At 43.5% G+C, this 72,089-nt stretch overlaps 2 protein-coding genes and 1 long non-coding RNA gene across 3 annotated transcripts; 2 read left to right on the top strand and 1 right to left on the bottom strand.

The window, feature by feature from the left end:
• Positions 1-34,056: 34,056 nt before the first annotated feature.
• Positions 34,057-39,348, bottom strand: LOC122020741 (protein NRT1/ PTR FAMILY 6.3-like). Its single transcript, XM_042578761.1, has 4 exons — positions 39,221-39,348; positions 38,889-39,106; positions 38,226-38,797; positions 34,057-35,097 (listed from the first exon to the last, which is right to left on the bottom strand). Exons 1-4 carry the CDS (start codon positions 39,339-39,341, stop codon positions 34,212-34,214), a joined length of 1,797 nt encoding a protein of 598 aa, XP_042434695.1. The 5' UTR covers positions 39,342-39,348; the 3' UTR covers positions 34,057-34,211.
• LOC122020742 lies at positions 38,641-39,427 on the top strand. Its single transcript, XR_006122311.1, has 2 exons — positions 38,641-38,780; positions 38,863-39,427. It is a non-coding gene; the product is annotated as an uncharacterized LOC122020742 (long non-coding RNA).
• A 3,773-nt stretch (positions 39,428-43,200) lies between these two features.
• Positions 43,201-50,691, top strand: LOC122019575 (paramyosin-like). The gene is made up of 4 exons (XM_042577032.1): positions 43,201-43,303; positions 43,363-43,517; positions 44,303-44,845; positions 50,251-50,691. The coding sequence occupies exons 1-4, from the start codon at positions 43,201-43,203 to the stop codon at positions 50,689-50,691; spliced, it is 1,242 nt and encodes a 413-aa protein (XP_042432966.1).
• Positions 50,692-72,089: the final 21,398 nt, after the last annotated feature.

Genomic DNA, 72,089 nt, shown 5'->3' with positions numbered 1-72,089 from the left:
TTTCATTGTGCATGGTTTCTCATTGAAACAGTGCTAATCGATTAGAAATATTCTAATCCCTTAGAAACAATTTTAATAGATTATTTAAGGCTTTTAATCAATTGGAAATGTTTTGTCATAAGTTTAAGGTTATTAATTGATTGAAAAAAATTCACAATCAATCAGGATAACTTTAATTAATTGATCAATTGACTCCTTTCTGTCGTTATTTCAACCTATTAATCGATTCGAAAAAATCCTTAATCGATTGATAGCAAGATTTTATTGTGACTTAAGGCTTTTAATCGATTGAAAAAAAAAAATTGTTGATCGATTGGTAGCCTGAATCGATTAATCTGATTGATAAAAAATCGTTCCTTTATTTGATCGTGTCGTGCTAATCGATCGGTGAAATTCACCAATCGATTGGTGTCAACTGAATCGATTGAATCAATAGATTCCCATTAATTTTGTTCACCATATTAGATTTGGTAATTGATTGGCTGACAAAGCCAATCGATCGAGTCATTGTGATTTGACCTAAAAATTAGGTTAAATGTGACGATTCTTTCTTCATTTTTCGTGTTCTACACAGAAGCACGAAAAATTTGGAAAACACGTCTATCATATGTTTTTCTTATATGATTTTTTATGATAAAAAAAATTACATTATACTAGGAAAACTTGATGTCATATACAAACAACAAATTGACAAAAAAACTTAAACTGTATTGCCATGAAATTGTAGAAGTAGAGCCTTGACTCTAATACCACATGTTACTTATTATAAAACATAAGCCGCATAAATTTTAAAATACGAAGAACTCACATATAGGAAATACAAGAATAAGAAAATCTAATTTAATCAATTAAACATAATATAAGAAATCAATATATAAACATAAAGACAAGGAACCTAATTAAAGAGTTATTATCTTTGTCTTAACGACATCGTCAGCTTTGATTAACAACGAAAAAAAAGGAAGATCTTTCAAAGAGCTTAGGAGGTGACGACCCCAAAAATCTTCTTGTCAATGGGAAACAAGAAACAGTGTCAAGATTACCCTAAACCCTTAAGGACCTCACCTTTATATAGGAATCAAATGTGTTATCAGCTCATAGATAATAACGAATTGGATTAAAGAGTTTCACACATTAAACCTGTATTCAATAATCCAAAACCAATAAACATAAATTATCATTTTAAAGGGTTCGGATTATATTCATATATTCAACTTACATATAAATCCATCTAATAGAGATAATAAAATCCAACAATATATATTTACCCCTTTTCATAAATAAATAAAAAAAAAGCACACAAGCAAACCCCAAATCAACATCAATATGAAAATAAACATAAAAAATCTAATCAGCATCTCTAAAGCAAGCAAACTGTCGTCCTCTCGAAGCATATCAAGCACACAAGCAAATATATACCAAATTAAATCAACGTCAACATATCAAACTCCAAAATCCATTTCAATAGTAGAGCGAAAAGGAAAAGGAAAGGAGATGAGTAAATGGCTAGAAGAATATATAACATTATCACCCACATCGACATCAGAAAAAAAAAGGTAAATCCCTTTAATACATGGAAATAAGTAGCGTACGTACCAATTTTCAAGTAGGAGCTAGGAGAACCATATTCCAGTTGTCGAAAATCTTCATAAAAGATCTTAGCAACCGGATCAAGATCGTGATCACTAGCTAGACATCAATTAAAAAATCACACTGCCATTACAAATCGGTGAAATTCTCGAAATCCAGAAATAATCAAACACAAATCGAGCATATTAGTCCTACGGCAAAAATGGATCAGATCGGAAAAAGCTCGAGGACAATCAAGACTGAAAACTCAAATGCTGATACTTAGCGGAGAAGATGTGATGTAGGACCGGCTGGGCAGTTCTCCAAAGGATATTTATGTATTTTCATAATAATATGATAATGACCATTTTGGATCTAGGACTTCTTGACTTGGTTCTTGGACTATATCAAAAAGATCTAATACCAATAGAGATATTTTACATTTTTTTAAAATCGATTTTAATTGATTTGTGGGACTCTACCCAAATTCAACACCATCTCTATCCAAAAGATTCAATATGAGACTTTGATTGAATCTCAACATTATCTTACTCTGACCCAAATCAATTTTACTTTATTTTTTTAGGAGTTTTGAACTTGATTTTAGATCCTTAGTTTAGATTTTTTTAAGCCTATTGTTAGATATTTTGATCGCTTGATTTAATTGCGATTTTGAGAGTTTTGAAATTCGATTTCAACTTGTATTGGTTGATTTGTGGGCTATCTCGAGTGAGAATTTTACTCATTTGATTAAGTTTAATTTTTAATTCATATATCACATTAATATGATTTATTGGTTAGTTTATTGTGGTAGGTTTTAAAATGGTAAGATAAAATTTGATACCGTTAGGATTATAACAAATATTTAGTTGTGATTATTTGAGTTATAAAAATATTGGGTGATGCCAAATTCAGATTTTCAATCTAAAAATTTATTATTCTGAATTTTAGAAAAGTAATCTATTAGTTGTGATATTTAAAATTTATAATTATATGAGTTACTTATCTATTAAAGCTAATATATTTATTATTTGACCGGTTGATCTTATTTTAACTTTTCATATTTCTACCGCAACAACAGTGGATGAAACTTATTAAAAAAAAATAACATAATAAAATAGAAGAAGAATTTCTAATAAATCCTATGATGATATATATTGAACATATAATAATTAATTAGTTTGATTCAATTATTTATTTTTTTATGATTTTATTTATATTTTTAAATTAATTAATTTATTATATTAATTATAGTCGACGATTAACTCTAATTAGTTTGCCATGCCGACACGTCTCCTTTTATAACAAGCTTTAAGAATGCTTTAGGAGATGAAATGGCGAGAAAGCAACGGTGATGGCTCAAAGTTTGGTAAAATCAACGGAGATGAGATGGCTCAAAGTTTGGTGTTTGAGCTTTCGAAGCTACTTCCTCGTCGAGGAGAAAATTCACAAAGTTCGCGGGCCAAAGTCGCCACGTCACGTGAGAAAAGTTCCGGGTGAGAGAAGTGGGGTAAAGTAACAGCCTACCGTTACAAAGGCAACAAGCATCTTCAAGAATTATTGACTAAATACTATCGAAACTTTAATTTAAATTAAATCATCTGTATTTATCGTTAGGGTTCATATTAGGAAGGTGGTTAATATAATAAATCTATATTTAATTAAAATTAAGTTATTTTCAGAAGTAGTATATACGTTAAATGTATGATATTTTTGACATAATAATTAGAAATTGATTTTCAAAAATTGACAATCTAAGATTTAAAATATAACAGATCTATATTTTAATTTAAATTGAGTTTCATGAGATGACATAAATATTAGTTTAATACTATATTTTTAATCAGCATAATTGTTCAGAATAAAATTTAAATATTTTATTATATTTTGATTTGGAAAAAAAGTCAAGATTTCAAGGATCAGAATAAAATTTCCTTTTTAATTAAATTAGTTTTATGATATACAAAAATTGGAAAGGACGCCCTTTATTTTCTGAATCAGAAAAGATGATGATGCTTCATTTTAATTTTTTATTAATAGGACGTTTTTCCTTGCTGTATAATTATTCAATTATTATTATCTTTTTAAATATTTTTTCCCTAAATCATAAACTAAATATGCATTATAATAATTATAAAATCATAGTATATACTGTATAACAATTATAATTTTATAATTACTACAATTAAATTGTCATGTAATTATAATCCTTATACTTTCATAACTATTTATAATGTAATATTAAATTCTAAAATTTAAAATATCATAATTTTTTATTAAATTAAAATAATAAATTAAATTGAAAATGCTTAAAAAGTTATAATTAATTATGAGTGAAACGCATAACAACATTTAAATTCTTTTGGAGGCTCTGATTTTATTTTTTTTTATTATAATAATTATGGTTTGGTAGCGGTTATATAGTAATATAAATTGATCTTGTCCAAAATCTGAGTCGGATAAAACTCAGATGAAGTGTCGTGGACGTTGACGAGGAGGAGACTGATGCTGCGGTCATACGGGCTTCAGCGAACGGACCCCCACGTGTCCCTCAAGAACTGTTGAGCCTGAGCCAGCGGTACTAGAACTCTGCGCACACTCTGACAATCACCCGGGGCGTTAGAGGTCGAGAATCAGAGAAAAAGTCCCCGGAACAGACCCACCGACGCTCAAGTCAGTTACCTTTTCCCCAGATGAACAGTGTACGAAGAAGACAAGTAAAAGGCAAGTGTGCGAATGAGTGTACCTGCGCAAGGGAGTGGACTCCCCCTTTTATATGACAGTGCGTACCTTCTGGAGACTGACCCTTGTCAGAGGGCGTCGGATGTCAGGACTTGTCGAGTGACGGAGGCACGTGGCCTTCTCCTATAGAATGGAAGAAGGTTCTACTTGCAGATGACCCCAACCGCTGGAATATTGCCTGACATGCAGCAGATATTCTCTGATAGGTGGTTACGATTCCCTGACCTGTTATCGCATAGTGCCTACTATCCTGCCCGGGTGTGATCGAGGCAGCCCGGATCGGTTCGCTAAGTGATGATGAACAGACTGGAGGGATGGAGGGGTGCGATCGGAGTCCCTCTCTTCTGTCTTCTATGATTCAGACCCGACCGAGAATGACAAGTCTGTTTACGCAGGCTAGCTTGAGAAAACCCGACCGGTAAAGCCAGGTCAGGCTTCACCCTGATAACGCGTCCTGCCGCAGACCTGGTTTCCTGACCGGTAGACCCTGCCCTAGCTTTATACGCCGGATGGTCCTGGGTGGTCCCACTCCGTATATTGACTGTCACATCTCCTTGACTTCTGACTGCCACATCCCCTTGACTTCTGATTGTCACCTCCCTTTGACTTCTGACTGTCACATTCCTTTCACTCCTGACTTCCCGACCCTACCATTATGTACCGTATCACAAGCCTCCCCTCCAAGTCTAGTCAAAGAAGGCTCAGGTCTGACTGACTAGACTCATACTCTGGTTTCACTTAGCCTTGTCATTATGACTTTAACTACTACTCCTTTTCCCTAGGTCTTTGGCAATTTACCACATTCTCAAATGCTACGTCCTTTCCTAAATGTCTGTGCCACTGTGTCAGTTCCCAGATCTTTGGATAAGTAACTTGTTCTTGAATGCGACACGGTTCCTCATATGCTGTTGTATGCTTCGAGGCCGACTCTTCACATCTTTCCCTTTAAAAAGGGCTAACTCCTCTTATGCCCTTATGTTTTTCTTGCTAACTTCTGCATACCATGGAATCCATCGTGGAGCCTGATGAGGTGTCACCTTTGCGCCAACAGCTTACTCATCTGAGGCTTGGTCGTGAGAGCATGCTCACTTATAACTCGCACTGGGGTGAGAGTCTGGAGTCCCAACCGAGAGATCGTTGGTCGTGAGTGTTGGAATATATACTAAAAGCCTAGCTTTTGTATAAACATTTATTTAGAAATAAAGAATCACAATGGTCAAATACCTACACTTATATGCTAAGTATAGTTGTTCAATTAATTTATATTGTAGATCACATGGTGTGTGGTGTCACACACAGAAGATCATGTTATCAGTTCTTTATAAATTATAAACAGTTGCTCACGACTAAGATGGAAAGGAACAAACCATTGGAATAGTCGTAGTGTAAATAGATATTAGTTTATCTTGACTAATAAATTATACTAGTACACTCTAAGTGTATTGAGTAGGATCATTTAAGGTAAGTTCTTTTTATACTAACTTAATAAAAGAACAAGACCTTAGTTATTATGCAAGTGTGTGCTCTTAATCCTAATATAATAACAAGCACATATATTTAGTATTTATTTCTTTGACTTATCAAAGGGTGAGATTTAGCGCGATAAATCAATAGGTCCGATAAGTTGGGAAATGATATTACTTATAGTGTGTGTTGTTGATTATAGAAGGAAACTGCGTCTTTACAATCTAGGTTGATAATATCCCCAAGAGGAGCTCATAAGGATTGTCATATTAAACCTTGCAGGTGGACTTAGTCCGACATGACAATAAGGTTGAGTGATACTACTCTTGGACTAAGACATTAATTAAAATGAGTTGTCAGTAACTCAATTAATTAGTGGACATCCGACATCTTAAACACAGGGAGACTAACACACAAGGAGCCCAAAATGTAATTTGAGATTGGTGCGGTAGTTCAATAATAATTCTTTAGTGGTATGAATTGTTATTAATGAAATTAAGTTGGGTGTTCGGGGCGAACACGGGAAGCTTAATTTCATCGGGAGACCAAAATCAATTCCTCATCTCGGTCCCTATCGTAGCCTCTTGTATATAGAGAATTATACCCACTTTCTTACCCACTCTTTGGTGGTCGGCCAAGCTAGGGCCGGACAAGACCCAAAGATTGAGCCAAGGTTGGGGTCAGCCAATGCTTGGAGCCCAAGCATGGTGTGGTCGACCCTAAGTAAATTAAAAGGATTTTTATTTTTAAAATTTTCTTATTCGGGTTCCATGGTTTTAAAAGAGAGTTTAAAATTTAAATATTTCCTTTTACTGCTTTCTACAAAAGATTAAGAAAAGATTTAATATCTTTCCTTATTTGTAGATTGAAAGGTAGATTTTAATTTTGATAAAACTTTCCTTTTTAGTAACCATGTTCATGATTTAAAAAGAGAGTTTTAAAATTAAATATTTCCTTTTATAAGTTTCTACAAAAGATTTGAAATCTTTCCTTATTTGTAGATTTAAAGGACGATTTTAATTTTAGAGAAAACTTTCCTTTTTTAAAACCATCCACATGTTTAAAAGAAAGATTTTAATTTATAAAATTTCCTTTTATAACCAACCATGAAGGGAAAAATTATTAGAGAAATTTTAATTTTAAAATTTCCGGAAACAAATAAGGAAGTTTTAATTTTGTATTTAAAACTTGCCTAATTTGGAGCTCTTTATGTGGCCGACCATGATATTTAAGAAAATAAAATTGATTTTAATCAATTAAATTTTCCTTTTCATGGTAAAGATAATAAGGAAGGTTTTATTTAATTTTTCCATATTTTCCAAGACCAAGGATTATAAAAGAGGGTGTAGGGGTGCCTTCATAGCTAATAACTCTATTCTATTTTCCTCTCTCTCTTCCTTGGTGGTGGTCGACCCTTGCTTATTGCTCTTCTCCTTTTCTCTTCCTCCTTTGTGGTCGGCGGCATCAACACAAGAGGAGTCCTTGGTGGCCGGCTCTAGCTAGAAGAAGAAAGAGAGAAAGGAGGCTTTGTTTCTAGCATCCCATGGAGCTTGGTGGTGGTGGCCGAACCTCACATCTCTTGGAGTTTTTGGTGGTGGCCGAAACTAGCTTGGTGAAGAAGGAGCTTGATGGTTCTCGTCCAAGTAGATTGTTGCCCACACAACGTCCGAGATTAGAAGAGAAATACGGTAGAAGATCAATAGGTTATTTGCTTACAAAGAAAGGTATAACTAGTAATTATTTTCCGCATCATACTAGTTTTTCTTTGTATGAATTCCAAACACAAAAGGCATATGATTCTAAATTTTTGAATTTGTGATTCAAGTTTGTATTTTTTTTTTTGGGTTTTCGAATTTATGATTCGATTGTTCTTTTTGGTTAAACCTAGAGTTATATAAGGAAATTAAATATTAAATTTCTTTAAAAGGCTTTGTCTAGGAAGTGGTGGTTGCTCCCATATCCAAGAAGGTCTAGTGTCTCGCCATATTTAACCTGGAAGCCAATTTTAGAAACTAATATTTAATTGAATTTATAACATAGGTGGATTTGGATCAATAATGTTAAGCATCGTTTGCGATCCAAATCTAAACCATTAAGAAAAGATAAGTTAAATTTGAAATCAATAATGTTAAGTTCTGTTTGCGATTCCTAATTTAATTTCTAAAGAACACAATAGGTTGTTTAGAAAATTAGAAGACCCGACAGAAAACGGACCCCCACGTGGCCCTCAAGGAAAGTATAACACAATAGTTCAAACGGACCCCCACGTGGCCCTCAAGGATTGCTGAGCCTGAGCTGGTCGTACTAGAACTCTGCGCACACTCAAACAAGCACCAGGGCGTTAGAGGCCGAGAACCAGGGAAAAAACCCCCGGAGCAGGCCCTCCAACGCTCAAGTCAGATACTTTTTCCCCAAATGAACAGTGCACGAAGAAGAAAAGTAGAAGACAAGTGTGCGAGTGAGCGTACCTACGCAAGGGAGAGGACACCCCTTTTTATATGACAGTGCATACCTTCTGGAGACTGACCTCTATCAGAGGGTGTAAGGTGTCAGGACTTGTCGAGTGGTGGGGGACACGCGGCTTTCTCCTATAAACTGGAGGAAGGTTCTACTTGCAGATGACCCCAACCGCTAGAATATTCCCTTATATGCAGTAGATATTCTCTCACAGGTGGTTACGATTCCTTGACCTGTTGTCGCGTAGCGCCTACTATCTTGCCCGGGTGTGATTGTTGGTTGCTACTCGGAAAGCCTAGAGGTTCCACTGTACAAAAATTTTGTACAAAGGTCTGAACCTTTTCCTAGCTACCATGTGTTCTTTTAAATTAAATTTTGGATCGCTTGCGGAACTTAACACGTTTGATCCAAAACCTAATCTATTTGTTCTTTTAGGTTTTGACTTGGATCTCCTGCGGAACTTAACACGTTCGACCCAAATCACCTTAAGTTATTAATTCCATTAAATATTAATTTCCATAATTGGTTCCCAGTACTGACGTGGCGAGGCACATGGCCTTCTTGGATATGGGAGCAACCACCACCGACTAGACAAAACCTTTTATAGAAATCTAATATTTAATTTCCTAAAATAACTTTAGGTTAACCGAAAAGAACAAACAAATCACAAGGATAAATAAAACAAAAAAATACAACTTCGAAAAACATATTCGAAATACTAGAACGTAAGCCTCTTGTATTTGGTATTATTTTCAAAAATCACTAGTATGATGCGGAAAGTAAAATTACTAGTTATACCTTTTAGAAAAACCTCTTGATCTTCTATCGTATTCCTCTTTTAACCTCGGACATTGTGTGGGCAACGATCTTCCGAGATGAGAAACCACCAATGAACCTTCTTCTCCTCCTAGCTAGGTTCGGCCAACACAAAGAAAGCTTCACCAAGGATGAAAGAAAAACACCAACCAAGCTCCAAGGGATGCAAGTTTTCTCTCCTTCTTCTTCTTCTTCTCCAAGTAGTATCCGGCCACCACAAAAGCTCCAAAGGAAGAGAGAGAGGTTCGGCCACCACAAAGAGGAAGAGGAAAAGAGAGGATGGCCGGCCACACCAAGGAATAAGAGAGGGAGAGAAATAATAGAAGTTGTACCTCATGAAGGCACCCCTACCCCTTCTTTTATATTCCTTGGCTTTGTCAAATAAGGAAATTTATTTATAATAAAATTTCCTTAACTTTATTTGACAATAATTAATTAAGAAAATATAAATAAAATTTCCTAATTAATTAAATTGTGGCCGGCCACCTCATGGAGAACAAATAAGCCAATTAAAACTTCCTTATTTGTCTTTGGAAATTTTAAAAAATAAAATTTCCCTTTAAAATCCCTTCATGGTTGATAAAAAGAAATTTCTATAATTTTAATTTTCAATCATGTGAATAATTTTTAAAGAGAAAAAATAAAATATCTTTCCAATCTACAAATAAGGAAAGAGATCTAATCTCTTTCTTTAATCTTTTGTAGATCCTTTTAAGAGAGATATTTTAATTTTAATTCTCTTTAATAAATTATATCTTCCACATAATAAAAATTAAAATTAAAAATCCTTTTTAATTTAATTATGGCCGGCCCTCTCTAGCTTGGGTTCAAGCTAGGGCCGGCCACCCTAAACCATGCTTAGGCCGGCCCTAGCTTGATTCCAAGCTCGCTTGGCCGGCCCCCTTTAGGTGGGTATAGAAGGTGAGTATAGGTGGGTATAGGACTCTATAAATATGAGGCTACGATAGGGACCGAGAGGAGAAATTGGTTTTGGTCTCCCGATAAAATTAAGCATCCCGTGTTCACCCCGAACACACAACTTAATTTTATCAATAATAATTCATTCCACTAGAGAACTATTATCGAACTACCGCACCAATCTCAAATTACATTTTTGGGCTCCTTCTTATTATGAGTGTGTTAGTCTCCCTGCGTTTAAGATATCGAATGTCCACTAATTAAGTGAGTTACTGACAACTCATTTAATTAATATCTTAGTCCAAGAGTAGTACCACTCAACCTTATCGTCATGTCGGACTAAGTCCACCTGCAGGGTTTAACATGACAATCCTTATGAGCTCCTCTTGGGGACATTATCAACTTAGTATCTCTAGGACACAGTTTCCTTCTATAATCAACAACACACACTATAAGTGATATCATTTCCCAACTTATCGGGTTTATTGATTCATCGAACTAAATCTCACCCATTGATAAATTAAAGAAATAAATATCAAATATATGTGCTTGTTATTATATTAGGATTAAGAGCACACACTTCCATAATAACCGAGGTATTTGTTCCTTTATAAAGTCAGTATAAAAGAAACAACCTCAAATGGTTCTACTCAATACACTCTAAGTGTACTAGTGTAATTATATAGTCAAGATAAACTAATTTCTAATTACACTACGATCTTCCAATGGTTTGTTCCTTTCCATTTTGGTCGTGAGCTACTGTTTATAATTTATAAGGTACTGATAACATCATCTTCTATATGTGACACCACATACTATGTTATCTACAATATAAATTAATTGAACAACTACAAACAAATGTAGATAAATTGACTAAATGTGATTCTTTATTTAACATAAATGTTTACAAAAGCTTAGGCTTTCAGTATACACTCCAACAATCGAGGCAGCCCGGGTCGGTCCGCTAAGTGCTGATGAACATATTGGAGGGATGGAGAGACACGATCGGAGTCCCTCTCTTCCGGCTTTTATGATTCAGACCCGACCGAAAACGACAAGTTTGTTTACGCTAGCTAGCTGGAGAAAACCTGACCGGTAAAGTCAGGTCGGGCTTCGCCCTGATCACGCGTTCTGCCGCAGACTTGGTTTCCTGATCGGTAGAACCCGCCCTGGCTTTATACGTCGGATAACTCCGGGTAGTCCCACTCCGTATATTGACTGTCACATCCCCTTACTTCTGACTGTCACGTCTTCTTGACTTCTAACTGTCGCATCCCCTTAACTTCTGACTGTCATATTTTCTTAATTTTTAATTTTCGGATCTTATCATTATGTACCGTATCAAAAATAATATTGAAGCATAGGTATATTATTTTACAAGTAGCGAGTTGTTGTTTTTTTTTTTTTAAAGAAAAATTAGAATGAAGTAATCTTTTCGACAATTTGGTGGGGAAAAAGACGTTCTGTTTTACTTTGCCCGTTTATGATTATATACCGATCACATAACGACAATTTACCAAAAGGCGTACTACGGTTAATGTATTTACTAAAAAGCGCATCACGGTTTTGTATTTACCAAAAGGCGGAGTTTACCAAAATCAATTCCCAGATTACCCCTCTGGCTAACCTGGCAACCGCCTTTTTCAAACACATTTTTCCAAGCATCCAAGCCGAAATTAGAATAGAAAAATAATTTGTGGTTCGGATGCACGTCTTCTCACCGTCTCTCTCCCTCCATCCCTCTGTGTGGTGTTATAAACTTGAAAGAAAAAAGAAATATGAATCGCTTGCCATTACTACTCGTGGTGGTTGGCGGGATTGCAATACGCCAGTTAGGTTTATGGCATAATTGCGTAAGAGTTGCTAGAGGAGACCAAGGACAAATTAAGTTAAGAAGGTCAGCCGAGAAGGACAAACTTCTTGCAAGAAGGAAATTAGTAGAAGCACACATTTAAAGATTTAGACATGTATGTATGGATTTTTTTACTGTAAAATAGGGTAGTGAAGGTAAATAAAAAGTACACTATTTGTGTGTGAAGGGTGGCATCAAAAAGTGGTTTTATGGTTAATTTTGGTTGTGTGGGGAATAATATTCAATAACACCTGAATTATGATGTAATAGAAGACTTAATCGATTTAATTCATGTTAGTTTTTGACGTTGATAGTTAAGTTTGGCTAAAAATTATTTATTTATGATTTAGGGTTTAGTCAGTGGTGGTCCTAGTTTACAAGAAGTATCTGCTTCAAAAGGGGCCTGATATCTATGATATCAGGCCCAACGTGGGCCTGATATATATGATATCAGGCCCACCTTGGGCCTGATATCGATAATGCGTTATGTGGTTAAAACTTTGCTTTTACATCAGACCCTTCCTAGTTTGAGCAAAATTACAATTTAACTACAGAAAAAGATTATGTAGTTGCAAATTTACTAAAATAGTTTGTAATTTATTTATCAGGGATGATCATATAACTGACGAAATTCTATCTGAGATATGGAATACTCTTGATGCAACTTCTAGCATTGGACATGCAGATAATGTAGGAGAAGTATCCAGAACAAATATTCCATCATCTTCACAGTATAGTTGTGTGCATAACACAAATAGAAATACAAGCAGTAATTTCACATTTGATCTAAATGAAGAAGCTAGTATTCAAGAAGATGAGGTTCTGAACCCGTGTGCAACACTTGTTGATTACTATGAGCCTAGTTGGAGTGATGAGGAAGCGTATTATAACCGAAATGGAGAGGAAATGCAATGCAATATGAACAATATGAAATATCTCAAGAGTAGTATAGTGACTTAGAGGAGGAGTTCCCAATAGCTGATGATCCATATATTCTAAATTCTCGATTGCTCCAAAGGCCAATTGAAGAGGCAACAGATCAGCATGAATTTTTTGTAGGACAGATATTTCAGTGTCGACAAGAGTTCAAGAATCAACTTGTGAAGCATGTCATGGTTAAACATATGAGATATAACCCAGTTGACACTCGGAAAAATAAAGTAAAAGATGTCTGCTTCAATCAACCGTGTAAGTGGACAGTAGTTGCCAAGGGGGATGTCGAGTTCATTGTTACGAAATATATAAAGGAACACCAATGTGGCACCATTAGGGAAAGTGTTGATCATCAAGCATGCTCTTCATCCTTTGTAGCTTCTTTTGTTGAAGAGCAATTTCTTGCTAATGAACAATACAAGCCAAGTATGATTATAGCAGATATAAAAGTCAGGTTCGGAGTGACCATATCCTACAGAAAAGCTTACATAGCTCGAGAGAAAGCGATGAAGAAAGTTGTTGGAGATTATGATCAAGCATATAGAGATCTTCCACTATATCTGCGTGAGTTAAGAGTCAGGGATCCTGAAACCTATGTTGCACTACACAGGAATGGGGATAATTAGTTCCAACGATGTTTTTGGGGTTTTGGAGCTTGTAGGAGAGTATTCAGGTCTTATCTGCGTAAATTAATTGGAATTGATGTCACACACCTAAGAGGCAAATATCCGGGTGTGTTGTTGATGGCTACATCAATAGATGCTAATGACAATGTCCTCCCAGTAGCCTTTGGAATCGCTGAAGTTGAATGTGGGTCTGCATGGGAGTGGTTTCTGAATCATACGAAGAGATTCTTTAATGTTGATCCAGAGTCAATGAGTATAGTATCAGATAGACATCGTGGCATTATAGCAGCAGTTAGGAAAGTCTACCCTACTACCCATCATGCTTTTTGTTGCCACCACATGTCTTGCAATATGGTAACAGATACTGGCAGTAGGTCAGGTTTAGGGTTGTTTTGGGCAGCTGCTCGAGCAAACACAACACTACAATATGATCTCATAATGCAGTCCATGCTTGAAAAACATCCAGATGCTCATAAGTGGCTTCAGAACATTGACCTTAAAAGATGGGCTAATGCACACTTTAGTGGGAGAAGGTACACAATGCTAACCACCAATTGTGTAGAGAGTTTAAATGCTTTGTTCAAGGAGACGCGTGAACTTCCGATAAACAGGTTAATTGATAGAATAAGAGCGTAATCGTTATTACGGGAACTAAGAGTTGTTTTTCTGGGTGTGGTTATATAGTACCTAGGTTCGCAATGGCAACAAAAGAAGTCTCGACAAGTGTGTGTGCTGATCGACCAAATTATCAAAGTTATGTCAACAGAGGAAGAACTAAAAGAATGAACTGGAAAAGTACCATTTGCCACTTCAGAAAGTTTATCTCTTCTGTTAACCCGACTGCAGAACAAGAACAGATGATTCGAGGCACACCTTTTTCGTGGATCCTCGACCTCCCTGATAGTTCTTTTGTAAGAGCTCAGGTACAAAATATGTTTGATAACTGGGATCATGAGGAAAAAAACTTTATCTTCCATGGGAAGAAGCTCAATTTTACAAAGGTAGATGTGGGACTGATTCTTGGCCTACCCGACAATGGTGATATTGTTCGTCTCGATTTAAATGAGGCTTCAAGCGCTCTGTACATGGAGTTTTTCCGAGAATCGGATTGTTCTGCCAGACATTTAGAGAAACTGATTAGGAAGTCTAGATCAAATGAGAAGTTGTACTATCAGCTTTTTATCCTGTATTTTTTTACAACTGTTCTGTTTTGTGGGAGTAGCAATGTTCTCAGAATACCTGTGCTCTCCCTAATTGACTGTGTAGATGATTTTGACAACTTAGCTAGGTTTAACTGGTGCAATGCAGTATACAGTTTCATAGCTCAACAATTAGACTCCATTGGATTGGAGCTTACATTAAGACCAAAACCACAGGTTACTGATGCAATGCCCAAGGCCCCCTTGCTAAAGGGATTTCCAAATATTTTAGCTGTAAGTCCGATTACATATATAGCAAGATATGTGTAAAGATTATGAATTATTTTTATAATCATATTGTAGGTATGGGTGTGTGAGCACATCAGCATTATTGATCCAGACCATCCAGAAAAATTGCCAAGAATACTACGATAGAGGTGGCCTAACTATCATGTTGACACAGTAAAAAAAATGATAGACCGTGTAACTGCAGATAAAATTTTAGTAGATTTAATTCCGACAGAATCAGAGTTGAATTTACTACCAAACCGGCCTCAGCCATCTGAGTATCTTGAGTTGGTTGGCCAAAGATCTTTACATCAAGCCGAAGAAGGTCAACTGCAGTGTGACGATACCGTAGATTGTATTTTGTGCAAGGAAAAGGATAACAAAATTGAGAGTTTAAAGCAAGAATTACATAAAGCTTCTCAAAGTTTGGAGGAAGCTAATAAAAACCTGGCAACGGTGATAGAAGAAAAGGATAGTCTAGTAGCAGCAAAGGATATTGTGATTGCTGATATGGAAGCTATGCTTAAAGAAAAGGATCAACAAATAAGTGAACTACGTAAAGAACGGGATACGAGTGGCAACAAGGCTGACACTATAAATTCTGACGTGAATAACAGAATTTTAACTGTAAAAGACAAAATCATAGCCGATGTCGAAAATAAGATTAAAGAGCTCCAACAAGTCATACAAAGCATATCAGGGGAGCCAAAAGCATCAGAAGGCATAGACCCAGCATCAGAAGGCATAGACCCTAATCTCCCTATAATTCCAACTAATTTCCGGGTAGGCCCCAAAAGAAAGAGAACCCAGAGAAGTATGATATCCCAATGCACCAAAAAAAAAGGCAAACAGCTTGTTCTTACTGTCGAACCAGATGCTCCTGCACCATCAAAGACAGAAAATACAAGTTCATCACAGATAGAAACACAATGTCATGAAATTAACAAGGTCAAAACCAAAATATTGAAGGTACGGTCGAGAGTAGGTAAGTTGTTATTTTATAATCCTTAATGACATAGTATTATTTTAATTATCGCAGCAAGCGAAAATATTTTTTAAAAAGAGCAAAGATGATGTGATAGCCGATGCATTGTTGAAGCTCAGTCAGTTAAGGTAACGTAGTTGCCAACCTAAATACTTAACCCACGTGTCAACAAAGGATTATTATTGGAGTTTAATGAAATTTTTTTTATTTTTAATTTATTAAATACCATTGACTGTATCCTTGTGTGTAGGGTGACGCTGCAACCAATATGGGCAAATGATAATTTCTCTTTAGATATACAATCTTTTATGACAATATTTGATTGGACACAATATACCAATGGGGATTGCATAAATGTTTATTGAAATATTCTTGCTAATGAAGCCAAACACTCTAACTCACCATACCACCCATCCATATTTTGTGGGGTTGGATTCCCAGTATGTCCCTTATCTCATTGTAAATTGTTTACAATATATATTGGATGCAGTCACCATAATAGCTGTATTATTTGCATAGGACTTGTTCGGAATGATGCACGTGAATGCATTGAAATAAACTGCAAAAACTGATGACGACAAGGACATTAGATATATTTTTTGTCCTCTACATAACCAAGATGATCATTGGCATCTAATGGTCATGGATCTAGAGGAACGTCAAATAATTCATTATAACTCTCTTGGCACCATAGAAAATTACACTTCTATTTTTAATCAAACTGTAAGTAACAAATTTCTTATTTCCAATAATCATTGTTTATGTATTAATTACTATGGTTTGATATTTGTAGGTGTTGTTTTTTAAGGAGCTAAACTGGTCATACTATCACAGATGGCATAAAGGTTTAGCACCATTCTCCGGGAGAGAGTATAAAACAATGCAAGTTATTGGCCCCACACAAAGCAAATCGTAAGTATTAGTGTATGTTCCATAATAATTCTATTTGGCTTTTTATGATGGATTGTGCTTTTGTTTTGTAGGTTGGATTGTGCTTTTTTTATAATGCGCTATGCAGAGAGTTTGATGTTCCGGAGATCTACAGACTTTGTACAAGCTGATATGAGAGCTTATAGATTTAGACTTTTACACAAAATCATGTCTGACAAAAACTTTAAACTATAGAAATAGTGAACAATTGTAATATTGTATTCTAGTAATGATTTACTGTTTGTGTAACTTAAATTTATGGTGAATAAAATTATTGTAAATTAAATTTATGGTTAATAAATACCTTCTTTAAATCCCTTTTCTAAAAAGGTATTGCTCCGTGGTAGTTGGCACGGAACAGTGCACCGATTTTCTTTTCCACCCTATGGGAAGTGAATTTAAAAAATGATCTTATTTTATTTTTTTATTTTTTCATAAGGAACATGGTAGCACATTTGGAGTTTATAGAAAGGGAGAGATAGTAATTATTTGCCACCAGATTCTGAGACCTTGCAACTCCAGAATACCACTAGAGCTGAAATTGGTCCAATCCGATGTGTCTAGGTCCATCAGTGGGTTTTGACCAAAACCCACTGATGGCCCTCCCCTACTTGGATTTACATGAAATCAAGTCCCCGGTGAAGGTCTTGGTGGGGAGATGGTATATATGGTGTAAAACATAATTTATACACCATGGATTAGGAAGTATGGCTCCGTGCCAGTTGGCACGGAACAGTGCCAAGGCCACTTTGGGCCTGATATCCACTCATATCAGACCCACGTTGGGCCTGATATCCAAGCATATCAGGCCCAACGGAGCCTAATTGTATTTTAAATTTTTCCCAGCACCTATAGATATTTAAATAATTATTTGCCACCAGATTCTGAGTCCTTGCAACTCCAGAATACCACTAGAGCTGAAATGGGTCCAATCCGATATGTTTAGGTCCATCAGTGGGTTTTGACCAAAACCCACCAATGGCCCTCCCCTACTTGGATTTACATGAAATCAAGTCCCCTGTGAAGGTCTTGGTGGGGAGATGGTATTTATGGTGTCAAACATAATTTATACACCATGGATTAGGAAGTATGGCTCTGTGCCAGTTGCCATTTATTTTTTCATAAGGAGCATGGTAGCACATTTTGAGTTTATAGAAAAGGGGAGATAGTATAAATTTATAAGAAAGGATACCATACCAAGGCCACTTTGGGCCTGATATGGTCTCATATCAGGCCCACGTTGGGCCTGATATCCTAGCATATCAGGCCCAACGGAGCCTGATTGTATTTTAAATTTTTCCCAGCACCTATAGATATTTAAATAATTATTTGCCACCAGATTCTGAGTCCTTGCAACTCCAGAATACCACTAGAGCTGAAATGGGTCCAATCCGATGTGTCTAGATCCATCAGTGGGTTTTGACCAAAACCCACTGATGGCCCTCCCCTACTTGGATTTATATGAAATCAAGTTCCCAGTGAAGGTCTTGGTGGGGAGATGGTATATATGGTGTAAAACATAATTTATACACCATGGATTAGGAAGTATGGCTCCGTGCCAGTTGGCATGGAACAGTGCCAAGGCCACTTTGGGCCTGATATGCTTGGATATCAGGCTCACGTTGGGCCTGATATCCACTCATATCAGGCCCACGTTGGGCCTGATATCCAAGCATATCAGGCCCAACGGAGCCTGATTGTATTTTAAATTTTTCCCAGCACCTATATATATTTAAATAATTATTTGCCACCGGATTCTGAGTCCTTGCAACTCCAGAATACCACTAGAGCTGAAATGGGTCCAATCCGATGTGTCTAGGTCCATCAGTGGGTTTTGACCAAAACCCACTTATGGCCCTCCCCTACTTGGATTTACATGAAATCAAGTCCCTTGTGAAAGTCTTGGTGGGGAGATGGTATTTATGGTGTCAAACATAATTTATACACCATGGATTAGGAAGTATGGCTCCGTGCCAGTTGGCACGGAACAGTGCACAACTTTTCTTTTCTACCCTATGGAAGGTGACTATTAAAATTGATGTTATTTTATTATTTTAATCAGGACCCTGTAAGAATGCTTGGAGTTTATATTAGGGGGAGATAGAATAATGTTTTATTAAATAATATTCATATCAGGCCCACGTTGGGCCTGATATCCACTCATATCAGGCCCATGTTGGGCCTGATATCCAAGCATATTAGGCCCAACGGAGGCTGATTGTATTTTAAATTTTTCCCAGCACCTATAAATATTTAAATAATTATTTGCCACCAGATTCTGAGTCCTTGCAACTCCATAAAACCACTAGAACTGAAATGGGTCCAATCAGAGGTGTCTAGGTCCATCAGTGGGTTTTGACCAAAACCCACTGATGGCCCTCCACTACTTGGATTTACATGAAATCAAGTCCCCTGTGAAGGTCTTGGTGGGGAGATGGTATTTATGGTGTCAAACATAATTTATACACCATGGATTAGGAAGTATGGCTCCGTGCCAGTTGCCATTTATTTTTTCATAAGGAGCATGGTAGCACATTTTGAGTTTATAGAAAGGGGGAGATAGTATAAATTTATAAGAAAGGATACCATACCAAGGCCACTTTGGGCCTGATATGGTCTCATATCGGGCCAACGTTGGGCCTGATATGCTTGGATATCAGGCCCACTTTGGGCCGGATATGCACTCATATCAGGCTCACGTTGGGCCTGATATCCAAGCATATCAGGCCCAACGGAGGCTGATTGTATTTTAATTTTCTCCCAGCACCTTTAGAAATTTAAATAATGATTTGCCACTAGATTTGGAGTCCTTGAAACTCCAGAATATCACTAGAACTAAAATCGGTCTAATCCGAGGTGTCTAGGTCTATCAGTGGGTTTTGACCAAAACCCACTGATGGCCCTCCCCTACTTGGATTTAAATGAAATCAATTCCCCGGTGAAGGTCTTGGTGGGGAGATGGTATATATGGTGTAAAACATAATTTATACACCATGGATTAGAAGGTATGGCTCCGTGCCAGTTGGCACGGAACAGTGCACAGCTTTTCTTTTCTACCGTATGGAAAATGACTTTTAAAATTTATGTTATTTTATTATTTTGATCGGACCCCTGTTAGCATGCTTGGAGTTTATATTAGGGGGAGATAGAATAATGCTTTATTAATTGATACTCATATCAGGCCCACGTTGGGCCTGATATCCAAGCATATCAGGCCCACGTTGGGCCTGATATCCAAGCATATCAGGCCCAACGAAGGCTGATTTTATATTATTTTTTCCCAGCACCTATATATATATATAGATAATGATTTGCCACCAGATTCTGAGTCCTTGCAACTCCAGAATACCACTATAGCTGAAATGGGTCCAATCAGAGGTGTCAAGGTCCATCAGTGGATTTTGACCAAAACCCACTGATGGCCCTCCCCTACTTGGTTCTACCTGAAATCATGTTCCCTGTGAAGTTCTAACTGGGAAGATGGTATATCTGGTGTCAAAACATATTTATACCCTATTTCTAATAAGGTATTGCTCCGTGACAGTTGGCACGGAACCTAGTGACGTTGTGCTCTTGAAACCGACTGTTGGTCCGAGCCTATTTGATTTTTTAAACAATCCCAACCGTTACCATGTTTTCAATTTTGAGAAGATAGAAATAGTGTGCATTATAACTTATATACATTGTGTCTTTCCACTGATAAGCACCAGCATTGCATTTTGTATATTGTGATTTATATTTGACTAATCACTATGCAATATTATTAATATTCCAGTGACAGTTTCTATTCTTCTCATACACTACATACCACCGTATTATACAACAAAGACTACATACAAAGATATTAAAAGTCCTACACTACGTAATAAGTGCATTTACATTCTATACAAGTTTTTTCCTTACAAGACTGGATATTTAATCCAATGTTTTAAAATACTTATCCCTCAAAATTGCTACCATTACATCAATTCTAATCTTTTTCATGTCTCCTTGTTTGAAGTCCATCTTCATATCATATAGGAGACATCGAATGTATTGCATCACAAAGAAACCACAATCAACGCTGTAAAGAACAACATCATTTTAATGGTCAATATTTTTTTATCAATTATTTATATTCACACGTTGTGCTCGATTTACCTTGCTTGTTGTTGTGGACATTCAATTGTGCGAGAGACCCATCTATCAAACGGATAATGCCTTTCCAAGTTTGGATGAATAACAGCAACGTGCTCACGACTATATAATTTAAAATCTGCTACCTGAAGATTGAAGAGGAAATTTTCATTTTCCATCAACTAGCATTTATATTAAAATACAAAACTACACATTATTATTAGATGCTCACCGCTGCTTCAAATTCATATTTGTATTTACTTCCACTTGCTAGAGAATTGTACTGATTGAACGTCATTGATTTGGTGTCCACCACCAACAAGTGGAAGTGTGCATTATCACTGCACAAAGGTATAAATATATACCTTACCTCTTCATCTCGTCTATTCCTCTTTATAATGTGTTGGAAGGCAAACTTACTTGATGATTTCATTAATGACTACAAATATGCAAAGTCATACATACATAACCAAATAATAAAAAGAATTCTATTTTTCACTATAATCAAATCAATTCCTTACTGTGAAGAATGTTGAACAATATATTGACTTGTTGTATGTGCTTCCAGACGAGAATGCCCCCCTAAATAAAATTTTACAATACGTGTCGATTACATCCCCTCTTGTCAACATTTCTCCATTCACACCAGATAAAAGGGAATACAAATTTAAACAAAAGGGTGGTTCCTCCCAAACTATATCATTTGTAAACCTACAAAGTAAACAAATCACAGATTATTTTTACAAATTTATTTTTGATAACCTTAGCCCAACTATGTAATCAGATAAGCATATAATATACTTTACTATTCAACTATTTAATTTACATACTTTATTTCCTCCAAGGCTTTTAACAAGTACGCCACCTCTTCGTGTTGTTTTTTTTTTTTGGAAGACTTAAATTGCTTCTTCACATACTATGCATACAAACAAAAAAGCCAATTAGATAATCCATTATATCTAACAAATTGCAAAGAAATTTGCATATATCGTCTTACAGCAATTGCTTGTTTCCTCATTTTGTCATATTTGGCAAACATTTCTACATCCTTGTCTGCCTCTTCATCAGATTTGTCTTCCATCAATTGTACAATATTAATTTCTTCTTCCATTTCATCCAAACCAATTTTTCCTTTCCCCTTGCCCACAACAACATATTCTTTGACAACTTTTTTTCCTTCTCCTATACTTGTAACTTTTTCCGCAGGCTCACTTATATGTATATTTCTACGCTGCCTCTTAGGTAAAGTTTTGAGCCACAATGGACTATCAATTGAAGTATCCCTGTAATCATAGCGACTTCTGTCACGTCCTCTCCTACTTCTTGTTGTAACACCTACAGGTTCAATTTGAGGATCGTCTACAGGCTCGCTATATTGAGATTCCATGCCTTTTTTTTCAACTATTTTAAGTAACTCTTTCACCCTCTCCTTCAATTGCATGTTCTCCATTGTTAGCTCTTTATTTATGTTTGCTTGAATAATGCAATTACAACAATCCTTATTAATCTGCCTTCCTCCTACAGTGACTTCAATTTGTGATGCCTCCATTGCATGTGGACTGTCATCAACGCCAGCAAGGTTCTCAACTGATCCGGCGGATAGAACAGGTGGCCCTCGTTTGGAGGGGTCGACGTCATGTGGAAGTCAAAAGGCCAGGTGGACAGGTCGACTGACCGGAGAGGGAGGGGCTGACCTCCCGGTCGGATAGGAGTCGGGATCCGGCGCTCAATGGAACAGTAAAGAATGACCGAGCGGAAGTCATGCTTAGATGAAGATATAAGATAGCATCGTGCTAACAGTCCTTACGTAGCACCCGCCAAGATGTCTCCCCAGCATATCAATGCAAACGACAGGCGGGACGTGATGGGCGTGCCGCCCGGCCGGCACAGGGGATGAGGGTCGTTCGGACGACGCTCTTCGTCCAGCCGGCCGGATGGACGTCCCGGCCGGTGGTGGGTAAACAAGGACAGGAACATCTTCTGACAAGCCGTCAAGTCCTATGGTTAGGCCATACTCTAAGTCTGACAACGAGGTGTTCTGTTGTCCCATCGAAGACGTGATTGGACTGTAGCAGTATGGCGTCAGGTAAGCTTTTGTTGGTTGCTACTCGGAAAACCTAGAGGTTCCACTGTACAAAAATTTTGTACAAAGGTCTGAACCTTTTCCTAGCTACCATGTGTTCTTTTAAATTAAATTTTGGATCGCCTGCGGAACTTAACACGTTTGATCCAAAACTTAATCTATTTGTTCTTTTAGGTTTTGACTTGGATCTCCTGCGGAACTTAAAACGTTCGACCCAAATCACCTTAAGTTATTAATTCCATTAAATATTAATTTCCATAATCAGTTCCCAGTACTGACGTGGCGAGGCACACGGCCTTCTTGGATATGGGAGCAACCACCACCGACTAGACAAAACCTTTTATAGAAAGCTAATATTTAATTTTCTAAAATAACTTTAGGTTAACCGAAAAGAACAATCAAATCACAAGGAAAAGAAAAAAAAAATAAAAGAACACAACATCGAAAAACATATTCAAAATTCTAGAATCGTAAGCCTCTTGTATTTGGTATTATTTCCATAAATAACTAGTATGATGCGGAAAGAAAAATTACTAGTTATACCTTGTAGAAAAACCTCTTGATCTTCTACCGTATTCCTCTTCTAACCTCGGACATTGTGTGGGCAACGATCTTCCGAGATGAGAAACCACCAAGCACCTTCTTCTTCTCCTAGCTAGGTTCGGCCAATCACAAAGAAGCTTCACCAAGGACGAAGAACAAAACACCAACCAAGCTCCAAGGGATACAAGCTTTCTCTCCTTCTTCTTCTTCTTCTCCAAGTAGTATCCGGCCACCACAAGAACTCCAAGCAAGAGATAAGTTTCGGCCACCACAAAAGAGGAAGAAAGGAAGAGGATGGCCGGCCACAATAATTTTCTTCAAGGATGAATAATTTCGGCCACCACCAATGCTCCAAGGGATGCTAGAGATGAGACTTGCTTTCTCTCCTTCTTCTCCTTCCTTGATCCGGCCACAAACAAAAGCTCCACCAAGAAGATAGGTTTCGGCCAACAAGAGGAGAAGAGAGAAAGGGAAGGGCCGGCCGCCACACCAAGGAAAAGAGGGAGGAAAAATAATAGAGGTTATTCACCATGAAGGCACCCTTACCCCTTCTTTTATATTCCTTGGCTTTGGCAAATAAGGAAATTTATTTATAATAAAATTTCCTTAACATTCCTTGACAACAATTAATTAAGAAAAAATTAAATAAATTTTCCTAATTAATTGTATGTGGCCGGCCACCTCATGTAGAGCAAATAGGATAATTTTAATCAACAATTAAAACTTCCTTTTTTGTCTTTGGAAATTTTAAAAAATAAAATTTCCTTTTAAAATCCCTTCATGGTTGATAAAAATAAATTTCTATAATTTTAATTTTCAACATGTGAATAATTTTTCAGAGAGAAAAAATAAAATATCTTTCCAATCTACAAATAAGGAAAGAGATCTAATCTCTTTCTTTTAATCTTTTTGTAGATCTTTTTAAAGAGAGATATTTTAATTTTAATTCTCTGTAATAAATTATATCTTCCACATAATAAAAATTAAAATTAAAATTCTTTTTAATTTAATGGGGGCCGGCCACCTAAGCATGGGTTCAAGCTAGCGTCGGCCACCCATGAACCAAGGCTTGGCCGGCCCTAGCTTGAACCACAAGCTAGCTTGGCCGGCCCCTTTCTCATGGGTATGAAGGTGGGTATAGGTGGGTATAGTACTCTATAAATAAGAGGCTACGATAGGGACCGAGAGGAGGAATTGGTTTTGGTCTCCCGATAAAATTAAGCATCCCGTGTTCGCCCCGAACACACAACTTAATTTTATCAATAATAATTCATTCCACTAGAGAACTATTATTGAACTACCGCACCAATCCCAAATTACATTTTTGGGCTCCTTCTTATTATGAGTGTGTTAGTCTCCCTGTGTTTAAGATATCGAATGTCCACTAATTAAGTGAGTTACTGACAACTCATTTAATTAATATCTTAGTCCAAGAGTAGTACCACTCAACCTTATTATCATGTCGGACTAAGTCCACCTGCAGGGTTTAACATGACAATCCTTATGAGCTCCTCTTGAGAACATTATCATCCTAGTATCTCTAGGATACAGTTTCCTTTTATAATCAACAACACACACTATAAGTGATACCATTTCCCAAATTATCGGGCTTATTGATTTATCGAACTAAATCTCACCCATTGATAAATTAAAGAAATAAATATCAAATATATGTGCTTGTTATTATATTAGGATTAAGAGCACACACTTCCATAATAACCGAGGTCTTTGTTTCTTTATAAAGTCAGTATAAAAGAAACGACCTCAAATGGTCCTACTCAATACACTCTGAGTGTACTAGTGTAATTATACAGTCAAGATAAACTAATTCCTAATTACACTACGACCTTCCAATGGTTTGTTCCTTTCCATTATGGTCGTGAGCTACTGTTTATAATTTATAAGATAGTGATAACATGATCCTCTGTGTGTGACACCACACACCATGTTATCTACAATATAAATTAATTGAACAACTACATTTATCATAAATGTAGACATTTGACCAATGTGATTCTTATTTCTAGATAAATGTTTATACCAAAAGCTAGACTTTTAGTATACACTCTAACAGCTTTCTGACAGACACATACCGAGGTATGGGCTGCGGATACGTACGCGCCTCGGTGGACGTGTAGGAGCTCTTTCACCGCTCTATATAAAGAGCCGCATACTTCGCCGGAGGTACGCGTGAGCCATCTTTGAAGCCACCTTTTTCACTACTTGCTTGCCTGACTTGAGCGTCGGAGGGTCGCCGCCGGGAACCCCTTCCCGGCCCGACTTCTGTGCAGGTTCGCCGGAGCTTCGTACGACTAGCCGGAGATCTATATCAGCAAATCGGAGAGCACCACGTGCCCAGCGTCCGTTGAGTCAGCGTTCGGACAGGATCAAATTGGCGCCGTCTGTGGGAACGCTCCTGCATCCGAACGGAAGCAATGGACGAGGTTGGACGACAGCATACGGTGACGCTTTCCACGGAAGAACTCGATGCGCTGATCAAGTTGAGAGCCGCTAAGTTGATGGAGCAAAAACAGAAAGCAACAGTCGAGCGGTTGGAGCAACAAACAACGTCAGCATCAGGTGGCCGAGCGGACGCCTCCCCCAGACAAAGTTCCAACCGGCATTCAAGGGGGAGCACCGCCGAGCGGATGAAGATGGATTGGGACTTGGATCAACCATGAAGCACAAATTATCTCCAGCCTTTCCGGGCCAGGGTGAAAGGTGCGCCAATGTAATGTATGTTGTATATTTTTCTGTTTGGCTGTATATTTGAAATATAGGAAGCAAAATGTTAAAAAATGCAATTGGCATTATACGCCGAGCGGCCCATCTTCATGGTGTATAAGGTCCGAGCCACCGACTCGAAGGCGAAGACCCCGTGCCGATCGGCCGGGAGTATAATTACATGAGTCCAAAGCTCGACGACGAAGAAGGCCCCGAGCCGTTCGGCCAGAGGTATAATAACCGAGCCAAGCCCTCGACGAAGAAGGCCCCGAGCCGTTCGGCCGGAGGTATAGTATCCGAGCCAAAGGCTCGACAATGAAGGCCCCGAGCCATTCGGCTGGAGGTAAAATATCCGAGCCAAGCGCTCGATAATGAAGGCCCCGAGCCATTCGGCTGGAGGTATAATATCCGAGCCAAGCGCTCGATAACGAAGGCCCCGAGCCATTCGGCCGGAGGTATAGTATCCGAGCCAAAGGCTCGACAATGAAGGCCCCGAGCCATTCGGCCGGAGGTATAGTATCCGAGCCAAGCGCTCGATGCCGAAGGCCCCGAGTCGTTCGGCCGGAGGTATAATATTCGAGCCAAATGCTTGACGAGGAAGACTCCGCGCCGTTCGGCCAGGAGTACAGTATCTGAGCCCAGCGCTCGACAAAGAAGACCCCGAGCCGTTCGGCCGGGAGTATGTTATCCGAGCCAAGCGCTCGACGAAGAAGACCCCGAGCCGTTCGGCCGGGAGTACGTTATCCGAGCTGGGTGAAAGGTGTGCTAAATGTAAATTTATATACATTTCGGTCGCCTATGTCCTTGTAATGCAGGAAGCAAAATTATAAAGATAGGCAAATATCTTCGCCGACTGGCTGTGTTAAAAGTAGCCTTAAAGGCCGTCGAGCTCCGACGTTAAATATCGAGAGACGAGCCGACGTCTATAAACGTCCGAACGGAAGACCGTCGAGTTCCGACGTTAAATATCGAGAGACGAGCCGGCGTCTATAAACGTCCGAGCGGAAGGCCGTCGAGCTCCGACGTTAAATATCGAGAGACGAGCCGGCGTCTATAAACGTCCGAGCGGAAGACCGTCGAGCTCCGACGTTAAATATCGAGAGACGAGCCGGCGTCTATAAACGTCCGAGCGGAAGACCGTCGAGCTCCGACGTTAAATATCGAGACGAGGCATCTATAAATGTCCGAAGGAAGATCGCCGAGTCGACGCGTTAAATATCGAGACGAGCGGCGTTCTATAAACGCCCGAGCGGAAGACCGCCGAGCTCGGACGTTAAATATCGAGAGACGCGTCTATAAACGTCCGAGCGGAAGACCGCCGAGCTCCGACGGTAAATATCGAGCAGGCGTCTATAAACGCTCCGGAGCGGAAGACCGTCGAGCCCGACGTTAAATATCGAGACGAGCCGCATCTATAAACGTCCGAGCGGAAGACCGCCGAGCTCCGACGTTAAATATCGAGAGACGAGCGGCGTCTATAAACGTCCGAGCGGAAGAGCCGAGCTCCGACTAAATATCGAGAGACGAGCCGCGTCTATAAACGTCGAAGCGAAGACCGCCGAGCCCGACGTTAAATATCGAGACGAAGCGGCGTTATAAACGCCCGGAAAGGAAGACCGCTTAGCTCCGACGCGTTAAATATTGAGAGACGAGCCGGCGTTTATACATGTCCGAGGAAGACCGCCGAGCTCGACGTTAAATATCGAGAGGCGAGCCGCGCCTATAAGCGCCCGAAGGAAGACCGCCGAGCCCGACGCATTATCGAGACGAGCCGACGCCTATAAGCGCCCGAGCGAAGACCGCCGAGCCCGGCGTTAAATATCGAGAGACGAGCCGCCTATAAACGCCCGAGCGTAAGACCGCCGAGCTCGGGCAATATCGAGACGAGCGGCGTTATAAACGTCCGAGCGAAAGACCGCCGAGCTCCGACGTTAAATATCGAGAGACGAGCCGGCGTCTATAAACGTCCGAGCGGAAGACCGTCGAGCGTCGACGTTAAATATCGAGAGACGAGCCTGTGTCTATAAACGTCCGAGCGGAAGACCGTCGAGCTCCGATGTTAAATATCGAGAGACGACTCGGCGTTTATAAACCCGCCGATCGGACAGTAGTCAAGTTCCGAAGGTAAAATTCGACGGGCGACCGAAGCCTATAGGGCCGCCGGATGGATGGTTTTCTGCGTAGCCCTCGGTCGGATCCGACGTAAAAGCGTAAGGCCGAGCGGCCCCTTTATAAAATGTACTTGGGGCACAAAAAGCTCAAGACCAAGGCGAAAAACAAAAATCGGACGCAGGAAGAATGGGCAAATAACAAGACACAGTTCATTCACGCCGACCGGCGGATAGACAAAATTTCTAAAGTTTGCCCCGACCGGCACGGATACAGAAAAATTACAAAATAGCCTCACAGATAGATTCTTAGTCATCAAAATTAAAAAGATGGTCAGGGATGGAGCCCATCATGGTCGCCAGGTCTTCGGCAGGGACGGACAGATCGGCAGGAGCATGGCCTTTGTTCTTCATGTAGTCCACCGCCACTTTGATTGCCTCCTCAAAAGTCAAGGAGAGCTTGTCAGTAAATTTCTCGCCAAACTCGTCCGAGCGGACGAAGGCTTTGCGTACCTCCGCTGATCGACCGGGCTCTCCATCGTGGTAATCCTTGAGAGCGGTCTGGGAAGCATCCAGGGTAGCCTGAAGATCTTGCAAGGCTCCTTCTGCTCTGGTCCGATCGGCGGAGCGACCCTCCCGCTCGGCAGTTAGTGAGGCGTCTAGCTCCTTCACCCGTTGTTCCAGCCCCCGGTTCTCCACCTTCATCAAGTCCATATCATCAATGGCCTTGAGCTTCCGAGCGGTCGCGGTCTTTACTTCTTTATCCCGCTGCTTGACTAAGGCTTCGAGGCGGGCAACCTCGCTTGTCAAGCCGGAAGTCTTACCCCGCTTAGCTTCCAGCAACCTTTTGGCCTTCTCCAGAGCGGCCGTCGATTGTTTACTGTCCCCCGCAGCCTTGAGCTTCTTCAGTTCGTCCTCCAGTTCAGCCAGATGATTGCTGATGGCAATCTGCTCCACCCAGTTCTGCGAACGAATATGAGTAGGTTAGAAGCTCGATCCGAAATAACTAACAAAGCAAGACAACATACCCCGGTCGCCTGTTGTAGATTGCTGTCGCCGAGCTGACCAGGAGTCATCATGGTAATCCGAAGACGAGCATCCTCCCAAGCTTTGGCGAGGGGACCCGTGAGTGTGATTTGCTGCTCGGGGACGATAGGCCGATCAGTGGCTGCCATGTATTCTTCAGACGGGAGGCGCAAGATGGTCTTTATCAATTTCGGACCGCTCGGATCACCTTTAGAAGCAGTAGCCTTGCCGGACGGCTCACCGGCGGAGGAGGAAGGACGGTCGCCCAATCGCTTAATACGTCACAGCGTTCTTGGAGGACTGGAGGGCGGCACCTCAGAGGTTGCCCTTGGAAAGCCGAGCGGCGTCGGGGTACTCTCAATAGAAACCATCCCGGACAACACTGGAGCTTCGTCGCCCCGCTCGGATTGCGGTTCATCGGATGGAATCGGTTGAGAGGTTGCCTCCGGCTGTTTGTGCTTCCGAGTTGCCAGAGGAACGTCGTCGGCCGAATGGCCCTCTACCTCGACTTGAGCGGAGGGTTCTATGTCGCCCGTAGCCTCGTCGTGAGAGGCAGGAGCGGCTAAGGCTTCGGGGACATCCTGAGTCCCCTCACCTTCTTCGTCGGCCGGATCCGCTGGAGCAAGGCCCCGCTTGGCGACCTCCTTGTTCTTGGCTGCCTCGATCTCGGCGGCTCGCAGTTTCAGCCGCTCGGTAGCCTTGGCGCGCCACATAACTTCAGCTGCAGAAGCAAAAAATAAATCAGTTAGAACAAAATAAACGAGAATATAAGGGAACTTACTCATGCTGCAGGGCAGATCGGCTGGGGTAGAAGACAAGCCGAATATGTACATTACTCCCGGAAGGAGCAGCTTGTCGATGTGATATCGTTGGCCGACCAGCCGATCGGCTACATGAAGATAGGCTGCATCGCCTCTAAATTTGCCGAGCTCCGGTTGCGCTGGCATCGCCGTCTGCCACTTGATACGGAAGGTTGGTGGCTCGGGAAAACGTACGTAGAAAAAATGCTCCTTCCAATGTTTGTTGGAACTCGGCATGTTATCAAAGAGGACGAAACCTATCCTAGACTGGAAAATGAAAGTACCCCACTCGGCTTGCATGGGGTAATAAAAGTAATGAAAAATTTTAGGGTCGAGGGGGATGCCGTTCAGTTTAAAGAGAATTATCACCCCGCTCAGTAGCCTAATGGAGTTAGGAACTATCTGGCCGAGCGGGATGCGGAAGTAATTGCAGACTTGCAAGATAAACTTATGGGGTGGGAAGCGTAGCCCGGCCAAAAATTGGTCTCGGAAGAAAAGAACAGTGTCGGGCGGCGGTTCATGAGGCCGATCGGCCGGTGTGGCTAATACTATGTGATGGTCAGGAGGAATATCGTAGGTCCGAGCAAGATGCAACGCGTCCTCCTCGTCGAAACGGCTCTCCATGGTCGTATACCATAGACCAGGAGCGCCGTCGGTCGACTGTGAGGTACTAGTCATGGTCTAGGACCGGGAATGAACGCGGAATGGAAGGGGAAGAAGTAATAAAGCCAGGAAAGAAGGCAGAATGGCAAAGGTGACTAGCAGGAAGAAAAGGAGCGAAGAATCGAGGAGAAGAAAGGCTTACTAGTAAAAAGATAGTCGCAGGGGGCTTTGAGGTCGTCGGAGGTGCAAGGTCGCCGGAGAAGAAGAGAGCAATGAGGTGTCTGTATCGATGAAGCCAAAGTGCGGCGACGAGCAGAGGTCGGGGGCTTTATATCGCCGCCTGAGAGCTACCCCCACCGTCCGATCCAGGTCGTGAAGAACGAGGCCATCATCTAGCCGTTCGTTTCAAACGGCGGATGTCCCATCGGAGGTGATGCCACCGCCATACCCTGACAATAGAAAGGTCGCCACGTGTCAGCAAGATACGGGTTACATTTAATGAGCTCCCTATACCGCACGCAACGCACGTGGTTGGCAGTAGAGAAGAAGATTCGGCATAAATTCCAAGGCAATACAAGGCATGGGCAAGGTATCGCCGAACGGATTAGCGTCCATAAGCCTGGTCGAGTGGATTAATATGGCGATCGTTACTCGGTCAGATCGGCAGTCCAGTCAGTCGGACTTCGCCTCCTTCGACTAGACTTGAAGGGGAGGCAAGTGATCCGGCGGATAGAACAGGTAGCCCTCGTTTGGAGGGGTCGACACCATGTGGAAGTCAAAAAACCAGGTGGACAGGTCGGCTGACCGGAGAGGGAGGGGCTGACCTCCCGGTCGGATAGGAGTCGGGATCCGGCGCTCAATGGAACAGTAAAGAATGGCCAAGCGGAAGTCAGGTTTGGTCAAAGATATAAGGTAGCATAGTGCTAACAGTCCTTACGTAGCACCCACCCGGAAGTCTTCCCAGCATATCAATGCAAACGACAGGCGGGACGTGATGGGCGTGCCGCCCGGCCGGCGCAGGGGATGAGGGTCTTCCGGACGACGCTCTTCGTCCAGCCGGCCGGATGGACGTCCCGGCCGGTGGTGGGTAAAGAAGGACAGGAACATCTTCTGACAAGCCGTCAAGTCCTATGGCTAGGTCATACTCCAAGTCTGACAACGAGGTGTTCTGTTGTCCCATCGAAGACGTGATTGGACTGTAGCAGTATGGCGTCAGGTAAGCTTTCTGATAGACACATACCGAGGTATGGGCTGCGGATACGTACGCGCCTCGGTGGACGTGTAGGAGCTCTTTCACCGCTCTATATAAAGAGCCGCATACTTCGCCGGAGGTACGCGTGAGACATCTTTGAAGCCACCTTTTTCACTACTTGCTTGCCTGACTTGAGCGTCGGAGGGTCGCCGCTGGGAACCCCTTCCCGGCCCGACTTCTGTACAGGTTCGCCGGAGCTTCGTACGACTAGCCGGAGATCTATATCAGCAAATCGGAGAGCACCACGTGCCCAGCGTCCGTTGAGTCAGCGTTCGGACAGGATCATCAACCAATGATCTTTCATCTTGGTTAGGGATTAGGTCAATCACAACCTGTAAGAATATTAAACCACATGTTAAAACCATACTTTTTAACCAAACTATAGTCAAAGTATTCTAAATTTACCTCTTCAGATGAAACTTGGTTAATCAATTCTCTCACCTTACTAATATGTGAAGGAATATTCCTCCACTTATTTATTCTGGCTCCTTTTATTTTGTATGGTTTTTGGATTGGAACATGCTCCAAAAACCAAGCCTGATTCACCATGACAAGGGTTAACTATTTTATAAATGTTCGCAAAATATTAAAAATTTTCACACAAATTAAACATTTACTGCCAAAAGACCAGCAAATCCCTTTAGGTAAGGGAGGTTGGTGTTAGCATGTTTTGTCTCAGTTGATGAAAATATGTCCCCAATCTTAGGTAATTGTGGAGCCATAAATTCATGGATTGCTTCAACCCAGTTGAATCTATCAAGATTTTCAAAATCATCTACTATATCTATAAGACTTAACGGGACCTTATATGTACTAAAAGAAAATAAGACACAAACAAATATATACAAAATATAAAATTTACAAAATAATAAAACATCATCTTCGCCTTCAACGCGATTGCCATAAAATTTAAGCAACTCCTCAATTCTTGATCTAGTAGCTTCTTTTTTATTTGAGAAGTAAGTTAGAAAGAGGTCACTGGATGCCTTAGCTGAATTCATCGGAATTGAAGCTCCTCGGTCTGCAATACCAAGCAGCAATGAAACGTCTCCTCTTGTGAAGCAAACCGGAACACCTGACCAAGTTAAATTATTATTAGACTTCTACCAACACATACAAAAGTATTAGGAACACCGTGGACATGATACGATGTCATATCAAGCACTGATACTCCATCGTATCAAGCCCACGTTGGGCCTGATACGGCATCGTATCAGCCCCACGTTTAGCAAAAGCTTACATTTTACCATATAACTACTTTGCAATTAAAATACAAAATTATAAATTGTACCTGAGAATCTAAAGGTTTGATTACTTGAATCCCAATTTTCAAATATATTTACCAAAATCCCACGGATGTGCTGCATATCTTCTATGTCCAAAAAATTACGAAAGGGTGACTATTTGATCAGCACTATGTGTCGGTCATGTAAAATAACAGAGCCTCCATGCGTTCCTTTCTTCGTGGATGGTTGAAAAAAACTTTTAAAGTGACCGAGGACACTGTTCCAATGCAGTTTCTGTCCAACATCAACTGAACTCTATACTTTATAAAAATAAAAAAAATTAAATCATACTAGTTCAGCTTCTCAATATCACAGAGTTTGTAAAATGATAACCTTTACAGCTAATTGATGTGGAGAGGATGATGATTCACCCGATCGACGTCTTTGAGCCATTATGATACTAGCTGATTAATGTAATGTAAACCCTAGAATCCTTCACTGATGGCTCACAAACACTCCTGGTTTTTAATTAAACTGAAATACTAGCTAGATGCCGCGTGAGAAAAACTCGAACTGATGGCTCACGAACACTAAACTAGGGTTTCACAAGATCGAGCTGCACTTGCATGTCACGAAGGAGGGAGGTACCCTAATGATCATTTTTCTTTTAATATCAAAGTTTTTTATGTGGTTCGGATGCCTGAGAAATGATGACTGATCAGAGGAGTTGACGGTAGGGTTATATTCGATAATAAACATTATTTATCTATGCCTTTTAGTAAATACAAAATCGTAATATATTTTTTAGTAAATACATTAACCGTAGTATGCTTGGTAAATTATCGAAATCATAAAGTTTAGACAACGACAAAGCAGTTGATGTTGAGTTAAAAGAGACAAAGCGTTGCCAATTATTACATCAGATAATAAAAAAGAAAAAAGTGCAAATTATTACATCAGAAGAAAAAAGAAAAAAAAAAGAAAAATTAAATAGATACGTATCTATATCATCTACGCTTGGCAGCAGGCCTCCTCGGCCAACTCCACGCCGGTGATGCTCTCGTCCTCCACCGAATAGCGCTGCTCCTTGTAAACGTACCCCTTGGCGGCGAGGAGGTACACCGCCAAATTGACGCCGGACAGCGCCGCCAGCAGCCAATAGAAGTTGTAGAGCTTCCCCTGGTTGAGGTCGTCGGCGAGCCACGCGCCGTGGCCGCCGGACCCGGTCCCCGTCAACTTGTGCACCACCGCCACCAGCGCGGAGCTAAAGAAGAACCCCAGCGAGAGCGTACTCAGGAACAGCCCCGTGCTCATGGTCTTCATCCCCTTGGGGCACTCCCTGAGGAAGAAATCCAGCTGGCCGATGTAGGTGAAGGCCTCGCCGGCCCCGACGAGGAAGAACTGCGGAACGAGCCAGAAGACGCTGAGCGGGACCGCCCCGCCAGTGCGGCGGGCGGCGTGGAGGCGCTTAATCTCTGAGAGGGCGGCGGCGACCATGGCGAGGATGGAGAGGAGGAGGCCGACGGCGATGCGCTGGAGGGGGGATAGGCCATGGGCGTGGGCGGTGAGACGGCGGGCGAGGGGGACGACGAGGCGGTCGTAGACGGGGACGGTGGCGAGGATGGAGGCGACGAAGAAGACGGTGAGGGAGGCCGGGGGGATTTGGAAGTGGGACCCGATGCGTCGGTCCATGGTGGTCGCTTGGGAAACCGAGAAGGTGGTCATCTGGGCGTACACCGTCCAGAATATGATGGTGGTGGCCCAGACGGGCACCATCCGGACCACGATCTTGACTTCTTCGACGTCACTCACCGGCGACAGCCGCCACTTGCTAGGCAGCGCCGGCGGTTGGCCGCCGGCGGCGGCGTCGTCCGGAATGGCGGCCCGGTCCAGGAACCTGGGCCAACAAAAAAAGAAAACTAATTAAACTAGATATTGGCAAAAGGTGGAACCATCATCCTAACAGCCCCGGATCTCAGCCTCACAAAATTTCAGAAGAAGTAAATCATGATTAATGCTGGGCAGGATAAATGATTGAGGATCGAAGAAATTTTTGACGTAATAGATCAGGGTTTTATCCCCGAATATAACTGGCGACTTTCGACTCTACGATTTTATTGGTAAGTTGTAGACATCTAACCAACTGATCTAATTCGTGGAGACTAATTAACCGTGATTGCACTAGATATTGATATTTAAACACATGGAAAATCTGATTGCAAACAAAAATGACAACATTCTGATTTTTGAAAATAATGAACTGAGATGAAAAAAAAAATCCTATTTTTTTTGTCCCCTCTGTCCCTCTTCCCCAGTTCATTTCTCTTCCTGTCAGAAATAATTAAAGTTCAGGGATTTAATTAATTTGTTTTTTTCCCCAATGCTCTGTCTCTATCTTGGGGAGGTATATGTGCATTTAATTATGATCCAATAATAATAATTGCGAAGCTTCACTCGATAAGATGACTCACTGTCACGTGCCGAACTTTCAATCATTAAAAAAATATCCAATGATTTATAAGTTTTTTAAATGGATGAGTAAAGAGCCTCATTATCTAAAAGAAAAGAAATTATTAGGGATGGTATGGTTTTTATTTAGTTTAGATTTTTAAACAATTTCATTTTAAGAGTAATAAGGTATCTTAAAAAATTTATTTTAAATTTTAGGTAAGATAATTAAAAAAAATTATATTAATTACTTTATTTATTCTTTAAATTATACATTTATAAATAGTAGTTATTTAAATATAGGAATGAATTCTATTTCTCATTATAAAGGAAAGAGAAGATATAGAAAAACTAATATATAATATATTAAAAAATAGATATTTAAATTTAATAAAATAATTTTTTATCCTATATTATACCTTTTCGATAAAAAACTAGTGTGTAGATACTCTAATAATAGAAATATTTTTTATCTTTGATTTAGATTTTAATTGTATTTTAATCAAATGGATGATCATTATTATTTTTATAGTCTAAACCTTTGAAAGATCCTATTACTCTTGACTTTCTCCAAGTTATCCTGTAAATATTTGATTATTCTTGATTTTCTCTTAAGTATTCAATTATTCTTGAGTCTCCCCTCAATTTCGTTCAAAGTCATCACATATGACATCAGATCTAGATTATAATTCTTCGTTTAAGATCATCCTATATAATATCTAATTTAGACTATGATTCTGATATTATTTCTTAAAATTCATATATTTTTATAATAGTATGATATATTATCCATTTTAAATCTAATTACTATTTGATTTATTTTATATTTTATCTAAAAAGTATATTTAAAAAAAAAAGAAATTCATAATCTTAAATAATTGATAGTGGATAAAATAATTAATATGGGTGATGCAAGCTACATGGGTCAAAATAAAAATAGATTTCTAAGCCGACATCTCCGACATGTCGACATCTCAAATCTAGCTTTGGAGATCTACATTGCTGAAAGTCAACAAGAGACAACACGAGTCTGCAAGTGCATCAGTAGTCGACTAATACATATTTTCCTTGTCTTATTCCGTCCGTGACTGCTCAACTAAAATGCTTAAAATATTAATCATTTGAATTACTAGCTAGTTACGCAAGTCCATAATCGTATTAATTATATAATGAGTTTTGCAATATGAAGAAGCTTATAAATTAATGAGCCCACTCGAACTCAAAACATGTCTAAACATTCTTTGAAGAATGTTTTCCTATTTAAATATATTTAAATATTTTAGAATGATGTTTCTATTCTATCTAGCTAATTACAAGGAAAAAAACAAAAAGAAAAAAAAAATTATCATTGTTTTTTGACCCAGTAAACTGAAAATTTTTCTAGCCGGCAAATTAAAATTTTCATTGTTTCATCCAATAATTGATGAGAGATAATAAAGTCTTTAATGTTATAGGCAAATTAATAAACAGTGTGGATGAGCTGTGTTTTGTCATGTGGATAGCTGCAGCTCAAATGATGGTCACACCCACTCATTATTAAATTATTTTGGACTAGAACTAGCTCACTCAACCAAAGATATGGACTCAACTTGCGATCCACGTTTTGTTTCCTAATGCTATGTCATACGAATAAAACGAACAACTTTACGTGCATGGGTGATTTAAACAAAAACAATTCTGCAAAAGTGAGGCTTGATATTACCAGGGAAGACTAGTCACTCTTGATTTGATAAAAGTCCCTTTACAACTTGACATCTATGTCATCTATATACCAATTGAGTTTTTCATAATCCATCACTAAATTATACGAGAGATAATTATGAGATCAACTTATAATTTAAGACAGGTGTCCGTCGAGAATTGACATCATCTTCATATATGTTTTTATATTAATTTAGGTATTTTATAGTTTATCTTATATAATTAAAATGTTATGTTTTATTTCTATTGTTTACCTAAAATAAAATAAAATATTTACAAGTCTTAACATTATTTTTCTTTTAGTGCAAATAGTAATTCCTTTATTGTATTGAAGCTACATTTGATGTATTAAATTTAAATGATAAATTAATTATATTATATTATATTGGAATTTTGTCCTACATATTTTGTTGGTATTATTATTGTCCAACTAACAAGTAAGTGAGGTGATTACAAGTATGACACTTTTATATTGAAGATAATTAATGGAAACGTGTAATAAAAAAAGTTAGGAAACTAAATCCTATAGTAAAATAGAAAAAGAAAGGGAAACTATATCAAAAAGAATATTTTTTTTTATTGCATATGTTTAAAAAGTAATAGATGTGACCTACATCAACTTTAGAAGAAGATAAACAATTATTAAATAAAGTTTTATCCATTTAAACTTTGTTTTATCTAATTTGTAGATGTAATATTCTCCATGTTGAGTGTTGATGGAAGGTAGAAAAAATTAGTTATAAACTAAGAAAGTATAATAATATAGGTTTTGAAAAAAAAACATAAATAAATGACTGAGCATCAATTAATTCATATAATTAAAAAATAATAATAATAATAATAAATGGAAACTGCAGGTAATAATTTTCGACTGACCTTAACTGGTCGGTGTGCTGCAGCCTCTGCCTCCCGTCCCTCCCCGGCGCCTCCTTCTCCGCCTCTGCTGCGCCGACGTACAGCAACGTCGGGTCCGACGGCAAATCTCTCCCCCGCTTCCGCCATGCCGCCGCCACCACCGCCGCGATCTGCGTCAGCGGGCTCCCCACCAACCGCTTGAACCTGTACTGCCGCGTGCCGGCGAGGAAGACCATCAGCCCCAGCGCGATCGACGCGGCACAGATCCCGTACCCCCACCGCCGCCCGATGTGATCCTGGATGTAGACCAGGACGGTGACGGCGAGCAGCGATCCGATGCTGATGAAGAAGAAAAACCAGTTGAAGAACTTCTGCATCTGCGCCTTCTCCTCCTTGTCGGCCTCGTCGAACTGGTCGGAGCCGAAGCCAGAGACGCTCGACTTTAGGCCCCCGGTCCCGAGAGCGGTCGTGTAGAGCGCCAGGTAGAGCATGCCCAGCTGCGCCCCAGTGGCCTTCTCGCACACGCCGTCCGCCGTGCACAGCGCCGGCCGCAGCCCCGCCACCGCCGTCGAGATCGTCAGGATCGCCACCCCCTGTTCATATAATGCCCCATCTTATAATTTGGAAAATAATTAATTTCCAAATTAATTATTTGCAGGAAAAAAAGGGAGAAGGGGTGCGTACGGAGGCTTGAACGGCGGCGAAGACGGCGATGGTGAGGTACCGGCCGAGAAAGGTATCGCCGACGAAGCCGCCTAGGAGACAGAGCATGAAGGAGGTGCCCAGGAAGTTGGTGACGGCGTTGGCAGCGGCGGCATTACCCAGGTGCATCGTCGCAGTCAAGTAGGTGACCAGATTGACGGCGATCCCCAGCGTCGTCAGCCTCTCGTTGAGCTCCACCACTTCACTCGCACGTCAACATGGATTCGCCATTAATGCTATTTAATCATAATTTACCAGAGCTAGCTGAAATTACAAGTACTGAGAATCGATTATAAGATCTATCTACTACGTGCCTAGGATCATGGCGGCGCTGGTCCAGCCGCCCGTGCGGGATCGGACGGCGGGGCGGCCGCTGTAGTCCCAGGCGTCGGCGACGATCTCGCCAGAGGCTTTGTGTTCCGGCAAGCCAACCATTGTAGTCGGTCGAACTAGAAGAAGATATCGAGGCTTTGTTGTGAATAAGTATGCAGAAACAGAGGAAGAGGGAAGCCATTTATAGATAAGAAAGTTTGGATTTATTTTAGCTTATCCCTCGGTGATCGAACCAGTCCCACGGAAGTTTTTCATCGGCCACTTAGCGACCACCCCATAAATCCAGTGTCCTTCGATTGCGCTTTCATTTGAAGGAAAAATTCTTATAAATACGTCATAGTTGGAGTTCGAACCGCGGATGACTGAGTGACAACCTAAATGACCTACTGTGGACCCTGAGACATTTTTAGTTACTATCAAGTATTTAGTTTATATTGATTAATTTTAGAAGTGATTGATTCAACATTGGAAAGTACGAGGCAGGATTTCCTGGACCACTTTTTGTGGTTCAGGGAATGTGCCACTCGTATTTACGGTCGGATCGTGGTCCCAATCCGATCGTAAATTATTGCGATCCCTTCTTGAGTTTACCGTCTCCATCATGTTATAATTTTTTTTCTGAGCGGACAGTTGGAGGTCGTCCGGAGGATACTCTCGCTCGGCGTCCAATAACCTAGCCACTTATCCACCACTGGAGGCCTCCGGACGATCTCCGACCGACCGCTCCGAATAAAAATTGTAATATGATGGGAACGATGAACCCAGAAAAAGTTCGTAACAATTTACAATCAAATTATGGATCACGATCTGACTATAAATATAAATGACATATCTCCTAGATCAAAAAAGAATGATCTAAGAAATCTATGCTTGGAAAGTACTTATAACAAAAAAAACATCTATTATTATAATATTTTTATATCAATCATTCATTATAATGAAAAGAAATTCATCGATTAAAATTGAGAGTCGATGTACCAACGCATAAAGTTTGGAATCTTAATTAGGCAGTCAGGTGGACCAATAGCAGATTGTAAACAACATGTTCATTGTTGGCATCGTTTGACTTCAATCATGTTAACAGTCTGAGCAATATGACGGGTCTTAATCAAGACCAGCATCGACATCTCTTGATTGAACTGCCCCCGCCTGATAAAATCAAATGCGGAGAAATGCGATACCAAATTTTAAACATTGACTTATCCAAAACGTCAGAGTGCACGCATATAATTAAAATTTTATAATAAATATTGATAGAAAAATTAAGGGTCAGAGCTCGCTCGATCGGCTCATTCGGTCGGTGTTCAGACAATACGAAATTATATCGTCTGTGCCTGATTAGTGATTATAGGGATGAGGCCAGATCAATTATACTTCAGCTTTATGATTTGATTAAGAAAATTTGTATATTTAATTACTAATAATTTAAATATCAACGTACAATTAATGAATTTTTGATGATGCTTTTAAAACTAAAAGATGCCCTTTAATTGTCGGCCAAGAGAAATGGTCCTAAAATATTAATTAATAAAGTTGCATTTTTAAATTTCTCAATCACCCTGAAAGGGAGGTTCCATGTTAAGTAGCTATTATCGTAATATTATTTTTTTTTAAAAAAATTTAGATATCTAACTCTGACCATATCCCCGACAATAAATATGTCGATTAACTTGATTCAGTCTTGTTTAAAGAAAATATAAGAGTTGAGTTGTAAATCTAATGTGCGGATAAGTTAATGTGGAGGTTTCGTATTCTTTAATTTATGCCCCCTGATGTTGATGTTCATCTTTAGGCAGTGTTGTTGCCGGGGACGAAATGGCAGCTCATGGAGGAATTGAAATGCGTCTACTAATGATTTTTTTTTCTTCTTTTTCTTTCAAATGCTACTAATTAACTCTATCGTGGATGATGTAGAAGGTATCGTGGATGATGTAGAAGGCGGCGTTGGTCATTCGACGTTTAAATTAGTTATCGATGATGATGTAAAAGATGGAGCAATAACAAAAATAAATAGTAGTATGAATAGTATCTATTGCATATTTCCACCAATGCTTGGGCCTCCCTTTATATAGAGCTTCTGTAGCGCACGTGCACGCTCCCTAAGGTGAGCACGCTTCCCAAAGTTTCCCCTGAAAAGATTTGTCAGTAAAATGTCCCTGACATAACACCTTAACAGGCAGAGCATATCACTGAAGTGACAGTGGAAGCTTCCGCCGTACGATCTTCTAGTTGACCATGCCTGGTGTCAGCGGCACTAACTCCCAAAAGGATGTCGATGGATGACACAGGAGGTCTGCTGCTAGGCCGAGCGGAATAGCCACTCGGCCGGGACTTCGCTGTTCCTATGTACCACCTGCTCGGTCGAGGATTTCGTTGCATGTGTCGCGTCCGCTCGGCCGGAACTCCCCTGTGCTTATGTTACGTCTGCTCGATCGAAGTTTCGCTCTGCCAATGTTGAGTCCTGTTGTCTGGCCGAGCGGGGTAGCTGCTCGGCCCGACTTCTGCATATCGTCTCCTCTTCCGTCCGGCGTCCACTACTCCATTGAGCGTCGGTCATTTGACACCTCCCCATGTCAAAGGCAGATTGGACCGGAACCTTCTCCCTCGGTCGAGGAATAATCACCCGACCGACCGATGATATCTGAGCATTGACCTGATCGCCCGGCCGGTCGATGATATCTGAGTGTCGACCGTCTTGACTTTGACCTTTATCATGGCAGCTATCTCCTGAAGGATGACCCCTCTTTATCATCGCATCACATGCCCCCCTTAAGTCTAGTCGAAGGAAGCTGCAAGTCCGACTGACTGGACAAAATTATTTGTGAAGCTTTTCACCCGCTCGGTTTATGACGTTCCTTATCTTCTAATCGGTCCGACATAATCCGTTGGTCGGTAATGGGATTGCTCTTCTGTAACCGAGCGAATGTTAACAACTTTTACTATCGATCGACATGTTGTAGGCTGTCGTTCGGTGGCACGTCCCCTTCCTTACGTCGATCAGCACAACGAACATTCATACTTGGAAAAACCTTTTCTTGCGCTGCCTTGGGCGAGCACGATCCGGGCTGACATCAGCCATATTTTTGAGAGACTGTTCAAATCCCAGCTCATGATGGCTGAGCACGACCCATGCCTCCTTAATTACCTCCATTAAATGTCAGTCCGTGATAAGGCGCCACGTGTCCTGCCTGCTGCCGCCACACGCTTGACGTGACAGGCGAATATCCGCTGACGATGTGACGTTTGACGCTTTGAATTCAACGATCCGATTTCTGCCTGGGTTTCCGCGACCTAGATCGGATGGCTCCGGTCGACAAGCCCTGAGGCTTATAAACTCGTGTGCGTCGCCTTCTCCTCCTTCGGATCCCCGTCCTTGAACTTTTCAGTGATAAACGCTTGTCCCTGGGCCTTGGTATACCAGACTGAGTCCAGGTTTGACGCCAGTAATGTTGAGAGCCAGACAGCCGCCTTTAAGTTTCCTTCCGACTACAAAGTTGTTCTTTCTTCTCCTTCCGATCAGCCAAATTCTCCGCCGTCCGACTGTCTTTGTTTCTTTAGGGATCAGTTTACCGCCGGTCTGCGGTTTCCCATTCACTCCTTCTTTCCTACCGTTTGTAAATACTTTCGCATCTCCCTTCATCAATTAGTGCCGAACTCCTTTTGGTTGCTGTGCGGGGTAGTGGTTCTGTTCCGCCTGCACGCCATTCCTCCCACTCTCCTGATTTTTCATTACTTTTATTATCCCAAATTGTCCGACCCGGGGACTTTTTTCTTCCAAGCTCGAGTGAGCCTAGTTTTCTTTGACAAAATACTGACCTCCAACAAGTATTGGAGGAAATACTTCTTTTTTGTACACCTTCCCAAGCGGCCCGATTTCCCGACTAACTGGCAGCTCGAAGTGGTGAGTCAGCCTCCCTTGAAACAATACAAGAGTCGATTGGACTACCTCAATGCAGCTTCAATGTTGGCCGTTCAGAAATATGTCATCCACAAGTTGCTGCTAGAGGGTGTCCTCTATATTTTCGGCTTGAGTCTGATCCATACTCAGCTTCCCTCTAACCTAGGTATGTAACTTCTTCACTCCTTCCTTTGATTCTAATTGATTTTTCTTCCTCTTTTGCAGCTGAAGTCATGCTACATGCACATCTGGCCAGCAAGGCTAAGCTTGCGGATGTCGTGGTCAATGCAGCGGCTGTGGAGGCGTTGGAGAGCCGCAGTATGCAACTGGTCGACTATCAAGAAGATCCACAAGACGAGAGCAAAGCGGCTCTAGTCTTGGTGAGCGGATGGGCAGTCAGCCGGACGCCAAGCGGTGGAGTGACTGGTGGATCACACCCTCCCTCTGAATGACTTCCGGTCATTCAGGTTGAGGGGGCGTCAGGCTCGGCCTCCTCAGGAGAGCCACTGATCAAGCGCAAGAGGCGCCGGGCGGAGCCTTCATCGTGCTCCACTTCCTCGGTGGTGCGGACCACCGAGCGGGTTGAAATTCAACCCCCACTCCTGTTCAAGAGACTGCGGCCCCTACGTCGTCTGATCGGACACCATTGTTATTTGGTCTGCCGTAGGGAACTCTTTGCGTGCCGCCAATGGCCTTCATGCCACCACCATCGAAGGTCAAAAAATTTGGTATTCGTCTGGCGTCCTTGGCTCGGCCGTCCGGTCAAGCGACCTCGGCCCAATCATCCCTAAGCGACCAATGCCATATAACGGTGGTTTTTCATTTGCAGATTGAGGAATGGGGCGAGTCGGCTAGCGCTGAATCCCTAGCCCCCGAGCATCAAATAATTATCCAAGTGCCGCTCGCACATATATGGGCTAACGCCGAGCCTGTGCAATGATGCCTCCGGGGGCACCTGCGGACAGCCACACCTAGATATCCACTGGGGTAAGCGTTGTGTTTTATTGTATTTTCTCAATTTATGCCCGGTTAGCGCTTATACTTTCCTGGTTATTCACAATATTGGGTAAAGAGTTTGGCCATGTGACAAAGGCTCGCCTTTCTGGAGGAGGAGGTCAAGAAACTGAAGGCATTGAGCGACCAATCATCCACCTCTCAGGAGTAGATAAATGCTGAGGTGGCTAAACTGAGGGCTGATTTGGCAAAGAGCACCGAGCTACTCGAGGCTGAGCGGGGAAAGAGCATAGAGCACGCCTCTCTACTGGCTCGGCTTAACAAGCAAGTCAGCACCTTTGACGCCAAGATCGAATCGGCTAATGCAAGGAAACTCTGGGCCATCAAAGACATGGACCTGAAGAATAAAGAGGCCCGGACCCTCACTAAGAAACTCAAAGAAGCTAAAGATTTTTTGGTCACCGAACGGAAAAGCTGGTCGGCCGAAGAAACTGCCCTTCGAGGCCAACTCTCCGTAAAAAATGATGAGTTGGCCACCGCGAAGGACGAGCTTGAGGCCTCCCGAGCGGCTTTGAAAACTTATCAAGATGCCGAGCCTAGCCGATTTGAGGCTATGAAGAAGAACTGTATCCACTCGGACGCTTTCAACGATAAGGTCGCCGACCGGGCACTTCGTCTGTTCGACCTGGTGATCGAAGGGACATTCGATCAACTCCAGGCAAGCTGCTACATCTCTGCTGCTTTATCGAGTAAGGTCATCAGTCGGGACAAGCTGACCGAATCGCTTCCCGATGATGCCTTAGATTACATTGAGTGAGGTTGAGAGATCCATTTTGTTTTTAGAGTTGTTCATTATGATTCTGTGACCTTCCGATTGGTGATGAGAGTATTTTGAAGAATAATCCCAAACGGTCACTGTATTTTGAAGACTTGGAGCTTTTGAGTAGCTTGTGTTCGTGGTCAGCCATTCATCATTCTTGAGTTATAAGATCGTCTCTTGACCACTCACTTAGCCAAGGGTTTAAGGTTTCCGCTCGACCGTTGGTGAAGATGGGGAAGACGAGGGTTTAAGGTCGCCGCTCGATCGTTGGGGAAGACTAGGGTTTAAGGTCGCCGCTCGACCGTTGGTGAAGACTAGGGTTTAATGCCGCCGCTCGACCATTGATATAGACCATAGTTTAAAGTCGTCACTCGACCATTGATGAAGACTAGGGTTTAAGGTCACCACTTGACCGTTGATGTAGACCATGGTTTAAGGTCACCGCTCGACCATTAGGGAAGACTAGGGTTTAAGGTCGCCACTCGACCATCGGTGAAGACTAGGGTTTAAGGTCGCCGCTCGACCATTGATGAAGACTAAGGTTTAAGGTTGCCGCTTGACCGTTGGTGAAGACGAGGGTTTAAGGTCGCCGCTCGACCATTGGCGAAGATGAGAGTTTAAGGTCGTCACTCAACCGTTGGAGAAGATGCATCTCACGAGTGACATTCTTCGCTTTTATTCATATTTGCCCTGCGTTCAGGAAACATACAAAAATACATGTATTCACTCGCACACCTCTCATCCGGACTTGTAGGGTTGAAGATGATTCGCACTCCACGACCTCTTGAGCTGCCTTCCCCCCTCATCCTCCAAGTAATAGGCGCCTGAGCGGAACTTTTGCACGACCTTAAAAGGTCCCGCCCATGGGGCTTCGAGCTTGGTGACGTCGTTGACTGGATTCACCTTTTTCCATATGAGATCGCCGACCTGGAAGGACCTTGGGATCACCTTCCGGTTGTAGTTCTGCTTCATCTGTTATCGGTACGCTATTAGCCGAACAGCTGCTTTAGCCCACGTTTCGTCTACCAAGTCGAGCTCCATGAGTCTCCGTTCGGGGTTTCCTTCATCGTAGTACTACACCCGATAGGATTTTACCCTGACCTCCACAGGGACGACTACTTTGCCGTCGTATACTAGTAGAAGGGGGTTATGCCAGTCCTCTCCTTAGGGGTCGTGCGAAGGGCCCACAACACACTGTTGAGCTCGTCGACCCAACTGTCTCCGGCGTGGTCGAGCTGAGCACTTAGAACTCTGAGGATTTCCCGATTGGCAATTTCGGCTTGTCCATTGCCCTGGGGGTAGGCCACAGAGGTGAAGGCTTGTTGGATGTCATAGCCCTCGCACCACTCTCTGAGCCCTTGACCGGCGAATTATCTCCCATTGTCTGATATGAGCCGGCGTTGGATGCCGAACCGGCATATAATGTTCTACCAAATGAACTTAATGACCATATGCTTGGTTATTCTTGCAAGCGACTCGGCTTCCAGCCAATTCGAGAAGTAGTCCACCACGACGAGCAGAAATCTCCGCTGACCTGTCGCCATGGGGAATGACCCAACGATATCCATGCCCCATTGGTTGAACTGGCAAGATACTATGGACGCTTTCATTTCCTCGTTCAGTCGGTGCAGAAGGTGTTGGAGCCCCAGGTTGTTTTGATGTGATGAAACAAGTTAAGTTAGGTCCTGTGGTGTTTTGACCCTGTGGTGTTTTGACCCTGTGTCTAAGTGTTCAGGAACTTAGGAGCACATGAAGTTGAGCGGAAGACGGAGCTAAGGAGAAGGATGGCACGAGAGAGAGCCGACGGGTTTGGTGCGTCTAAGGGACGAGGCACTGTGGAAGAGTACACCGGCAGACGAGAAGGAAGCGTGCAGTGTTTCCGAAGGACGAGAAGCTGGAGAGGAAGATTGCTCAGGGAGCAAGAGACGCAGCCAACGAGAAGGTTGGCACGAGAGAGCCGATGGACTCGGTGTGTCCGAGGGACGAAGAGCTGCAGATGAGTACACTGGCAGACGAGAAGGAACCACGCAACATTTCTGAGGGACGTGAAGCCAAAACGGAAGGTTGCTCGAAAAGGTCGATATTGGATTTGGGTGAGCCTTATTTCGGTTGGCCGAAATCACCCAAGCGAGCGGAGCGGAAGACATATCTGGACCGAGGCGAGCACAACTAGAGCAGAGAGCCCAGACCGCAAAAAGTCAACAAAGTTGACTTTAAGGGTCCGGCCGCCCGAAACCCTTCTGGGCGCTCGGAATGTGACTTTTGACCAGATCACATTTGACCATGATTTGCTGTGAAGGGGATAAAGTTTTATCCCCTTCCAGGTGACTGAAACCCTCTAGGCACCCCGACCAAGGCAATTGATCCTGTCCGAATGCTGAATCAACGGACGCTGGGCACGTGGCGCTCCCGGCTGCTGACGTGGATCCTCGACTGGTTGCACGAACCTCCGGCGAACCTGCACAGAAGTCGGGCCGGGAAGGGGTTCCCGGCGGCGACCCTCCGACGCTCAAGTCAGGCAAGCAAACAGTGAAGAAAGTGGCTCCAGAGGTGTTTCACGCGTACCTCCGGCGAAGTATGCGGCTCTTTATATAGAGCGGCGAAAGAGCTCCTGCACGTCCACCGAGGTGCATACGTGTCCGCAACCCATACCTCGGTATGTGTCTGTCAGAAAGCTTACCTGACGTCATACTGCTACAGTCCGAGTATGTCCTTGATGGGACAACAGAACACCTCGTTGTCAGACTTAGAGTATGGCCTAGCCATAGGACTTGACGGCTGTCAGAAGGTGTTCTTGTCTATTTCTATCCACCCCAGGTCGGGACGTCCGTCCGTCCGGCTGGACGGGGAGCTCCCGCCCTGGCCGGACGGAACTCCCCTCCCGTCCGGACTGCCATTTACTTCGATATGCTGGGGAGAATTTCGGTAGGGTGCTATGTAAGGACTGTTAACAGTATATCACCTTCTCTTAGGCCTTCCGCTCGGCTCCTTGCTACTGTTCCACTGAGCGTCGGAACCCCGACTCCCGCCGGGGCGCCTCTTACCGTCAGATGCTCATCGGTCAGCCGATCGGTCTATCCTTTTCTCCCGAGTCCGGTCGGCTCACCCTTCTCCGGTGGACCCCCTGGCCCTTTGATCTCCACGCAGCGTTGACCCCTCGCAATGGGGTCCTCTGCCTTGACCACCGGACCACTTGCCTTCCCCTCAAGTCTAGTCGAAGGAGGCGAAGTCCGACTGACTGGACTGCCGACCTGATCGAGTGACGACCGATACCTTAGTCCGCTCGGACTGGCCAATGGATGCTCAGCCGTTCGGCGATATCTCGCCCGTGCCTTGGAATTTATGCCGAAGCTTCTGTTAACCACGTGCGTTAACCCGTAACTTGTTGACACGTGGCTGCCTTTCTCTTGTCAGGGTATGGCGGTGGCGCCACATCCGATGGGACAACCGCCGTTTGAAAGGAACGGCTGGATGATGACCTCGTTATCGACGACCTGGATCGGACGGTGGAAATTGATCGCTGCCGCCCTTATAAAGCTCCCGACCCCTGCTCTTCGCCGCATTTCGACCTCCTCGTTTCCAGACATCCCGCTGCTCCTCTTTTCGCCGGCGACCTTGTGTTTCAGCTCTCCGACGACTCCACAACTCCTTTCGATCATCTCCTTTGCCCGTAAGCCTTCCTTTCCCTTGCTGCCTCTTTTTTTTCCTCTATTAGGTATCTTTTTCATCATCTTGCCATCTTCCCTAGTTTTATTTCTTTTTCCATCCATTCCGCGTTTATTCTCGGCCCTATACCATGACCAGTACCTCACAGCCGACCGGCGGTGCTCCTGGTCTTTGGTATTCGACCATGGAAAGTCGGTTCGACGAGGAGGACGCTTTGCGCCTCACTCGAACCTATAATCTGCCGCTCGACCACCACATTGTAGTAGCTAACCCCACCGATCGGCCACATGAACCGCCGCCCGGCACTGTTCTTTTCTTCCGAGACCAATTTTTGGCCGGGCTACGCTTTCCACCCCATAAGTTCTTCTTACAAGTCTGCAATTATTTTCGCATTCCGCTCGGCCAGGTAGTCCCTAATTACATTAGGCTGCTGAGCGGGGTGATAGTTCTCTTTAAACTGAACGACATCCTCCTCGACCCTAAGATTTTCCACTACTTTTTTTATCCCAAGCAAGCCGAGTGGGGCACCTTTGTTTTCCAGTCTAGGATAGGTTTCGTCCTCTTCGATAACATGCCGAGCTCCAACAAACATTGGAAGGAGCATTTTTTTCTATATACGTTTTCCCGAGCCGCCAACTTTCCGTACCAAGTGGCAGACGGCGATGCCAGCACAACCGGAGCTCGGTAAATTTAGAGGCGACGCGGCCTACCTTCATGCAGCCAAACGGCTGGTTGGTCAGCGTTATCATATTGACAAGCTGCTCCTTCCGGGAGTAATGCACATATTCGGCTTGTCTTCTACCCCAGCCGATCTGCCCTGCAGCATGAGTAAGTTCCCTTATCTCCCCATTTATTTTGTTCTAACTGATTTATTTCTTGCTTCTGCAGCTGAAGTTATGTGGCGCGCCAAGGCTACCGATCGACTGAAACTGCGAGCCGCCGAGATCGAGGCAGCCAAGAACAAGGAGATCGCCGAGCGGGGCCTTGCTCCAGCGGATCCGGTCGGCGAAGAAGGTGAGGGGACTCAGGATGTCCCCGAAGCCTTAGCCGCTCCTGCCTCTCACGACGAGGCTGCGGGCGACATAGAACCCTCCGCTCAAGTCGAGGTAGAGGGCCGTTCGGCCGACGACGTTCCTCTGGCAACTCGGAAGCGCAAACAGCCGGAGGCAACCTCTCAACCGATTCCATCCGATGAACCGCAATCCGAGCGGGGCGACGAAGCTCCAGTGTTGTCCGGGACGATTTCTATCGAGAGTACCCCGACGCCGCTCGGCTCTCCAAGGGCAACCTCTGAGGTGCCGCCCTCCAGTCCTCCAAGAACGCTGCGACGTATTAAGCGATTGGGCGACCGTCCTTCCTCCTCCGCCGGTGAGCCGTCCGGCAAGGCTACTGCTTCTAAAGGTGATCCGAGCGGTTCGAAATTGATAAAGACCGTCTTGCGCCTCCTGTCTAAAGAATACATGGCAGCCGTTGATCGACCTATCGTCCCCGAGTAGCAAATCACACTCACGGGTCCCCTCGCCAAAGCTTGGGAGGATGCTCGTCTTCGGATCGCCATGATGTACCCCTGGTCAGCTCGGCGACAGCAATCTACAACAGGCGACCGAGGTATGTTGTCTTGCTTTGTTGGTTATTTCGGCTCGAGCTTCTAACCTGCTCATATTCGTTCACAGAACTGGGTGGAACAGATTGCCATAAGCAATCGCCTGGCCGAACTGGAGGACGAACTGAAGAAGCTCAAGGCTGCGGGGGACAGCAGACAATCGACGGCCGCTCTGGAGAAGGCCGAAAGGTTGCTGGAAGCTGAGCGGGGTAAGACTTCCGGATTGACGAGCGAGGTTGCCCGCCTCGAAGCCTTAGTCAAGCAGCGGGATAAAGAAGTAAAGACCGCGACCGCTCGGAAGCTCAAGGCCATTGATGATATGGACTTGATGAAGGTGGAGAACCGGGGGCTGGAACAACGGGTGAAGGAGCTAGACGCCTCACTAACTGCCGAGCGGGAGGGTCGCTCCGCCGATCGGACCAAAGCAGAAGGAGCCTTGCAAGATCTTCAGGCTACCCTGGATGCTTCCCAGACCGCTCTCAAGGATTACCAAAATGGAGAGCCCAGTTGATCGGCGGAGGTACGCAAAGCCTTCGTCCTCTCGGACGAGTTTGGCGAGAAATTTACCGACAAGCTCTCCTTGACTTTTGAGGAGGCAATCAAAGTGGCGGTGGAATACATGAAGAACAAAGGCCATGCTCCTGCCGATCTGTCCGTCCCTGCCGATGACCTGGCGACCATGATGGGCTCCATCCCTGACCATCTTTTTAATTTTGATGACTAAGAATCTGTCTGTGAGGCTATTTTGTAATTTTTCTGTATCCGTGCCGGTCGGGGCAAACTTTAGGAATTTTGTCTATCCGCCGGTCAGCATGAATGAACTGTGTCTTGTTATTTGCCCATTCTTCCCGCGTCCGATTTTTGTTTTTCACCTTGGTCTTGAGCTTTTTGTGCCCCAAGTACATTTTATAAAGGAGCCACTCGGCCTTACGCTATTACGTCGGGTCCGACCGAGGGCTACGCAGAAAACCATCCATCCGGCAGCCCTATAGGCTTCGGTCGCCCGTCGAATTTTACCGTCGGAACTTGACTACTGTCCGATCGGTGGGTTTATAAACGCCGAGTCGTCTTTCGACGGTCTTCCGCTCGGACGTTTATAGACGCCGGCTCGTCTCTCGATATTTAACGTCGGAGCTCGACGGTCTTCCTCTCGGACGTTTATAAACGCCGGCTCGTCTCTCGATATTTAACGTCGGAGCTCGACGGTCTTACGCCGGACGCTTATAGGCGCGCTCGTCTCTCGATATTTAACGCCGAGCTCGACGGCCTTCCGCCGGACGCTTATAGACGCCACTCTCTCGATATTTAACGTCTGAGCTCGACGGCCTTCCGCCGACGCTTATAGACGCCGCTCTCTCGATATTTAACGCCGAGCTCGACGGTCTTCCGCCGACATTTATAACGCCGGCTCGCCTCGATATTTAACGCCGAGCTCGACGGCCTTCGCCGGACGCTTATAGACGCCGCCTCTCGATATTTAACGCCGAGCTCGACGGCCCGCCGGACGCTTATAGACGCCGCCGTCTCGATATTTAACGCCGGAGCTCGACGATCTTCCGCCGAGATTTATAGACGCCGCTCGTCTCGATATTTAACGCCGAGCTCGACGGTCTTCCGCCGGACGCTTTAGACGCCGGCTCGTCTCTCGATATTTAACGTCGGAGCTCGACGGCCTTCCGCCCGGACGTTTATAGACGCCGGCTCGTCTCTCGATATTTAACGTCGGAGCTCGACGGTCTTCCGCTCGGACGTTTATAGACGCCGGCTCGTCTCTCGATATTTAACGTCGGAGCTCGACGGTCTTCCGCTCGGACGTTTATAGACGCCGGCTTGTCTCTCGATATTTAACGTCGGAGCTCGACGGTCTTCCGCTCGGACGTTTATAGACGCCGGCTCGTCTCTCGATATTTAATGTCGGAGCTCGACGGTCTTCCGCTCGGACGTTTATAGACGCCGGCTCGTCTCTCGATATTTAACGTCGGAGCTCGACGGTCTTCCGCTCGGATGATTTATAGACGCCGGCTCGTCTCTCGATATTTAACGTCGGAGCTCGACGGTCTTCCGCTCGGACGTTTATAGACGCCGGCTCGTCTCTCGATATTTAACGTCGGAGCTCGACGGTCTTTTTTAAGGCTAACTTCAATACAGCTGCTCTGCAAGCCCATTGGTCATCCTTTGAATTAATTTTGCTTCCTGCATTACAAGGGTACGGGCGACCAAAATATATGCAAAAATAATTTACATTAGTGCACCTTTCACCCAGCCCGATAAGGCTGGAGATGATTCGCGCTCCACGGCCAGGCCAGCTGACTCCCATCTCCATCATCCAAATAATAAGCGCCCGAGCGGAGCTTTTCAATAACCTTGAAGGGGCCCGCCCACGGTGCTTCCAGCTTGCCGACGTCGCCGACCGGCTTGACTTTCTTCCAGACAAGATCGCCGACCTGGAATGATCTGGGGATTACGCGATGGTTGTAGTTTTGCTTCATCCGCTGCCGGTACGCCATCAGCCGAACGGACGCCTTGGCTCTTTCTTCTTCGATCAAATCCAGCTCCAGGTTTCTCCGTTCGGCGCTGTCCTCATCATAATTTTGGATCTGAGCGGACTCGACGCCGACTTCAACAGGAATGACCGCTTCTCCACCATACACCAGATGGAAAGGCGTGACGCCCGTCCCTTCCTTTGGAGTCGTTCGGATGGCCCATAAGACGCTTGGCACTTCATCTACCCAGCTTCCTCCCAAGTGGTCGAGCCGAGCACGCAGAATACGAAGAATTTCCCGGTTGGCTACTTCGGCTTGACCGTTGCTTTGGGGGTAGGCCAGGGACGTGAAGTGTTGCTCGATGTCATAGCTTTTGCACCAGTCCTCGAGCAACTTCCCTGTGAATTGCCGCCCATTGTCGGAAACCAGTCGGCGAGGGATGCCGAACTGACAGATGATGTGTTGCCAGATGAATTTTTTGACCATCTGTTCGGTGATCCTGGCTAGCGGCTCAGCCTCCACCCACTTGGAAAAATAATCGACCGCCACTAGCAGAAATTTCCGCTGTCCGGTCGCCATTGGAAATGGACCAACAATATCCATCCCCCATTGATCGAACGGACATGAGACTGTGGATGCCTTCATTTCCTCTGCCGGTCGGTGGTAGAAGTTATGGTACTTCTGGCACGAAAGGCACGTCGACACAGTCCGAGCGGCGTCTGCTTGTAAGGTTGGCCAGAAGTACCCAGCCAGCAGGATCTTTTTAGCCAGCGATCGTCCGCTCGGATGCCCTTCGCACGATCCTTGATGTACTTCTTGGAGGATATAAGCCGAGTCCTCCGAGCTCACGCATTTCAACAGCGGGCGTGAGAAAGCCTTCTTGTAAAGCTAATCGCCGATGAGTGTGAACCGACCAGCTCTCCTCCTTAGCAGCTGGGCTTCATTCTGATCGGACGGTGTGGCGCCCGAGCGCAGAAACTCCGTAATGGGTGCCCTCCAGTCGCTCGGACACGTAAGGCCTTCCATGCGATCGACATGCGCCACCAACAACACTTGTTCAATTGGCTGCTGAATGGCGATCGGCGTTATTGAGCTCGCGAGCTTGGCTAACTCATCGGCCGCTTGATTTTCTTCTCTGGGTATCTTCTGGACAATAACTTCTCTAAAATCGTCTTTAAGCCTTTCAAAGGCTTCAGCGTAGAGCTTGAGCCGAGCGTTGTTAATTTCAAAAGTGCCAGAGAGCTGCTGCGCGGCCAACTGCGAATCCGAATGAAGCGTTACCCGACCGGCGCCAACATGCCGAGCTGCCTGCAAGCCGGCTATGAGGGCCTTATACTCTGCTTCATTGTTTGTAGCTTTATAATCCAGCCGGACGGATAAGTGCATCTTTTCTTCTTGAGGGGAGAGCAACAATATTCCAATCCCGCTTCCGAGCCGAGTGGACGACCCATCCACATATATTCTCCACATAGCTTCCGGCTCCGACTTTTGCACCTCAGTCACAAAATCAGCCAAGGACTGCGCTTTGATCGCCGAGCGGGGCTGATATTGGATGTCAAATTCACTCAACTCCGTCGTCCATTTGATGAGCCGCCCGGATGCTTCTGGATTCAGTAATACACGCCGGAGCGGGCTATTGGTTTTGACAATGATGGTATGCGCCAGGAAGTATGGGCGAAGGCGCCGAGCGGCGAGGATCAGAGCAAAAGCCAGCTTTTCGAGCCCAGTGTAGCGAGATTCAGCATCTTTTAAAATATGACTAAGAAAATACACAGGCTCCTCTCCGCTCGCCCTCACTAGTGCCGAGCCAATTGCTTGCTCGGTGGAAGACAGGTAGATGCAAAGTGGCTCACCTATAGCCCTTGGCTAATACCGGGAGGGAATTCAGATATGCCTTCAAATCTTCGAACGCCCGATCACATTCTTCATCCCAATGAAATTTGGTGGCCTTGCGCAAGATTTTGAAGAAAGGCAGGCTCCGGTCAACGGTTTTGGATATGAATCTGGACAAAGCAGTTATCCGACCGGTCAAACGCTGCACCTCCCTCAGATTTCTTGAGGGCGGCATGTCTTGTAGGGCTTTTACTTTGCTGGGATTTGCTTCAATACCCCGCTCGGTCACTATATACCCCAAGAAACACCCTCCTTTCGCTCCGAACAGGCACTTCTGAGGATTTAGCTTGACTCCATATTTGCGTAGCGTTCGGAAAGTTTCTTCCATGTCCTTGAAGAGATCGGCCGCTCGGACGGACTTGATGAGAATGTCGTCCACGTACACTTCCAGATTTCGCCCGATCTGCTCTCTGAATACTTTGTTCATCAAGCGCTGATATGTGGCCCCCGCATTCTTCAATCCGAACGACATCACATTATAGCAATAGGTGCCGTCGGCCGTTACGAAGCTAACTTTTCCTTGATCTTCGCGGGCGAGCGACACTTGATGATATCCTTGGTAAGCGTCAAGCATACATATTAATTCGCAGCCGGCCGTAGAGTCCAGGATAAAAGTCCTTCGGGCAAGCTTTGTTGAGATCCCGAAAATCTATGCATACTCTCCACTTGTTGCCCGGCTTGGAGACTAACACTACGTTAGCCAGCCAGCTCGGGAACTGCACCTCGCGTATATGGCCGGCTTCCAGAAGCTTCTCAACTTCCGCCCGGATGATGGCATTCTGCTTGGTGCTGAAATCTCTTTTTCTCTGCTTCACTGGCCGGGCGTCCGACCGGACGTGGAGCTCATGCTGCGCTACACTTGGTGAAATTCCGGGTAGCTCATGGGTCGACCAGACAAAGACATCATGGTTTCTTTGGAGGCATTTGATCACTTCCTCCTTTTGGTTGGCCTCCAGATCGGACGCAATAAAGGTAGTGGCCTCCGATCGGATTGGATGAATCTGCACTTCCTCCTTTTCTTCATAAATTAAAGAGGGTGGCTTTTCAGTTATGGCGTTTACCTCGATCCAGGGTGCCTTCCGAGCGGAGTTGGCTTCTGCTCGGATCATCTCGACGTAGCATCGCCGAGCCGCGAGTTGATCTCCTCGTACTTCACCCACTTTATCCTCCACGGGGAACTTGATCTTCTGATAGAAGGTGGAAACGGCTGCTTTGAACTCGCTGAGCGCCGGTCGTCCCAAAATAACGTTGTAGGACGAAGGAGAATCGACCACCACGAAGTTTGCTGTCCTCGTCCTCCTGAGCGGCTCTTCTCCCAGCGAGATAGCCAGCCGGATCTGTCCGACCGGCTGAACTTCGTTACCCGTAAACCCGTATAGGGGGGTTGTCATGGGTAGCAGCTCGGCTTGATCAATTTGTAGCTGATCGAACGCCTTCTTGAATATGATATTGACTGAGCTTCCTGTGTCAACAAATACGCGGTGAATAGTGTAATTAGCTATTACCGCTTTGATGAGGAGAGCGTCGTCGTGGGGTACTTCAACTCCTTCCAAGTCCGAAGGTCCGAAACTAATTTCGGGTCCGCTCGCTCGCTCTTGGCTGCAGCCGACTGCATGGATTTTGTAATGCCCGAAAATTCTCAAACTTGCATTAGAAATATTCTATGATTTTTGTGGAATTATTAGATATTTTTCCGGAATTTTCCGAGTAGCGGAAGTAGCAAAAATAATTAGAAGAATAAAAAGACTTAAGCGGGAATCGAACCCGGGACCTCTCGGGTCCGCTAAACCTTTAGTTAGCCTTAGTAACCGGTGAACCCAGCAGGGCCGTGCTGAAAGGAAAGGAGAATCAAATATATTTATATTTAAGTTGGGCCTAGTTATCCACTTAATATAAATTAAAAACTTAAGTTGGTTTGGGTTATTTTTAATTGGTTTGGCAACTCCTCCCTCTCCAAAACCCTCACCGACGCCACCTCTCCCTCTCCTCCCTCTCTCGGCGCCAACCACAAGGAAGACCTAGGGTTCTCTCCCTAGGGTCTCAAGGTCACTTTCCTGCGACGATTTCAGCACGAGGACGTTCCCCTCCGCGAGTAGAGCACGTGGACGCGAGCGAATCGTCAAGAAGTCGCCTCCACCGGAATTTCTAGCGAATAGATCTGTAAGAAATCTAGCACACAAGGTAAGAAACCCCTCACCTGCGGTATAAGTAGCTCCGTTTGGTTTTATACGCACTAGTTTAGCTATATGCAGTTTTTATCGACGCATAGGGTGAATTTGACCCTCCTCGCAGATTTAGGGATTTAGTGAGTACTTCTAGATGGGCCGGACACGTATTCCCTCTTCAGTGGGGGTTCCTAGACGTTGTCGGGTGCCTAGAAGTGGTCTCCCTAATAGAGGGGAGAGTTGGGGCACACTAGGTGTTCGATAAAATAGCTAGTTAAGTTAAAATGCAAATTAGCATTTTATAGCTCAGTTAAATGCATTAGAAGCATTTAAATCAGTAAATCAGTTTATTTTAGCTTATATATGGGACTACGGTCCAATGGGTGGGCTCCCACAGTCGCCTCTAGGTTCAGACAACCTAGCTCTAGGTTCAGATAACCTAGAAACAGCAAGAAAAGCAATATATTAGATTTTATTTTCAGTGGCACTGTACTGGATCAGATATCCATTGGGTTAGACTCCCACAGTCGTCCTTAGGTTTAGATAAGCTAGTTAACCCTACTAAATTCGGGACTTGCAAACCCGGGTCTAGTTAGGGACGCGCGCACAGCAAGTACAGTTGTCGGGCCCAAACATCATGATTATGTATTTTCACTTATTATGAATTAGTTTTCAAAGATCAAAATTAGTTATGTTAGTTGAGTTTGAATTCAGTATTAGTTTAGCTACAGTTTAGCTTATTATATGTTCAGTTCAGTTATCTTTATTGATTCATATGATTAGTTGCCATGCCATGTTCAGTATGCATGATAGTGATTCAGTTTATGCTTGTAACCATTGTATGCCATGCTAGTACATGTTTTAAATAGCATTCTTTAAAAAGCATGTTGCATCGTTGCATGTTTTAGTGAGGTAGTTGGTTTCTTACTAAGCTTTAAGCTTACAGATTCTACTTTTCCTTATACTGCAGATAAAGGTAAAGGAAAGATGGACTAGCAGAGGAAGCTGGAGGGCAATGCAAAGGTGGTGTGTGTGGCAGGAACTGGAATAAAAGACCTTGGAGAGTTTAGTAAATTAGAAACTAGTTTTTCTTTAAGACATTTTCTTATACCTTCCTTTTAATGCATTTCTAGTAGTTAAAGGTTATGAGTTGATGAACCATGCTCCATGTCATGTTGGAATGTTAGCTATATGTTATTGGAATGTTTATTATACATTAGATAGTTGTTATGTGAGATCTTTGGCACGCATCAGTGCTGATATCAGGGGCCTGATACTCAAAGCCCGATGGTTCTGGCGCATCGGTCTCTCTCGATAGACCTCGAGTACATAGATGCTGACGTAAGCTTCGTTGTTTTGTTCGTTCACTAGGGATCGGTTCTCGACCGAAATTGACATGTCGTCATCGCTCAAGGTGTTAGAGTTGGCCAAAAATGACGCGTCATCCCAGATGGTCGGCAGACCGATCCAGCAGCGTACAGGATCGCAGTGTGGTTTATGGATCGGTCGGTTGAACGATCCGGAGTTTCCTACCGTGCCAGTATTAGTAGATCGGTCTGTGGATCGATCCGAAGCTTATTATCAGATGTAAACACCTCTCCTAGCATGTGTACAACTCCTAGGTACACCCAGAACACTAAGTTAAACCTTACAGCATTTAGTTCAGTAAAATTTCAAATTAGATCAGTTTTTCCGCAATAGTAATTTAGCACAGCATAACTGTAGCGATCGGCCTCGCAGCCTAGTCAGTAGGAGGCGGGTCGTTACAAATTTGGAGCTGCCGGACGCTCGCCTTCCTTGCTCGGTTAGAGTCACCTCTGGTTAACCCGCCTGATATGATGTTGATCTCGCCTCGGGAAGCATTGCTTCTATTTTCTTCTTCCCGAGCGGACGATCGGGGGCGTTCCCTTGACATCCGGAGATTCTCCTGTCTCGGAGAGCGATGCCGCTCGGGAGTTTGTCGTTGTCTCTTATCAGCTACCGTCCGCTCGGCTTCACGAGGCTTCTGTCGTCTGTCGGCTGATGGCGACCGACGACCGCCACCTCTAGGAATGGGGTGGGCGATCAGTGGAAGGCTCTGACAATCCCTGGTGTTATGTGTGTACGTCCGGTGAAAGGAGCAGAACATTGGAGTCCATCTCTTCCTCGTCCTTGGCCACTCGGCTGCTACTTCTTGAACATGAGGTCTTGGATGAGCACAAATTGTTTCAGCCCGTGGTCCTCTGGGTGGCTGATGAGCAGCGTGCGACTTCCGTTCGACGGGGGGAGCCCGCTCGGCTGGAGTTTCTTTTTTCCGGGCCGCTTGTGCTTCCTCCACGTTGATGTATTCGTTGGCCCAGTGTAGCATGTGATCGTAGTCTCGGGGCGGCTTCCGAATGAGCGATCGGAAGAAATCCCCGTCCACGAGGCCTTGTGTGAAGGCATTCATCATGGTCTCCGAGGTGGCCGTTGGAATGTCCATGGCCACTTTGTTGAACCGCTGGATGTAAGCTCGGAGCGATTCGCGGGCTTCCTATTTGATGGCAAACAGACTAACGCTAGTTTTCTGGTAGCGCCGACTGCTGGCGAAGTGGTGGAGGAAGGCCGTTCGGAAGTCTTTGAAGTTGGTGATGGATCCGTCCGGCAGTCTCCGAAACCACCGTTGAGCCGATCCCGAGAGAGTGGTAAGAAAAACCCGACACTTCACTCCATCTGTGTATTGATGCAGGGTTGCCGTGTTATCAAACTTGCCCAGATGATCATCCAGGTCGGTTATCCTATTGTATTCGTTGATCGTCGGAGGTACGTAGTGCTTGGGCAGAGGGTCTCGTAGAATAGCTTCTGAAAATTGCCGATTAATCCGCTCGGGCGATGAGTCCGTGCGGGGGGCTTTTCCTTTTCTGTCATTCCGTCTAGGCATCTCATCCGAAGAAGATCCCCGATCTCTATGAGTTGCTGCGGCTTCGGGGGTGCGGAATAGGGCTCGATGAAATGCAACGGTAGCCGGTTGTGCTTCCGCTCGACCACCAGACGCTGACGTTGCTTGCTGTTCCGGCCCACAAGCTTGGCGGCCCTCAATTCGACCAGAGCGTCGAGTTCCTCCGTCGAAAGCGTCACCGTGTGTTGTCGTCCAGCCTCGTCCATTGCTTCCGTTCGGATGCAGGAGCGTTCCCACAGACGACGCCAAATTGATCCTGTCCGAATGCTGAATCAACGGACGCTGGGCACGTGGCGCTCCCCGGATGCTGAACGAACCTCCGGCGAACCTGCACAGAAGTCGGGCCGGGAAGGGGTTCCCGGCGGCGACCCTCCGACGCTCAAGTCAGGCAAGCAAACAGTGAAGAAAGTGGCTCCAGAGGTGTTTCACGCGTACCTCCGGCGAAGTATGCGGCTCTTTATATAGAGCGGCGAAAGAGCTCCTGCACGTCCACCGAGGTGCATACGTGTCCGCAACCCATACCTCGGTATGTGTCTGTCAGAAAGCTTACCTGACGCCATACTGCTACAGTCCGAGTATGTCCTTGATGGGACAACAGAACACCTCGTTGTCAGACTTGGAGTATGACCTAGCCATAGGACTTGACGGCTGTCAGAAGGTGTTCTTGTCTATTTCTATCCACCCCAGGTCGGGACGTCCGTCCGTCCGGCTGGACGGGGAGTTCATGCGCCGGCCGGACGGACCTCAGCTCCCGCCCTAGCCGGACGGAACTCCCCTCCCGTCCGGACTGCCATTTACTTCGATATGCTGGGGAGAATTTCGGTAGGGTGCTATGTAAGGACTGTTAACAGTATATCACCTTCTCTTAGGCCTTCCGCTCGGCTCCTTGCTACTGTTCCACTGAGCGTCGGAACCCCGACTCCCGCCGGGGCGCCTCTTACCGTCAGATGCTCATCGGTCGGCCGATCGATCTATCCTTTTCTCCCGAGTCCGGTCGGCTCACCCTTCTCCGGTGGACCCCCCGGCCCTTTGATCTCCACGCAGCGTTGACCTCTCGCAATGGGGTCCTCTGCCTTGACCACTGGATCAGCTATAAATACAGCCTTGGTCCAGAAGCTTTTCAATAGAACAAGCAATTTGATATTCAACACTTGTACACTTCTCTTGTTTAGTTTAGCTTCTTAATTTCTGTGCTTGAATGTTGTAAGAGGCTTCTCCACCTGAAGGAGATCTTTATTGCACTTCAACTTTCTTGGATTAACAACCTCCCCGGTTGTAACCAAGTAAATCCTGTGAACCTCGTCTTTCTGTTTATTTAATTATCTATGCAATTGTTTGTTTAAGTTATAAGTCCGAGAAGGGTATTTTGGTTTAATTTGTGTAGGGCTATTCAACCCCTCCGATAGCTGACCACCAACGATCCCCAACAGAAGGTTATGATACTTTTGGTAGGACAAGCAGGTGGCTACCGTCCGAGCGACGTCTTCTTGGAGGGTCGGCCAAAAATATTCGGCTAAGAGTATCTTCCGAGCTAACGCACAGCCTGTTAGGACCAAAAGTAGCTAGAGGGGGGGGGGGGTGAATAGCTCGTCGCGTTCGCTCGGTGCTCGGCGTTGCTTGTTCCTTCAAAGATGTGTAGCGGAAAATACAGAAACAAACACACAACGCTAACACGGTTGGTTTTACTTGGTATCCACCTCACAAGAGGTGACTAATCCAAGGATCCACACCACGCACGCACCCTCCACTATGAAAACACTCCTTTTCGGTAACTACCGAGGGCGGAGAAACCCTACAATACTCAATACAAGAAGAGAGGGAAAGGATACAAGAAATACAAGCTTACAAGCTTACAATGAGTACAAAACCCTAACCCTAGCTTCTCTTCTTGGCTTTGATCCGCCTCTTGACTTGGAGAGCTTCCAAGATCCTTCAAGAACTGGCGATCTGAGCTTTGTGAGCGCTGTGGAGGAGTTGGCGAGAGCTCTGGAGTGAATCGGAGAAGTTCTTACCGCAGCCATCGAACGCCTGCAGCTATAAACGACGCCAACGGTCGGATCCCGATCGATTCGAATGTTCCCAATCGATCGGGGAGGCTTTGGATCGATCCACGGATCGATCCAGAGTGCCTCTGTGCTCTGGAAACGCGCCTGGATCGATCCACGGATCGATCCAGCGCTTATCGCGCGAAGCAGATCCACCGATCGATTGGGACCTCTGGATCGATCCACGGATCGATCCAGAGCCTGGATCGATCCACCGATCGATCCAGCACTTGGTTTTTGTCCAAAACCAAGTCCTAAACCTCCAAACCAACATCCGGTCAACCTTGACCTGTTGGTATGTCATGCCTAGCATCTAGTCACTCCCTTACCAAGTGTCCGGTCAATCCCTTTGACCCACTTGGACTTTTCTCTGTGCCAAGTATCCGGTCAATCCCTTTGACCTACTTGGACTTTTCTTTCATGCCAAGTATCCAGCAATCCTTTGACCTACTTGGACTTCCCAAGACCGGATGTCCGATCATCCTGATCCATCTGGATTTTCCTAGCTTCACTCACTGTGGCTTTCACCTAGCTTCACTCACTAGGGTTTTCCATCCGCCTAGCTTCACTCACTAGGGCTTTCACCGCTTCACTCACCAGACTTCGCCTAGCTTCACCACTAGGGCTTTCACGGCTTCACTCACCAGATTTCCATCCGCCTAGCTTCACCACTAGGACTTTCACCGGCTTCACTCACCGTGATTTTCATCCGCCTAGCTTCACTCATCAGGACTTTTCTTCCGCCTGGCTTCACTCACGGACTTTCATTTTGCCTAACATCCCGGTTAGGACTTCCCAAGTATCCAACAACCTTGACCTACTTGACTCTTCTTCAATCAATATCTTATTGTCAAACATCTAAACCCAAACCAAGACTCGGCTTGGTTACCCAGGTCAACCTTGACACGAGGGATATTGCACCAACAATCTCCCCTTTTTTGATGTTTGACAATACCACAATAACACTTACAATCCCATATGTAAGTTAGGCTAATCCCATAGCCTCCTTCTTCATGCCACTAGGTAATGAAAGCATAAATTAAGCTCTTTCTCCCCCCAAGAGGGCAAACTCCCTCTGGTAATGAAAGCCTAACTTACTCCCTTTCATGAGTCCTTTCATTCTCCCCTATGACCTTCCCATAGGTAATGAAGGACTAAGCTTAACCATACATTCTCCCCTATTGGCACACATCAACCCATCGTTGGACACACATCAACCTATGCTCCATTAGGCACACTTCAACAAATCCATTTGTTGAAGACTCTCCCCGAAGAGTTGCTCATCGTTGTTCACAACATCACTCGTTGTGATCAACATGATAATGAAGGTCCCACACCCTTCATTTATTCTTAACTTCTCCTCAATGTAGACAACTACCCAACCTTGAGCATTATCTACCACTTGAGTGTCCACTTGAAATAATGAGGATATCCACTCCCCATTTCTCCCCATTTCAAGTTTAAATGCTCAACCTTGAGCAAGTTCACAACAGAAGGTTAACCACCTTCCAAGGTTCATGAAAAATAATTTTCATGTCTTTAAAGAGTCCCTCCCCCTAAAGACATGGTGGTAACTTCTGTCATTGCACCAACAATGACTTGGAATCCCTAAAACATTAGGAAACCCAAATTTAGAAGTTTTGAGGTTCAAATATTCAAAATTTGAAACAACCTCAACCTAAACTTCTACTTAGTCTTCGTTAACCAATCCATCCTTGTTTTCAACATGAAAACACCCTTTGTATGTATACAAATGTATTTAAGGGGTTTGGAATGGTTACCTAGACTCAAAGAGGTTCAAGGATGCTGACATCAGGCCTTCCCAGCCAAAATCAGCAACTTGGATCGATTGGAGTTGGGTTCCAATCGATTGAACCTTTCTGAATCGATCCACGGATCGATTCAGACTCCCTAGATCGATCGACTGATCGATCCAGCGAGCTTCTGCTCGCGGGAATTGCCGTTTGAATCGATCCATGGATCGATTCAGGAACTCCAATCGATCCATGGATCGATCGAGCTCGATAGTTGCTGAAATTCCATTTCATTCAACTGAAACCCCTAGAAAATTCTACAAAATCTAAAAATTATGAAATTTCGTGTAGACATTATTTAGGGCATACTTAATCATGGAAAAATAGCTTTCTATGAAAATACATCATATTTTCAAAGATTGACACAAACTTGAAAACTTGCAAAAACTTTAGTGTTTTTCTTCAAGTTTGTGTCTAACTATTCAATGGTGATTACTATCAAAAGATAGCCTTCACCAAGGTTTTCCAAAAACATTTTAAAAACATTTTCAAAACCAATATCCCATCATGTTCCTTGGGCATAATGCACATGACTTGTACATTAGCTTTCCCAATGATGGGAAAACACATAACTATGTGTTTTGATGAATTTAAAACTCAAAGGAATGCACTAAATCAACATCTTGAGCTTTGTTCATCATCCTAACATCTCACTTGTATATAATATGCACTAAAACACATACAAGTCACCTTATAGTCTTTGTGAGATGTAGATTTTGGTTTTTGCCCTAATCTAGGGATCATGCATATCTATCTAGGCATTTTAGAGATATTAGACATCCACCCAGGATGTCACTTGTTAATAAGTGTCGTTAAATGCCATCCGTCCTTAATTACAAGGAATTAAACTTAATGCATGATTATGTTATAGCATACATCAACAGAAAATAATTTTCAAAAGAAAATATCCTATTACTACATGATGTATGAATGTCATAACATGGTATTTTTGGATTTTTCATAATAAAACATGAATGCAAAAATAGACATGATGTCATGGCATATGATGGGCAAACAATCATGGCAAGGTTTAACATAAATAAAATATACCTAGATTAACTATCTACGTATCCTTAAAGTCTTAGCTAAACTTACAACTTAAACCTAGATTGCTCTAAAGTGCTTCAAGAAAATGCCAAAGCCTAAGTTTGCATTTCTTATTCCCTTGATTAATTTATGCCAATTAAAATTAAGCATATTCCTCAAATGTTGGCATATTCCATTTTTCCACAAGAGTAGCACTTTTAAATTAAGGCTCGGATTGCCTTAAATTGCCTAAGAACATACCAAAATCCCAACTTGATAGTTCTTATGAATTTCCCAATATGTGCCATTTAAGATTAAAATCAATTCTTCCACCATTAGGCACATTTTACTCTTTCAAGGAGTAATCAATAATTCCATTTCATTTTCAAAGGTTAACAAAAACCTTGAAAATGCTCCTTGAGTGTCAATTTCCTCAAAGTTGGGTTAACTACCCTTCTAATCGGAGTTGACACTCTCTAACCCATCTATGGGGTAGAGAAGATGCTCCTAGGAACCCAGCACCTATTGGTGCTCCTTGGATGCTCTAGGTACTCACTAGGGATAACTTCCCTAGATACCTTCCTAGTGACCTTGTTGGGCTTCTTAGAAGCCTTGGTCACATTTTCTAGGTCAACTCTAGGGATAACCTCCCTTGTGACCTTGTTTGTGACTTTCTTAGACTTCTTAGAAGTCTTAGTCACATTTATTGCAAAAATACTCTTAGGGATGGCTTCCCTAGTATTTTTGGCTTGACCACTAGACCTAGGGTTTGTTCCATAACTATATGGAACTTTATGGTAAGAGGGCACATCCTTCTTAGCCTTTGGTTTGTATCCCAAACCTCTATGGCCATTGGATGGCTTTTGTACCCCTAAACCTAGGTTATGCTCATTTTGCCCTAATAGGATATTTTCCATCCTTTTTAGGGTCTTTTCCATTTTATCAAGCCTTGATCTCAAGACTTGATTTTCTATCACTAAGTCCTTAGTTTTTGGTTTTTCATTTGATCCATGAGCATTTTTGTTTTTGGGCTTGTATCTAAGATCTTTAGAGTTATTGCCCAAGTGTCTATCTACCTTCCTAACCTTAGGTTGGGTAGTTTTGGCATGTAGGGCCACATGTTTTTCCTTAAGGCCCTCATGCTTCCTATTCTTATGGTAAATCGCATTAAAATGATAAAAATTTGACCTAGCATGCTTTTTACCATTTTGCAAGGGAATAGGCTCAATGAAAGTTACCTTCCTTTTTACCTTGGAGGCTCCCCCTTGACTAGTGCCTCCTCGAGCCTTGACCATCTTCTTCCCCTTGGGGCATTGACTTCGGTAATGCCCTTTTTGTTGACACAAGAAGCACACAATGTGCTCCTTGCTCTTCTTTGTCCCGGGGGTGATCTCCTTGAGCTTCTCCTTGCCCTTTTGTGCCACTTGGCCCTTCTTCTTGGCCAATTTAGGGCATTTGCTCTTGTAGTGCCCACTTTCCCTACACTCAAAACATATTATATGATTTTTATTTTTAATTGAAACATTTATACCTTCTTGTATAGGGGTGGTGCTTTCTCCTCCATGTGATGTGGATGTAGGGGCTTCCTCTTGATCTGATAGTGATGCTCCTCCATTTGATTTTTCTTGACTTGTGGAGGTGGAAGCTTCTTCATCCTCTTCATCTCTTGACCCGGATGTAGAAGCTTCTCCTTCTTCTTGATCCGGTGTCACCAAGGATTGCTCCCCCTCAATCCTAGAGGTGGAGGCTTCATCATCTTGAATATGAAACAAGGAGTATGCTCCCTCCTTGTTCCCTTCGTTGCATTCCCTTGAGGATGAAGCTTCTTGGATTTCCTCTTCTTCGGAGGTTGAGTATCTCTCAACCTCGGAGTCCTCCTCTTGATCTTGATCCAATGAGTCGCCCTCTTTGGATTCTTCTTGATTTGATACAGTGGAGGGGATCTCATGAATTCTTGCCAATTTGCTCCAAAGCTCCTTGGCATCTTCAAACTCTCCAATTTGTTCCAAGATGTTGCTTGGCAATAAATTGACCAAAAGCTTAGTCACTTTGTCATTGGCCTCACATCTTTGGATTTGGTCTTTGCTCCACTTGCTCCTTTTGAGTACTTTGCCCTTGGAATTTGTGGGAGCTTCAAAACCTTCCATGAGAGCAAACCATTGCTCTATCTCCATCATAAGAAAATTTTCGATTCTTGATTTCCAAGAATCGAAGCTTGTAGATGAATATGGTGGAGCCACCCTTGTGTCAAATCCAAGTCCATCTTGGAATTGCATCTTGAAGTTGAGCTTGATAAAGTCTTGAACTTGAAGAATTTGCTTCAACTTCTTCACCCTCTAGCTTTTCTTGTTATGCTTGACCCTTCCGGCGATGATTCCGGTGAAGAGCGGCCTCGCTCTGATACCACTTGTTAGGACCAAAAGTAGCTAGAGGGGGGGGGGGGTGAATAGCTCGTCGCGTTCGCTCGGTGCTCGGCGTTGCTTGTTCCTTCAAAGATGTGCAGCGGAAAATACAGAAACAAACACACAACGCTAACACGGTTGGTTTTACTTGGTATCCACCTCACAAGAGGTGACTAATCCAAGGATCCACACCACACACGCACCCTCCACTATGAAAACACTCCTTTTCGGTAACTACCGAAGGCGGAGAAACCCTACAATACTCAATACAAGAAGAGAGGGAAAGGATACAAGAAATACAAGCTTACAAGCTTACAATGAGTACAAAACCCTAACCCTAGCTTCTCTTCTTGGCTTTGATCCGCCTCTTGACTTGGAGAGCTTCCAAGATCCTTCAAGAGCTTTGTGAGCGCTGTGGAGGAGTTGGCGAGAGCTATGGAGTGAATCGGAGAAGTTCTTACCGCAGCCATCGAACGCCTGCAGCTATAAACGACGCCAACGGTCGGATCCCGATCGATTCGAATGTTCCCAATCGATCGGGGAGGCTTTGGATTGATCCACGGATCGATCCAGAGCGCCTCTGTGCTCTGGAAACGCGCATGGATCGATCCACGGATCGATCCAGCGCTTATCGCGCGAAGCAGCCGCGTCCCAATCGATCCACTGATCGATTGGGACCTCTGATCGATCCCGGATCGATCCACTGATCGTTGGGACATCTCGATCGATCCACGGATCGATCCAGAAGCTCTCTGATCGCTCGGACAGGTCTGGATCGATCCACCGATCGATCCAGAGCCTGGTTTTTGTCCAAAACCAAGTCCTAAACCTCCCAAACCAACATCCGGTCAACCTTGACCTGTTGGTATGTCATGCCTAGCATCTAGTCACTCCCTTGACCTGCTAGGACTCCCTTACCAAGTGTCCGGTCAATCCCTTTGACCCACTTGGACTTTTCTCTGTGCCAAGTATCCGGTCAATCCCTTTGACCTACTTGGACTTTTCTTTCATGCCAAGTATCCAGTCAATCCTTTGACCTACTTGGACTTCCCAGCACCGGATGTCCGATCATCCTTGATCCATCTGGATTTTCCCTTGCCTGGCTTCACTCACCAGGGCTTTCACCTAGCTTCACTCACTAGGGTTTTCCATCTGCCTAGCTTCACTCACTAGGGCTTTCACCTGGCTTCACTCACCAGGATTTCCATCTGCCTAGCTTCACTCACTAGGGCTTTCACCTGGCTTCACTCACCAGGATTTCCATCTGCCTAGCTTCACTCACTAGGACTTTCACCTGGCTTCACTCACCAGGATTTTCATCTGCCTAGCTTCACTCATCAGGACTTTTCTTCTGCCTGGCTTCACTCACCAGGACTTTCATTTTGCCTAACATCCCAGTTAGGACTTCCCAGTCAAGTATCCAGTCAACCTTGACCTACTTGACTCTTCTTCAATCAATATCTTATTGTCAAACATCTAAACCCAAACCAAGACTCAGCTTGGTTACCCAGGTCAACCTTGACCTGAGGGATATTACACCAACACAGCCGCCCCGGATGGCCTCTGCAGGAACCTTGGTACACCTCCCGCAAAATGTATTCAACATCTTCTGATCCAACACATTTGAGTAGGGGCCTGGAGAAGGCTCTCTTATTAAGCTGATCCCCCACCAAAGTGAACCGTCCGACCCTCTTCTTCAACAAGCGAGCTTCTTCTTGATCGGCAAGTGTAACTCCCGACCTCAAGAACTCTATCAAAGTCATCCTCCAGTAGTTCGGGAAGGTTATTCCTTCCATTCGGTCAATATGTACCACGAGCGAGACCTGTTCGATTGGCTGCCCTATGACGATTGGTGATAACGACCTGGCTAATTTTGCCAACTCATCTGCCGCCTGATTCTCCGATCGGGGGATCTGTTGTATAATGACCTTCTGAAAATTGGTCTTCAGCTTCTCGAAGGCTTCCGCATAGAGCCCGAGTCAGGCATTGCTTGTCTCGAACGTCCCGGATAGCTGCCGAGCGGCCAACTGAGAGTCTGAGTGGATGAGAACTTTAACGGCTCCCACATGCTGGGTTGCCTATAGGCCGGTTGTCAATGCTTCATATTCAACTTCATTATTGGTGGCGCGATAGTCAAGCCGAACGGAAAGCTGCATCTGGTCTTCCTGTGATGAGATGAGCAATATGTCGATTCCGCTACCTTGCCGAGTGGACGATCCGTCAACATATATCTTCCACGTTACCTCCGGCTCGACATTCTAGACCTGTATGGCGAAATCCACCAAGGCTTGAGCCTTGATTGCCGCTCGGGGTTGATATTGTATATCGAATTCGCTTAGCTCGATCATCCATTTGATCAGTCTTCCTGATTCCTCAGGGTTGAGAAGAACCCGTCCCAAGGATTTGTTAGTCAACACGATGATTGAGTGTGCGAGGAAATATGGATGAAGCCTCCGAGCGACGAGAATCAAAGCATAAGCTAATTTTTCTAGATAGGTGTAGCGAGACTCTGCATCCTTCAATATATGGCCTAAAAAGTATACATGCTATTGCTCTTGGTCGTTCTGCCTAACTAGAGCCGATCCAACGACATGTTCATTGGATGATAGATAAATCCAGAGTGTCTCACCAACAATCGGCTTGGCAAATACAGGCAAGAAGTTTAGATATTCCTTAAGCTCTGTTAGAGTGTATACTAAAAGCCTAGCTTTTGGTATAAACATTTATCTAGAAATAAGAATCACATTGGTCAAATGTCTACATTTATGATAAATGTAGTTGCTCAATTAATTTATATTGTAGATAACATGGTGTGTGGTGTCACACACAGAAGATCATGTTATCGGTTCCTTATAAATTATAAACAGTAGCTCACGACTAAGATGGAAAGGAACAAACCATTGGAAGGTCGTAGTGTAATTAGGTGTTAGTTTATCTTAACTATATAATTACACTAGTACACTTAGAGTGTATTGAGTAGGATCATTTGAGGTCGTTCTTTTTATACTGACTTTATAAAGGAACAAAGACCTCAGTTATTATGGAAGTGTGTACTCTTAATCCTAATATAATAACAAGCACATATATTTGATATTTATTTCTTTAATTTATCAATGGGTGAGATTTAGTTCGATGAATCAATAAGCCCGATAAGTTGGGAAATGATATCACTTATAGTGTGTGTTGTTGATTATAGAAGGAAACTGTGTCCTAGTGATACTAGGTTGATAATGTCCTCAAGAGGAGCTCATAAGGATTGTCATGTTAAACCCTGCAGGTGGACTTAGTCCGACATGATAATAAGGTTGAGTGGTACTACTCTTGGACTAAGAAATTAATTAAATGAGTTGTCAGTAACTCACTTAATTAGTGGACATTCGATATCTTAAACACAGGGAGACTAACACACTCATAATAAGAAGGAGCCCAAAAATGTAATTTGGGATTGGTGCGGTAGTTCAATAATAATTCTCTAGTGGAATGAATTATTATTGATAAAATTAAGTTGTGTGTTCAGGGCGAACACGAGATGCTTAATTTTATCGGGAGACCAAAACCAATTCCTCCTCTCGGTCCCTATCGTAGCCTCTTATTTATAGAGTTCTATACCCACCTATACCCACCTTCTATACCCACACAATAGGGGTCGGCCAAGCTAGCTTGGGAACAAGCTAGGGCCGGCCTAGGTATAAAATTGGGTGGCCGTCCCTAGCTTGAACCCAAGCTAGTGGGGGCCGGCCAAATTAAATTTAAAAGGGATTTTAATTTTAGTTTTTATTATGTGGAAGAAATAATTTATTAAAGAGAATTAAAATTAAAATATCTCTCTTGTAAAAGATCTACAAAAGATTAAAGAAAGAGATTAAATCTCTTTCCTTATTTGTAAATTGGAGAGTTATTTTATTTTCTCTTTAAAAATTATCCACATGTTGATAAAATTAAAATTATAGAAATTTCCTTTTATCAACCATGAAGAGATTTTATTTTTAAAATTTCCGGAAACAAATTAGGAAGTTTTAATTGTTGATTAAAACTTGTCCAATTTGCTCTCCAATGATGTGGCCGGCCATTGAACTTTAATTTGGAAAATTTGTTTTATTTTCTAAATTAAATCATGTCAAGGAAATTGAGGAAATTTTATTGTAATTAAATTTCCTAATTTGCCTAGGCCAAGGAATATAAAAGAAGGGTGAGGGTGCCTTCATGAGACAACCTCTATTGTTTTCTCTCCCTCTTTTCCTTGGTGTGGTCGGCCATCATCTTCTTCTCTTCCTCTTTGTGGTGGCGAAACTCTCTATTGCTTGGAGGTCTTGTGGAGGCCGGATACTACTAGAAGAAGAAGAAGAAGGAGAGGAAGCTTGCATCTCTTAGAGCTTGGTTGGTGTTTTTCTTCTTCCTTGGTGGAGCTTTCTTGTTTTGGCCGAACCTAGCTAGGAGGAGAAGAAGGTGCTTGGTGGTTTCTCATCTCGGAAGATCGTTGCCCACACAACGTCCGAGGTTAGAAGAGGAATACGGTAGAAGATCAAGAGGTTTTTCTACAAGGTATAACTAGTAATTTTTCTTTCCGCATCATGCTAGTTATTTATGGAAATAATACCAAATACAAGAGACTTACGATTCTAGAATTTCGAATATGTTTTTCGATGTTGTGTTCTTTTGTTTTTCTTTTCCTTGTGATTTAATTGTTCTTTTCGGTTAACCTAAAGTTATTTTAGGAAATTAAATATTAGCTTTCCATAAAAGGTTTTGTCTAGTCGGTGGTGGTTGCTCCCATATCCAAGAAGGCCGTGTGCCTCGCCACGTCAGTACTGGGAACCAATTATGGAAATTAATATTTAATGGAATTAATAACTTAAGGTGATTTGGGTCGAACGTGTTCCTCAGGAGACCCAAGTCAAAACCTAAAAGAACGAATAGATTAAGTTTTGGATCAAACGTGTTAAGTTCCGCAGGCGATCCAAAATTTAATTTAAAAGAACACATGGTAGCTAGGAAAAGGTTCAGATCTTTGTACAAAATTTTTGTACAGTGGAACCTCTAGGCTTTCCGAGTAGCAACCAACAATTGGTATCAGAGCTAGGGTTTTGCCTCTGTGTATTTGGTATTAGTTTAATTATGCACATGTCATACATAATTTAGGCAGGATAATAGTAGGATGTGCTAA

This window comes from Zingiber officinale, chromosome 9A (genome assembly GCF_018446385.1).
Source record: "Zingiber officinale cultivar Zhangliang chromosome 9A, Zo_v1.1, whole genome shotgun sequence".
Lineage (NCBI taxonomy): Eukaryota > Viridiplantae > Streptophyta > Magnoliopsida > Zingiberales > Zingiberaceae > Zingiber > Zingiber officinale.
This window is presented reverse-complemented; position numbering and strand designations above follow the sequence as displayed.

Coding starts and splice junctions, on each gene's coding strand:
- LOC122019575 (XM_042577032.1), top strand. CDS start 43,201: ATGTTGGCCGTTCAGAAATATGTCATCCACAAGTTGCTGCTAGAGGGT. Junction 43,304..43,362: donor TCAGCTTCCCTCTAACCTAG/GTATGTAACTTC, acceptor CCTCTTTTGCAG/CTGAAGTCATGCTACATGCA. Junction 44,846..50,250: donor CTGCTGCTTTATCGAGTAAG/GTCATCAGTCGG, acceptor ATTCGTTCACAG/AACTGGGTGGAACAGATTGC.
- LOC122020741 (XM_042578761.1), bottom strand. CDS start 39,341: ATGGTTGGCTTGCCGGAACACAAAGCCTCTGGCGAGATCGTCGCCGAC. Junction 38,798..38,888: donor TCGCCGCCGTTCAAGCCTCC/GTACGCACCCCT, acceptor TTATATGAACAG/GGGGTGGCGATCCTGACGAT. Junction 35,098..38,225: donor CAGCACACCGACCAGTTAAG/GTCAGTCGAAAA, acceptor TTGTTGGCCCAG/GTTCCTGGACCGGGCCGCCA.